Source organism: Lissotriton vulgaris, chromosome 4_1 (assembly GCF_964263255.1).
Source record: "Lissotriton vulgaris chromosome 4_1, aLisVul1.2, whole genome shotgun sequence".
NCBI lineage: Eukaryota > Metazoa > Chordata > Amphibia > Caudata > Salamandridae > Lissotriton > Lissotriton vulgaris.
In genome coordinates this window covers 468250219-468322307 of record NC_141691.1, presented here as the reverse complement: position 1 = coordinate 468322307, position 72089 = coordinate 468250219, and positions in this window count along the sequence as shown.

Here is a 72089-nt window from a genome sequence, read left to right as displayed (position 1 = left end):
CACCGCAGTCGCTGTTCTTCATTGAAAAACGGGCCAGAAAGAACGGCAAAGACCAGCGGACCCACCAGTTCCATCAGGGCTAGACACACCGGGAGCTGAGAGTATTGTAAGCAGGGACACGCAGACAGGGTTGCTTGTTTGATCTTCTCCTTTATTTAAGAGTAGCAAGTAATACAGCAACATGAGCACAGGAGCCTCCTCCGCCTTCCCCTCCAGTAACTGACTCCCACTGCATTCTACAAACAACCTTCCACGCACTCTACACTCGCACGCCATACACGCTCTACATTCGCACACCATCCACGCGCCACACACATACACGCGCCACACACACGAGACACACACGCACGATACATACACGAATACCACACACCCTCCTCCTCAAAGAACTTAAGGACCATCGGAAGAATCACCCTAACTTAAAATCCAAAAACCTAGCTGGCATCTTCCTTACTCTATCGCCACGGCGAAGGCATTCACTACTAATGTCAACATTTGAACGAGATGATCCAACACCATCAACATCTATAACATCTCTAGCACCAGATGGACCAACGTCATCAACATCTCTAATACCGTTACCAGTTCCACAACTAGGCTCAGACATACCTGCATTGCCAGTCAACCTCAACCCCAAATCCTTTACCAAACCAAAATCATCGCCTAACAAGTAACCACTACAAGACCCACCATCAGAATGTACACCAACCACACCCCTCCTCTCATTACAAAAGCTCAATTGGCGAAAATTCCACCTTTTGCCATCTTCCGATTCAACAGCACTACCAAAAACTTTCATAACCTTTAAAGGTTTGGACCATACACTTTCACCTTTCAATACCTTCCTAGGATTCTTCACCCTAACCATCTGACCTATCTTAACTAGTGGCCAGTTACATCTGTTACCGTGATACTGCTGATTGCGGTCTTGATACCTTTTGACTTCAGATCTGACTTCTTCATCATTTTCCTTAGTGTTACATTGCATTTCATCATTTCTCTTCCTTAACCACCAGGGAACCAACCCCGTAAATGGTTTCCTGCCTCTCAAAATTTCAAAAGGTGTCTTCCCTGTAGCTGAGTGGGGAGTTACACGATAGGCAGTCAACCTCTCTTGCAAAGCCTTCCTCCAGGGTAACCCTGCACTTAATGCTAATTCAATCACTTCCTTGACCACCCTGTTGAAGCGCTCAACCTGGCCATTACCTTCTGGGTGGTATAATGATGATTTAATGTGCTTAATGCCCATTACTAATAAAAACTCTTCCATTTTTTGTGAAACAAATTGGGGACCATTATCCGAAACCAATATTTCAGGTACACCCTCTCTTGAAAATACATCCTCCAAAAACTCAATGACAACGTCTGTAGTCATTCCACTCACCATTCTTACCTCGGGCCATTTCGAATAATAGTCCACTAATACAATGGCATAGCAATCTATAGAAGACAAAGCTGAAAATGGCCCCATAAAGTCGATAGCTACTTTCTGCCACTGGTATTCAGGTAGCTCCACCATGGTCAATGGCACACTCAACGGCTTAGCTACTTTATCACTGCTGTTACAGATTTTACAATCCCTTACCAATCGGTCCACCATGGAGTCCACACCTGGCCACCAGAACCACTCCTTAACTCTTCTCTTAGAACTGTACATACCACCATGTCCTAAATGGCTTTTCTCAACAAGGTCTTTCCTTAAACCAACTGGAGGCACAATCCTGTCACCTCTTAAGATGATATCATTGACAATACACAACTCATCCTTAATCTTAGAAAAGGCAATAGACTCACCACGTAAATAAGACTCTCTTGGCCATCCTTCAACTATGAACTGTTTAATTTCTTTTAGGACCACATCCTTCTCCATCTCACTCATCCAAGATGCTTCAGAAATACTGCTAACAACATTCTGAGCATCTATAAGAAATACATCCTTAGCAGTAAATGCCACTTCACATTCAGTATTGGTCTTCACATCAGACAAATCTGCATTGGGTAATCTGGATAGGCCATCGGCAACAACATTGTCTTTACCAGGAATGTATTCAATGTCAAAACTAAACATTTGCAGCTTTGAAGCTAAACGAGCTAATCTTGGAGTTAAGTTCTTCCCACCCTCAGGTCTCAAAATGTTCACTAATGGTTTGTGATAAGTACAGATTTTAAACTTCCTTCCCCATATATACATTCGAAATCTTTCAGCTGCCCATGAAGCAGCCAACAATTCTTTTTCTATAACGGAATAGTTCCGTTCCGCTTTGGTCAAGGTACGTGAAGCATACGCTACTACCCACTTTTCAGACTTGACTCGTTGGGAAAACACAGCGCCAATACCATACCCAGACACATCCACAGATAGAACACATTCAGCTGTTGGTAAAAAAGGTTTCAAACAAGGCGTAATAACTATTTCCTTCTTCACTTTCTCAAAACAAGTTTTCTGTTGATCACCCCATGCAAATGTTACACCTCTTTTTAGTAAAGATCTTAGAGGTTCAACTTTCGAAGCATAGTTCTCAATAAAACGCGAATAAAATTCTGTCAGTCCAAGAAATGACATTAACTGTTCTTTGCTTGTAGGTTCTGGAACAGCCAAAATAGCATCCACATGACTAATTTTGGGCCGAATACCATCCTTAGATATGACGTGACCTAAGTATTCTACCTCAGATTTCCCAAATACACATTTCTCATTTTTAATAGTTAGTCCACTTTTCCTTAATGCTTCCAGAACTGCGAGCAAACTTTTATCATGACATTCTTTGTTCTTCCCATATATTAAAATGTCATCTTGAAACACTTTAGCGTTTTCAATACCCTGTAAAACCCTGCACATTTCCCTTTGGAACACTGCAGATGCACTGGCGAGACCAAAAGGCATACGTTTATACCTAAACATTCCTTGTGTGGTGATAAAAGCAGTGCAGTGTTTAGAATCGCCCTCTAACACGATTTGATGGTATGCACTAGTTAAGTCTATCTTGGAAAACCAAGAAGAACCACCGACAGATGATGTCAACTCTTGCAAATTTGGAAGAGGAAATGTATCAACCCAGATAGCCTCATTTAAACATCTTAGGTCTACGCACAGGCGCAAATCGCCATTGGATTTAAGCGAAATAACCACTGGCGAAACCCAATCAGAACTTTCAACTGGTTCAACAATACCATCACTACACAGTTTTTTAAGTATTTCACCCAATTTTTCTCTATAACTAATTGGAGCATTTCTAAGTTTTTGCCGAATGGGGCATGCACCTTCCCTTAATATTATTCTGTGCTTGAATCCAACCATTTTGCCAATTCCACTTGAGAATACGTCAGGAAATTTCTTTTGAAGATCTGAGTAAGCATCCTTTTCAACACACTCATCCTGAATAGAGTAAACCGGGCATTCCAGTCTAGGGTCAATTTTCATACCTAAATCATAAATGTGTGGCCACCCCAAAATAGTCGCACCTTTATTGGCCACGTAAATTTTTCCCTGACAAGAGTTGTACCCAAAACTTATTTGGGCTATTATAAAACCTTCTAAAGCTATTCTGTGTCCAGTGTAACTCCCAGGATGTATATCAGGGCCTAATAATGGCCTGCTGGGCCACAGAGATTTGAATAAATCCATAACCATAATGGTATACCAGGCACAAGAATCAACCATGACCTTTACTTCTAACCCATCAATAATAACAAGGCATGATGGTAACTTTTTAACCCTACTCGCCCCTTTAGCTACTTCATCGTGAATACTGCATATATCACCCACTACATGGAAAACATCATCTTGATCTTCGCCCTGGACACAATTAATGTCATCCTGCTCATCATCTTGCAAATAATTAACTTTAGCTTTAAAATTTCGACATGCTCTGGTAAAATGTCCTTTTTTTTTACAGTTGGTACAAATTTTATCGAGAGCAGGACACCACTTGTAATTTGCTAAATGAGTAGAAGACCCACACCTAAAACATGCAAACTTTTTCGGGTCAATATTTCTTTCAAAACTCTTTTCATTGCCTTTCTTACTGGAATAAGATGAATAATTAGTTATCTTATTATCACTCTTGAATTTGGGTTTGTCACCCTTATTTACAACATTTATAGAACTAGAATCAGAATCATTCTTTTCATTCCTGACTTCACGAATGCATTGGTCGGAAATTTCTACACCCCTAGCTACTTCAATAGCATTTTTTAGAGAAGTACTTCCAGATGACCATAGTTTCTCTTGAATTTTCTTCGATTTGGTCTTCATAAGAATCTGATCACGCAAGACCTGGTCATACGTCATGCTTTCAAATTCACATGTGACAGCTAAACCTCTTAGAGCTGATACATATTGATCAATAGATTCATCACTTTTTTGAGCTCTTGAATAAAACTTGAACCTTTCCATCACTACATTGATTTTTTTCCCAAATCTTTCTTGCATTTGTTTAACAGCACATTGGTAAACGCCCATGTCACCAGCATTCTCAATTTTAGGAAGATTTTTGAACTCCCTTAATCCTACAGCACCTAATCTATGTTTAAGTAAAGACACTTTTCTTTCTTGTGAAGATTCTTCTTCAGCTAAAACTTCCACGTAAGCTTCAAACATATCTAGCCATAGGTCCCATGCAATAGGAGGTTCACCAGATTCTGCTAAAAAGAATGGCGGTGGATGAATTGAAGACATTTCAATAAAAGTACAAGTTACACCATACAGAAGAAAAGAAAGAAAAATATTTTTAAAAAAATTTCTTTGTAAGTACTTGCGCAAAAAGTTCACCAGAGTTCAAAATGGTTTGGTAATACCTAACTTCTTTATAATTATGTTGCTCAAACAGTTGCAAATGCTTGCGCAAATAGTTCACCAGAGTTCAAAATAATATGGTAATACTTAACTTCTTATAATTATGTTGCCCAAACAGTTCACCAAAGTTTAAATAAAATTAAAAATGGTAATTCACAGTTGTTTATATTAAAAGCGTTGGAATCAGCATCCGGCAATTGGTATTTGTTGAAAATCCTTTGTAGACGCGTTATTTCCTTAACGCGTTGTGAAATTGACGCGTTGCTCCGTTAGCGCGTTGCTAGGATACAGTAGACAACAAAAATCGCCGCTGTGCATGAAGAAGATGTCACTGAAAACACTCAGCGTGGTGACGATATGATGGAGTAACGTGATGACGCTCAGCGTAGTGACGACACTCTGGGTTTCCACGCTTAAGAAATAACAGCTTGCGCGCGCCGATGCCGATGCTGGTTAGGAGGACAACTTGAAAAATGCACTATGTCGAATAGTGTATTAGGAGGTAAAAAAAAAAATTTTAACGTACCAAATTGCCGAGAAAATCGCCGCTTGTTGGATAGTTACCGTTCTGAAGTTAGTTGAGCATCATTTCATGAATAATGTAAAGTTGGAGGAATCCCAAAAAAAATTAGTGCTCAATGTTGCTGTCGCTGTAGATCCCGCTCGTCGCCATGTATTGTAAGCAGGGACACGCAGACAGGGTTGCTTGTTTGATCTTCTCCTTTATTTAAGAGTAGCAAGTAATACAGCAACATGAGCACAGGAGCCTCCTCCGCCTTCCCCTCCAGTAACTGACTCCCACAGCATTCTACAAACAACCTTCCACGCACTCTACACTCGCACGCCATACACGCTCTACATTCGCACACCATCCACGCGCCACACACATACACGCGCCACACACACGAGACACACACGCACGATACATACACGAATACCACAGAGAGCTTCGTCCGGACACCCCAGGACTGCTCGGCAAGAAGGTGGAGAGGTAAGAAGTGGAGGAGTGGTGAGACTCCAGCTGCGCCCCTGAGTGGGAAGGGAGGTACTCCAAGCTAGGTGGCCCTGAGGTACCTTGCAAACAGGGGAGCAGTGGCGGTAGAGCCACTGTACTTGGTTGAGCAACTTGGCCACTGAAGCAGTCCAACCAGGTTTGAGTGCAAAATGGGTAAATCTGATCTCCCACCCCTCAGTCCTTAACTCAAACCCCAAGCCCACAGCTTCCAGACAAAGTTTTGAGCACAACCAAGTTCCATCCCCAGAGACACCATCACCAATTTCCGAAAAATAAGAAGATACAGTGCCAGGTGGTGCCTACTGACACAGAGTTCTTCTACAATTCCTGCAAAACACCCAACACTGGGGTCTCAAGACCAGTATCCACTCGGCCCACACCAGGATATTAATCAACATAATGAAAGAAAAGGTCACCACATTTAAAACAAGTGGAAATAAGAGTGCAACCGACCAAAGTAGCATACCTAAGCAGCACCAGAGGCTTCTTCTTTGCAATTTCACATGGGTCATGAATATCAGGTACTTCGCGAGAGTGGTCGCACCTCGATCTCCATAGAAACGTCTCACCTGGAGTGGGTGCAGCTCGGGTGAGCTCACCCACGCCACTTTTCTCCCAGCCAACATAATTGCAAGTAGTGTGCTGCATACTTGTGTCCCTCTACTGCAGGACAGCGCTTAGGAGGTGAGGTGGTGGAATTAGCCAACTAAATTAATTCAGAATAATACTCATTACAGGGGATTGACATGGAACCAACTAAGAAAAACATCTAAGAAACTGCACTAATACAGCTCATAGTGAGAGCTGGGAAGAAGGTGGTCGTAAAACTCTCAAACTCCCTAAACACCAACACATCATCAAACAAAATGCAAGCTTTATCTTAAAGATAACCACCTCAAAAAAGAAATAAAATGAGATCAGGAAAGTGTTGTCAACCACTGAACCACAGGGCACAAAAGCGAGCACTGCCAAAGGTCACAAGCACATCTAGCGAAAAAGTCAAAATTCCAAATGAGAGCCTGATTGCACTAACTAATCAAGAATCAATATTGTCCTTCTTTGGGAAAGTAAACCTACTACCAAAATTCTGCCACTGAAAGATCCCATTACTGCGATTTATGTCACTTTGGAGGAAGTACCTGGCTTACGATGCCCCATCACTCCACCAAAATTGGATAAGGCCATCAACTCCCACTCATCGTGTCTTTAAAAAAAAAATGCACATATGATGGCACTCCGTGCAAGCTCTTCACAGCTTCCAATGCCCCAGATAGAGGCCATTATCGGAAAGACCAGCTTCCTCAGGCTAAATTTCAATTGCAAAACTTTACGTGTAACTATACAGGTTCACAGGCCGCCATCTACTGAAACAAAACTGTTGCAAATGAATCAACTTCAAAGAGTGGACGTATTGTAGTCAATGATTCCCACTCTAATGACATTGGGCAGGATATCCCAAAGGACGCTTCATGGTCCTGCTCATTCTCAATTGCAAACAATACAGGCCTAGTGCAGGACCCAGAAGTCAAAACAATGGCCCTTATTTATGAGGCCTTGCGTCAGTTTTGCGCCGCCGGTGCGTCACTTTTTGTGACGCACCAGTGGCGTAAAAAATGCGCCTTGTTGCGCCATATTTAAAAAGTGACACATCTAGGTAGATGCGTCACTTTTTAAACCTCTGCGCAACATAATACCTGCGTCAGGTATAATGTATGCAGAGGGGGCGTTCCCCCGCAAAAAGCCTCGTCATAGTGACGCAGTGAAATCTATGAGATTTCACTGCGTCACTTTTAGGATGCTGTTGCGTCAAAATCTTGCGCCAGCCTCACAGCAGGCGTAAGACTGACGCAAGCCCTTTCACATGGGGCTTTCCCCATGTGAAAGGACGCATTGCTGGAGTTGCGTCACTTTTGTGACACACTCCAGCAATGCGTCACTTTTGCGCTTACAGATACGTCAGAAATACTGACATATCTGTAAGTCCTTGCGACATGATGCGTCATACATTAAATATGACGCATCATTGGTGTCGCAAGGAGTGCGCAGTGAAAAGTGACGCATCGCTGTTTTCACGCAGCGATGCGCCACTTTTCATAAATGAGGCCCAATATGTCTAGATGATAATCAGTTCCCCGTCCCTCCCCCAAGTTACATCTCTACCCACCCGCTGCATAAAAGAGCAACAAGCTACAGATAGCTTCCAAAATGTAACCTCAACTGCAAAGGCACCTATAATTCATCCTGATGGAGAGAAACAACTTCCCCTGAACAATGTTCCCGTCACCACACATGGGGGCATATTACCAAGCAATAGCGATAATTATCGCTATTGCTTGGTTAGAGACAAAAATTTACCGCTGAGCTGCGGCGATTTTTATCGCAGATAAACCTTGATATTACCAAGGTTTATCGCAAATGCGATAAAAATCGGCCGCAATGCATGAATCTCGCTGAAAAGTCAGCGATATTCATGCATTACCGAGCAAATGCTCTTAGCCATGTTATCCACCTCTCATTGGATAACATGGCTAAGAACTGCTCAGGGCAGGTGTTAGCTTTTGGAGATATTCGCGCTTAGCGCGAATATCTCCAAAAGTTGGTAATAGGAGATAGCGATGTTAGCGACTGTTTCCAGTCACTTACATCTTGGCACGCCCACTTTGCATGTCATTAGTGATAAATATCACTGACATGCAAAGTGGGGCCCAAGATGGTCGCTATCTCCTACTAGCTGTCGCTAACTGGTGTTAGCGACAGCTAGGTAATAGGGAGATAATTTTATCTCCGCTTTTTTGGCTTTTAAAGCCAAAAAAGCGGAGATAAACCCCCTTGATAATATGTCCCTAGATTTCATAAACAAGTGAAAGTATGTCTCCACCAATTGCAGGCAAACAATCACAATCCTCCCCGTACTGGTGGGAATTCTGATTAACAACACTGCAATCGTCAATTGAAGTCTAATACTTCCAATCGGACAACCGTAATGTACAGATCGACCTATTGAACTAGACAGCGACACACATCTAATGCATAAACCTAAAACATGAATCCCTAACATCGTTATTCACAAGGGCACAAGCCATCAATTTACCATCACTGACAAAATGTACATGTGGTCCGATAATTGATAAATTGTCTTTGCTTCAGGAAATTCTATAGACAATTCTACACTCAGACACGGTTGTCACTAAAAATTCTCCAATTATCACAACTCAAAGCTGTAGTTCGACCCAGGAAACAGAACGCGGGGAATCCGTACCACAGGAAGGTCCCCACAAATTCCCGAATTCTGTTAAACCAACAGATCAAGAAGGGGTAAATCTAATAGGGATAAATCAGAAGGTACTTCGAGTCACAACCAACTTAAGCCCCCACCTAGCAAGCTAACACATAGACAACAGAAGTGCGCAAGGGTAGGCAAGATACAAAACCCCACAATATAAGTAGGGAGGTTTCAAACAAAATGACCCAATATTCATTCAAAATAGCACACCGGACACAGAAACGTTATCCACAAATGCATCTTTCAGCAAAATGAATGACACAGGGAAGTAGGCCTCGGTCCACACAATCTCTCCCAATAAAACAGGAAAAAGAGAATATCAAAATTCTGCTTTGCAGACAAGAACAAATTCCAGGAGTATATAACTGTAAATTTCCCTCTGGACAAACACAAGTGGGGGCCCTACAAATAGGTCACAACCATATCCAGACAAATGTCTCTCCACGAGGAGAAGTGAACCAAAAAGACAAATCTGCAGTTCATCAGGTCAAACATGGTAGTTTGTAAGAAAATCACAAAACAGAGCTTCAAACCAGGCCTACACTCGAATCCATCCCCTCGTCCGACTAGAGGGCTCAGTAAACTCACCCTCCCATCCCCCCAAAAAAACATGTATACATTGCTAACCAAAACGTATCTGTTTTTTCAAATGGCCACAAATGAACCATTTCCTCAAAATCTTTAGAGCCCGATCAGGGGCAAACTAACTCTCCAAACAGGTACCAAGATTACAGGGAATCCAAGTCTTCCCAAATCAAGACTACATGATAGCATTATATGGCACCAAGAGGGTCCATCTTACAATTCAGTAATCATTGTTTAAAATTGAGGGTAACCAAACCAAACTTTTTTCCCATCCTGAGTACATCACCCAAGGTAAACAGGACATCCTCAACAGAGGAAATATCAGCTGTTTGGGGAGATTCTAGAATTAAGAGGCATAACATCTATAGATTTATTAGCAGTAGAATTCCAGCCAACCAATAACTGTCAACAAACAGAATCCACTTTAAACACCTAGAAATCAAAGGAAACCATAGACTTGATCTACTCCTTCGCATCATCTTTTGAAAGTTGGGGTATCTCGTTAAAAAGACATCAGCCCCCCAGGTGCCCTGACCCGCTGTTACAAAAGAACTGTCAGCCCCCTACACCAGCAACATCTGCTAAATCTATTTTGAGGCATGCAAGAAGCACTTCCTGCGCTCTCTTGGAGGACAAACACCAGTATATACCATGGACAAACCAAATCGTGCCAAGATTGGATAGACTGTCCCCAGCTCTAAATGTCCAACATTTCACAGGAAATGCTCAAGCACCAGAACTAAAGTTCCTTCATCTTCTATTGTGGAACATAGTGGGGGCAAAACTTTTCCTCCAAGATGGTGCCCCCCCAAAGATCTGGGCAAACGTTGATATAAACACGCTTCAAGAAACTTGGTCAGTGGTAGACCTTCTGATAGAAGGCTTTTTTGTCCTACCAAACCCTGGCCACCAAATCAAAAATATAAGGGGGACCCAAGGAAGACCTTGCGGTTTACATATTGCTTTGCATAACCCCTTCGATGGTCATGACGAGATCAGCTCGTCATGAGGCACGGTTGAGCTGTGCTGATGACGAGCTGAGCTCGTCATGAACAATGGGAATAAAGATCATGCAGCACAGGAGGGGAATTGCTGCAGCAGCAATGGTGTTAAAAATCATCATGGAAGAATTAACAAAAGTACATTTGTACCTTCAATCATCAAAAACAGTAATTGGACACAAGACATTAACTTCAACTCAAATTTGATGCACAACACAGAGGATGCTGACATACTCAACCTTGATAATATATTCAGGAATGTCCTGACACAGGCTGTATTAAAATCTGGGGACGATACTTAAGAAGTGAAAAGTTAGTATTGACAATGGAACTACTCAGAATGAGAATCGTAAATGGAAGATTCCCAGATGATACCCTGCCAAATTACACATAGCTTGGCTCCTTTTCACGATAGCTATTCAACTATACATTTGTTCCAATAATTACTCGTGCCAGCTCTTGCTGATAGGAATAGCCCCAAGCATAAGTGCACAAGCCCAACCAGAAGTTGGTTTGACCACCACTACAAATTTAAAATGGGTGCAATGATCAACCAACACCATAGCAGACCTCTCATTACTAGCCAAAAAGCTGGAGGTAGTAAAATAATAACCTTCATTGAGGAAAATTATGACAGGCAGTATGAGTGAAAAGTTTTCCAATAACTGCTTTTTTTCCAAGGCCTCATCATATGCCAACAGGCTAAGAGCTTATTAAAACGCTATAAGTCGGAGACACTTTCTGCCCTGTCATCTGTATATGAGGCAAAAGTTCCTCCAACACTACTGTATGCCACTGAATCAATCAATTTGCTGAAGTGGAAATTTAAAAAGAAAATGGAAGGACAAATTCTGTGTAAATTGGCAAATTTTCATTTGTCTATCCTGGTTCCTGCTTAAGACAGAAATTTTGATTAGCAAACTGTTATGTACAAGGATTTGCCAGTACGGTCCTGTTGGGTTTTCAGCTTCTGAAGAGCAAAGAGGATTTGTTGAAGAGCATTCTGCACTCAAACATTTTTGGCTGACAAATCAGTAAATATACATTTTCGAGGGATCTTGATCATGCATTAAATGGTTAATATTGATGTTGATGTACGCAATGATACGTGTATGTACAAAATGAATTAAATCACTGTTTTTGAAATCCCCAGATATGACATTTCCATCAACCTAGATTCAGAAATACTTGGTCTGGGAGGCAGGCCCTGCACCCTATGCCTGAGGCTACAGAATGACAGATCACAGGTGGAGTGGCACATAATCAACAGGACAAATGCGCAAACAAGAAAAACCCAGTCAACTCCGTAGATAGGCAGCGACACCACAGTGGTTCTGGGAGATTGACCCCCCAAAAACGCACATGGGGGCACGTTCCCAGAACACCGTAAAGTTAGATTTGATTTGTTTTGGGATTTGTAAAGAGCATGGCTGCCCTAAGGCTTCCCAGCACTGATGATGAGTGTGCGGATCAGGACAAAGCAGATAAATGGTCTAAGGGAAGCAGCCAGGTTTTAATTTTTTTCCTAAAGGTCAGTTCAATTTGCATTGCTCTTAGGCCAAGAGGGAGGTCATTCCACAGTTTGGGTATCAGGTGTGCAAAAGACCTTCCTCCCCATCTACAGTTTTTGATTCTGGTGGTGCTGAGGAGGTGTAAATGGGAGGACCTTAGGGGTCTGAGGGGGACATGAGAGGATATCAGATTTCAAAGTTTTTCCGGGCCATTATAATTTACAGCCCTGTGAGCAATGCGTCTAGGCAGTTTAAATAGGAGCCTTGCTGCCGCATTCTGCACCATCTGGAGTCTCTTGATCAAGTATTTTTGGTGATCCTAGAAAAAGCCAGTTACCATAGTCCTAGCAAGAGTCTATGAGAGACTGCAGAATGGTTTTCCTTAGGTGCTCTGGGATAAGCTCTAGTACCTTTATGATCAATCTTAGAAGCTAGAAACAGATACAAGACAGTTTGTTAAGCCTGTTGATTCATTGTAAGGGTCCTGTCTAGCTATATGCCTACGTTTTTTACAACCAGCTTAGGGTCATGTGGGTTTGTCATACAGGCCGGCCAGTTCTTTAATGGTCTGGGAATGGCAATTTTACCAAACATCAAGAGTTCAGTTTTCTCTCCGTTCAGTTTTAGGCAGCAGTCTGACAGCCAGATAGAAAGTTTGTTCAAACAGGGAGCCAGTTGCTGGTTGCCCTGGTTGGGGTCGTTGGACAGAGAGACAATCAATTGGGTGTCATCCACGTATGATACACAGAGATGCCAAATTCCTGCAAGATGAATGCCACCTATATATTGAATAGCGTGGGGCTAAGGGAGGAGCCCTGTGGTACTCCATACTTTATTGGCAGCTGGTCTGAGAACCTATCCGTTTCCATTACCTGCAAGGACCGATCTTCCTAAAATGAACAGAGCCAGTCCATTGCTTTGTCCGGGATACCAATTTCCTGTAGTCTATCTTTCAGTATAGCATGATTTATGGTGTTGAATGCTGCACTAAGGTAAAGCAGAATGATGGCGGCCGCCCCTCCATTATCTAGTAGGGCTTTAAGTTCCTCATTGACTGTCAGGAGAGCACCTTCGATACTATGTGGGGAACGGAAGCCCATCTGCGTTGAGTGGAGTAGATTATTCTCCTCAAGGTAATTGACTAATGAGTGGTTGACAAGTTTCCCCAGGAGATTACCAAGAAGCGGAAGAAATGAAATGGTTCGCAGATTGCCACATGTGTCGGGCTCAAGCTGGGGTTTTGTTCAGAATTGGCCTTCTATGGCATGCTTACAGCGTAGTGGGGCCAAGCCTGACTCAAGTGATTTGTTAAGGATCGTCATTAATGAAGGAAGTATAACCTCAATCAGTTTGACATTAGCTTCTTCTTTGAGCCAAGAGAACTTAAATAGGTATGGGGCGGTGGCCGTTTCACTGGCCTTCCTTGAACCCTCATGTGCTGGAGATGTGGGATTTTGAAAGAGACTGTAGATGTCTGTCACTTTCTTTTGAAAGAAGGACCCTATTTAGTTGCATCTTTCTTTAGTCGTGTTTGTTGACCCAGTGACAGCTGGAGGTGTGGTCAGAGATTTAACTGGTCTGAAAAGTTCCTTCGGGGAGTTAAGTGCCTGGGTTATTTTTTCCTCATAAAATTTGGCTGGTGCAGTTTTTAATTCATTATGATAGGCCATAATAGCAGTCTTATATTTTCCTTTTAGGGCTGGGTCATATTCCTTCCTCCAGTCCCTTTCTAGTCACATTGTTTCTTCAGTGTCAGCAGTTGGTTATCACACCAAGGGATTTTCCTGGTCTGAGGGCATTGTTTACAAAAAACAAATTATGTGGAGCACACGCATCTAGCGACTGGATAACCCAATTTTCCCATTGCTGATTGTCCTCCTCTGTGCTGCCATCAAGGGTGGGCCTTGTGTTCAATAGGGCAATAGACCATCTGTCTGGATCAGCACCTGGTAGCAATGGTCTTGGCTTCTCCTCTAGTCAGAATGGCAGGTTTGGGTAATCTAAATCGAATAAGGCAGTGATTGGACCAGGGCACTGGGGTGACTTCTGATACAGTGACCTAGGGGTCATTGGAGAATAAGATGTCTAAAGTGTGCCCTTTGTCATGGGTAGAGATCAAGACCCGTTAGGTAAGTTGTAGGGCCTCTAGGTCCTCCAAAAGCCTTTTGGTGGGTGGGGCGTCCAGTGCATCAAAGTGAAAGTTAAAATCGCCTAATATTGTTATGTTACGTTATGTTATGTTATGCGGAAATCAACACTTTCCCATTCCGGGAGGGAAAGTGGGGTCATAGTAAATTTAAAAGCAACTTTTGAAATAATAGCATTCCACCTCCTGTTTTATTTTCTCTATTTAGCCTGTGGATTTGGTAGCCTGGTGGGAGTGCCAGAACAATATCCGGCTCAGAGCTATTCTTAAGCCAAGTTTTGGTGACAAACAGTACGTCAAGAGAGCCTCCTTTCAGTACGTTTCTGATGTTTAGGGAATGCTTGGGGATAGTCCAGGCATTATTTAGATCTAGTTTCTGGAAGGAAACTTGGGGCTTGGGCGTTGTTTGATGTTTGCCCTTGAAAGAGAGCACCTTGAATCCACATTGGTTACAATCTCCTACGGGGCCCATCATCTGTTCACATGGGGAGCATCTTGGAGGTCTGAGCATAAGGAGCTAATTTCTTGAGTACTTCTGCAAACCTTCTGGTGATGAACCAGGGTTCCTGGCCCCTGGTCCCATTCGGGCACAGACAGACACAGACGGGCTTGCCTGAGGTGCGACTTTGGTGCGCCAGCTCCGCGTCCGCTGTGCATCCAGCTCGATCTTGTCTTTTAAAAGCTGGTCGTAAGCGGAAGCTGCAGATAGTGGGGGCGAGGCTGTCTCTCTCCGCAACAATCGGCGAAGCTGTGGAGGACCAGAGACACAGCATGAAGGTGCCACATAAAGTTAAGAACACACAATCAGTGATCACACACACCCATGCCAGATATCTAGACACATTACCACTGGCCTCATTGTGTCTGCACAAGATCGAGACCCACCAGCATTTGTCATCAGGTGGGAGTAATTTATGAGTGCATGGCCACTTTCCACTCCCAAAACAGCCTATCTGGGAGTGCACTAAGGACAGCAATGCCAATCCGAGAGGGCTGGACCCTTGGACGCTGGGTTCTTTGTTAGTGAGGGGGCCTCTGCTTCTGGGAGAAGGTGGTAGAATGGAGGGGCATGCTGCCTCCTAAGGCACTCAAATAGTGATTCGTGCAAGCCCCTTGAACTGCACCCTTGGTCTGGTGCTCGGTGGGATGGATGCTCCATGACCCAGAAGACGTGAGTAGTGTGCAGGGTCAAGGGAAGATGACTAAGTTTGTATGTTTATATATAACTAGCTTACCCGTCGCGTGTTGCTGCGATCTCAGAAGAAAGGAAATTTAAGGAAACTTGGTATGATAACATTCAATTTACATTGTGTCATTTTTATTGAAACGTATTCATTTTAATATGGAAAACATTTTAAAGTGTTGTTTTAATTTTGTTTATTTATTCGAGTGCTTGTTGATACACAGTATTTTTCGTTTTTCCGCCTGGTGCGTACACAAATAAATCAGAAGGTTTTCCGGCACGTGAGCTGGCCACATACAGTTGTCCATGTGAGAAGCACGGATTCTCCAAATGTAGTCCACACACTTGCAGCGATTGTCCTTGTGCTTTGTTGATGGTCATTGCAAAAGCGAGTCGCACCGTTAACTGTAAACGTTCAGTATTGGAAAGATTATGAGGGCCCTGGGGGGTTGGGGGGCTGATATTTAACACATTTTTCTTTTTCTTTTTTGCCAGAAACCTTCGCGGGAGTGTACTCAACAACTTTTAACACATTTCTCTTCTTTTTTTTGCCAGAAAGCTTCGCAGGAGTGTACTCAACAACTTTCCAAAGATTCATGGCACCTCCACCCAGACCTGGTGCACCCCCTCGAGCAATCATAGCTTAGCAGTACAAACTTAGGGAGGGAGATGCAATCCTACAGACCACCCAAACCCAGTGGCCTTTGGTGTTTGAAGGACATCTCATATCTGTCTATCCAGATTACACTCAAAGGGTGCAAGACAAAAGGAAAACACGCATGCCTGAACTTAACTTTAAATACAGCCTCCTCTTGCCTGCTAAACCGAGAGATCAATACCAGGGAAAGCTATACTCTTTTTCTTTTAAGAGGAGCCAGTGAATGGACAGACTCCAGAGGAAACTCCTGTGATTGACTGGTTTCCCTGATGGCGTTAACTCAGCTGTCAACTTCAGGCTACTCTGGCCACGGTTGGAGATGGTAGAACTTCTGGAGGAATCAAGACACTAGTGCGGGATCGGGAATCCGGGTGTGCCCACATGGTACTTTGTAAGTCACGGAAGTGGTTCCTGATTGGATGTGGCTTCCCAGGAACAGCGGGGAGAATGGGACCAAACTGGAATCTCTCTACCTGAAACTGTGGTTTAGCTCCAAGAACACTTGGAGTGACTGGACTGGGTCTCTGGCTCTGAGTTGCTACTGGAGGAAGGGCAAAAGACTCAGGAATGGTTTGTGGGGAGGCACGCTGGATCTATATATCTGAGATGTAGTGTGCTATGCTCTCTCTTGGAACACATCTAAAGTAACATTAATATATGACTTGTGTCAGTGAAAGTGCTTGCCCCTAGAAGTGAATGGCCACCAAAGGGGATCTGAGTGCGCAAGCCTCTCACCCTTTTCAGCTGATCAGCTGATCAGCCTTTTGCACAGTTTGTGAGGGGATGTGTGTTCTTTATTCCTTCTTTCTTTATTAATGTTGAGGTATGGGGCAGCATTTGCTGTTTTCTTACTTGTCTGAGTCTAGACCGGGTGGGATGGTGGTACTGTCCAGAGGGAGGGAAAGTTGAGAGTGGAGTTTGACTATCATGTTGCGGTTTGGTTGGAGATATTCGCTCTTCTCCTATGTCAAAAGGCCATGCCTGGTGCATTGACTGGGTTCTCTAAATGATGGTGTGTGAGCAACGATGTTACACATATCAGGGGAGGTGAATTGGTGATGTGTGAAGTATGGCTGCCTCCATGAGTAAACTGATTACTTGGAATGTGCATGGTATAACCACATTTGAAAAAGTAGGCGAGTGTTCGCCTATTTGAAGTGTTATAGGGTGGCTGGGATGTTCCTGTAGGAGACACACATCTGGGGTGACTGCCTTCCATGCCTGAGGAAGTAATAATGAGGGTAAAATGATGATACCTCTTATTCTGGATATGCATGAAGAACACTTATTTGGGTGGCTTCGGGAGTCCCTTTTAAGCATTTGAATCATGTTGTGGATCCAGAAAGGCGATATGTCATTTTGTATGGGACGCTTGAGGGTCAGGAAATTTTCTTTATCAATGGCTATGCCCCCAATGCTGACTGTCCAGATTTCTTTCCAACTGTGATGGTGTCCGCTCCCTATCTGGATGCTGCTGTGGTATGAGCAGGTGATTTAAACTGTGTTCTTGATTGGACATTTGATCAGGAACCTACCCCAGTCCATACCAAATCTTGGCTTACTGGGCCACTACAAGATGTACTAGATGGTCTGCAGGAGTGCCACCCAGGGCAACACCTATTTTACTGCCACCCCCGCAGTAGGTACATTCAGCCACTTGGATTGCTGCATTCTGTCTGCCGATCTAGTGCCCATTGTTGTGGGCGTCACCTATCTGACCTGATATCTTTTGGACAACTCACTTGGTCTTGTTAAATCTGGTGATACACTTGTGGTGCCACTGTACGGAGGATTTAACAGACCTCCCTATTTTGTGGCGGTCACTGATGCGCTGGTACATTATTTTGAAGAGAATTGGGGGTAGGCATCCTGTCAGGTGCTTGACTGGGAGGACATGAAGGTCTTCTGCAAAGAGGTATGTAATGAACATCTTATGTGGTTCGAAATCAGTTGGGAAAGGACAGAGTCAATACCCTTTCAATTACTGTAGATAACTTGCACTACTAGGGGTGTGACTTAGGAGTGAGGCAATTGGGGGGGTCTCCTCCCCCCAATTGCCTCACTTCCGCTCTTACGGGGTAAAAGTAGATGGGGGCCTGGCCACCCAGCAGTGAGTAGCACATGTGCTGTGTGGTTTTTAAGTGGAAAAAAGTTGGTTTACAAACTTTTTTTTAAAACCTGATACTGTTTGCGGCTGCTAAATTGCTTGCTTTGCACATTTTTTCTCCCCTTGTCTTTTTGCGCTCCCCGGTCCGTCATGAGTCATTAGTGCCGATTGCACGGAGGGACGCGACTCCTTCCCCAATTGCCTCACTTCCGCTCTACGGGGCAAAAGCAGACGGGGCCCGGCTGTGCAACAGTGAGTAGTACGTGTGCTGTGCGATTTGGAAGTTGAAAAAAGTTGACCTACAAACTTTTTTAAAAACCTGATACTGTTTGCTGCTGCTAAATTGCTTACTTTGCACATTGTTCTCCCCTTGTCTTTTTGCGCTCCCCGGTCCGTCACGGCTCATTAGTGCCAATTGCAAGGAGGGACGCGACTCCACCCCCCAATCGCCTCACTTCCGCTCTCATGGGGTAAAAGCAGACGGGGGACCGGCCGCGCAGCAGTGAGTAGCGCGTGTGCTGTGTGATTTTTAATTGGAAAAAAGTTGACTTACGAACTTTAAAAAAAAAACTGATACTGTTTGCTGCTGCTAAATTGCTTGGTTTGCACATTGTTCTCCCCTTGTCTTTTTGCGCTCCCTGGTCTATCACGGCTCATTAGTACCGATTGCACGGAGGGATGCGACTCCTCCCCCCAATTGCCTCACTTCTGCTCTTACGGGGTAAAAACAGATGAGGGCCCGGCCTCGCAGCGGACGCGCGCAGCGGATGCGCGATAGCGCGCCAAAGGCAAGCCTGTCCGTGTTCCGAAAGCGGCCAGGGCCAGCCATGCTGCCAGTGGGGGGTGGGAAGCTGAGAGGATTAGCTGGTCCAGAGCTGAGCTAATAGCCTAAAATAAGGGTAACTACTGCTTATTACATCAAACTGATCTGGCTGGAATGGGACTGCCACCCAACTGCCCACTATGCGGACAGGGCTTTGGTGCAGTACTTGATATGTCATCTCCCACTACACAGACTGTTACGGAGGCAGGCCGCCCAAAGACCACACTTATAGAACACTGTAAGCCATTTCGGGCTGGCCTCGTGAATTGTAGGCATGCCGATGACATCGGGCTGACTCTGGTGGATTCATCTTGGGACGCTATGTTTTTTACTGAAACATGGCTGAACAAAGATACAATGGCACCGATTACCCTAGCCATTCCTCCTGGCTTTAAAATGGGCTTTTCAAACAGGGAAGGCAATAAAAGAGGAGGCGGGTGTCCATTATTTATAAAGAATCCTATGTCTGACTTCCTCTAGACCCCTCGACATACAGGGTATCGAGAAAGTATGGGCAAATTTTGCGGATCTTTGGTCCGCGACTTCAAGCGAAATCAGAAAAAAGTCAGCGAATTCGTGGATTTTCCCGTGAAATCGCAGATTATTTTGAGATTTCCATCTACTCAACTGGAGTACTTTCTACTGGCTAATCAGTAAGTGCTACCTCGTTGCGTAAATTATAGTGCTTTTCCTACACTGCAGCTGCGTAGGGCCAGAAAGTTTGTCTCCACTGACCATGTGTGCCTGTAGCTTTGCCACCACGCCAAAAGGCGCCGAGGTCCCTTGAGTGAGCTGTCCATCATAGTTGGGAAAGGGCAAGAAGATGTTTGATACCGCTAGTGTGTGGTGCGGGGCTTCTATGTGTGTCAACATGCCTCGTGTGTAAAGGGTCGGAGAGCAAGCAGGGCAGCAGGTGGGGAGAAAGCAGCCTCGTGGTCACAGGAATGGGGATTGCGCTCGAGAAACTCAGGGATGCAAAGACCTCCCTCGGGTATTACAGATAATTTTAGATGGCAGATATGGGGTTAAAGCACACTTGCCCAGCCTCAACCGTGCTCACTAATGTTTTGGGCTGATTAAAACGTTACTGAATTTGAGCTTCAACTCGGGTACCTGCTTTTTTATATCTGTTAGTGTTCAAGTTCAAAAGACTTTATTCGAATTGAGTTCACAATTCATAAAAGTATACAGATAAAAATCACAATTAAAATTTCATTTTTCCATTCTAAATTAAGCATTACTAACATTTGATTTTTTATAGTTAAAAAATAAGTTTAAAAAGAATAAAACAGTACAATCAGTTAAAATACATAGTAGTTAAAAGTACTTAGTTAACTCTTATTATCCCATCATGATGGTCCTTCACACTCTTAAAATTGTGTTCAGGGAGAGGTTCACTGTACTGATGGTAAGACAATCGTCTAAGGACCTAAGTTTATTATAGGCATCTCTTGCTTTCCTTAGGCCCCAGGTTAACAAGAGAGGTTTTAAGATTTGTCGTCTGGAGTGGCCATATAAAGTGCAGAAAAGAGTGCAGTGTATATTTGATTGGAATGATTTGTCATCACAAGGACACCGCCTTTTTACTCTCGCCCAGTCATTGCAGGTCAGGAATGATACGAGTCTGTAAAAGGTTTCCAGGCGGAAGTATGTCAGGAGCCTACGGTGCTGTAGGGGATGATCTATTACAAGATACAACTGGGGACCCCTTTGAAATGTCACTTCATTGTGGCTCATGACAGATTTTTTAGTCCTTTCGCCCTTCCACCTTTGCAGTTCCAAATGTTCCAGCAACATCTTTTTGAACATGGATCGCGAGAGCATTTCCAGTGAAACTGGGTCAGTAAAATATTCAGGATGACCAATCTCACTGACAAAGTTCTTAATGTAAGTAAGCCATTTGATATTTTTCAGCCCATCACAGCTTAAGCAGTCCTCTATGATAGATCTGTTCAATTCTGTGGCAGGGTTGGTCCAGACATTATGCCAAAGTAAAACTGGGGCAAGTTTTATAATGTCTGTGATGAAAATAAGAGCAACTTCAGCATGTAGTACGTATATAGGAGTGCTCCTCGGTGTAGTAGTTATGAATCGCAGGAACCTATTCTCGATTCGCTGAATCACCTCCACTTACTGCCAGCCCCAGATGCCAGCCCCAAAGGGTCCCAATAGCCACACATTTCAATTTGAATATTTGAAGGAGCTCCTTGACTGGCCTGTTTCCTATTTTGTTAGCAAAGCTCATAAGAGCACCAACTGCTCTATTAAATGCCATGGCCCTTGCATTCACAGCAGACTTCCAGGTGCCTTGCCTATCGAAGTGAACCCCCAAATAGCAAAAGATGTCAGCTAACTCCACCTTCCTTTCATTTAAAGTGATTGGGCATGGTGATCTATGTTTGTTTGGGCCGCACGACATGGTGAACGTCTTCGAGACATTTACGCGTAGCCCTCTAATGTTCATAAAGTTAGTGAAAGTCTGTACAGCTTTCTGTAGACCCACCTTGGTCTGTAAGTGCTTCCTGTTGAGGTTTAATTTCTGTGACAGGAGCCTCGTGCGAGAATAAATCCTGCCCTGCATAGTTATCCACAAAGATATCACCATTTTGTGCAATACCTCTACTCAACTGGAGTACTTTCTACTGGCTAATCCAGTAAGTGCTACGTCGTTGGGTAAATGATAGTGCTTTTCCTACACTGCAGCTGTTTAGGGCCAGATGATTTGTCTCCACTGACCATGTGTGCCTGTAACTTTGACACCGTGCCACAAGACGCGGAGGTCCCTTGAGTGTTGAGTGAGCTGTCCATCATAGTTGGGAAAGGGCGGGAAGACGTTTAATACCGCTAGTGTGTAGTGCGGGGCTTCTATGAGTTTCAACATGCCTCGTGTATAAAGGGTCAGAGAGCGAGCAGGGCAGCAGGTGAGGAGAAAGCAGCATCCTGGTCACAGGAACGGGGATTGCGTTCGAGAAACTCAGGGATGCAAAGACCTCCCTCGGGTATTACAGACAATTTTCGACAGCAGATATGGGTTTAAAGCACACTTGCCCAGCCTCGACTGTGCTCACTAATGTTTTGGGCTGATTAAAAAGTTACTGAATTTGAGCTTCAACTCAGGCACCTGCTTTATTTATATCTGTAATTGCTTCCTGTTGAAGTTTAATTTTTGTGACAGGAGCCTCGTGCCAGAATCAATCCTGCCCTACATAGTTATGAACGAAGATGCCACTGTTTTGTGCGATACCTCTACTTGACTGGAGTACTTTCTACTGGCTAATCCAGTAAGTGCCACCTCGTTGGGTAAATGATAGTGTTTTTCCTACACTGCAGTTGCATAGGGCCAGAATATTTGTCTCCACTGAACATGTGTACCTGTAACTTTGCCATTGCACCAAAAGGCGCCGCGGTCCCTTGAGTGAGCTATCCATCATAGTTGGGAAAGGGCAGGAAGACGTTTGATAACGCTAGTGTGTGGTGCAGGGCTTTTATGCGTGTCAACATGCCTCGTTTATAAAGGGTCAGAGAGGGAGCAGGGCAGCAGGTGAGGAGAAAGCAGCCTCTTGGTCACAGGAACGGGGATTGCACTTGTGAAACTCAGGGATGCAAAGACCTCCCTTGAGTATTACACATAATTTTCGACGGCAGATATGGGATTAAAGCACACTTGCCCAGCCTCGACCGTGCTCACTAATGTTTTGGGCTGATTAAAACGTTACTGAATTTGAGCTTCAACTCGGGCACCTGCTTTATTTATATCAGTAAGTGCTTCTTGTTGAGGCTTAATTTTTGTGACAGGAGCCTTGTGCCAGAATGAATCCTGCCCTGCATAGGTATCCACGAAGATGCCACAGTTTTTTGCAATACCTCTACTCAACTGGAGTACTTTCTAATGGCTAATCTAGTAACTGCTACCTCGTTGCGTAAATGATAGTGCTTTTCTTACACTGCAGCTGCGTAGGGCCAGAAGGTTTGTCTCCACTGACCATGTGTGCCTGTAACTTTGCCACCGCGCCAAAAGGCGCCAAGGTCTTTTGAGTGAGCTGTCCATCATAGTTGGGAAAGGGCAGGAAGACGTTTGATACCGCTAATGTGTGGTGCGGGGCTTCTATGAGTTTCAACATGCCCTGTGTATAAAGGGTCAGAGAAAGCGAGCAGGGCAGCAGGTGAGGACAAAGCAGCCTCCTGGTCACAGGAACGGAGATTGCGCTCGAGAAACCCAGGGATGCAAAGACCTCCCTCGGGTATTACAGATAATTTTCGACAACAGAAATGGGTTTAAAGCACACTTGCCCAGCCTCAACTGTGCTCACTAATGTTTTGGGCTGATTAAAACGTTACTTAAATTAAGCTTCAACTCGGGCACCTGCTTTATTTAAATCTGTAATTGTTTCCTGTTGAGGTTTAATTTTGGTGACAGGAGCCTCGTGCCAGAATGAATCCTGCCCTACATAGTTATGCACGAAGATGCCACCGTTTTGTGCAATACCTCTACTCAACTTGAGTACTTTCTACTGACTAATCCAGTAAGTGCTACCTCGTTGGGTAAATGATAGAGCTTTTGGGAGGGATGAAAGGGGGGCAAGCAACACCAACACCCATTTGTGTGTGTAAACGGGCGCTTTATTGAAACAGGTGCACATCACACTTTATTATCTGGCAACATGGCTTACAAAACTAAAACCTCTCTAAACATCGAATTACCTCACAACCTTTGACATTTCCTCCCCTCATCCCTACGATACCCACATGGTAAAAACCCCCACTTTGCACCATACAATACATACATTTCAATACATTAAATAATACACCATCTTCACACCTACCATTAAAAATCCTACCCTCCCAAGACCTACAATCCTATTTTCCTTCATGCAACTGTAACTAACAACCCTCTAATGTAAACTTCCCAACCGCTTAACGTTTCCCCGCTACCGCTCACCAACTCTCCAGCTTAACGATAAACTGCCAAACTCTGGCCAAACTTGTCCAACTTCAACAACAACTCTGCCAGCACCTGTTCCAAGTGACAACATATATAATTCCCCCCCTGTGCTCTTGTTTCAACCAGGCCCCTAACAAAAACCTCACCAGCCGAAAAAAGGCACCCCCAATCAACCTAATCCCAGGGAGGGTGGGGGGGTGAAACATTCTGCACACTAGCTATTGCGCTCCCAGCCACCAGGTCACCAGAACCTAATTTGGTGGCTGGGCAAGCGTGGACCCCTAACTATCCCCTTTGGGCTATAACTTTAAACTGGTGCTGCCTTTAGGCTATATCCCAGGCAGTCCAAAGCAACAAAATGGCTGCTCCCTGCTCGCCCCCTCCCCCACCCAAATCTGCCCAGGGGGCAGACCTCGCGATGCTCGACCGCCTCCAAACCCCCCTTGGGAGGGAGGAAAGGGAGCAAGCAACACGACACCCATTTGTGTGTGTAAACGGCCGCTTTATTGAAACAGGTGCACATCACACTTTATTAACTGGCAACATGCCTTACAAAACTAAAACCTCTCTAAACATCAAATTACCTCACGACCTTTGACATTTCCTCCCCCCACCACTACGATCCCCACATGGTAAAACCCCCCACCCTGCATCATACAATACACACATTACAATACATTAAATAATACACCATATTCACACCTACCATTAGAACTCATACCCTCCCAAGACCTACAATCCTATTTTCCTTCCTGCAACTGTAACTAACAACCCTCTAATGTAAACTTTCCAACCGCTTAAAGTTTCCCCGCTCCCGCTCAACAACTCCCCAACTTAACGATAAACTGCCAAACTCCAGCCAAACTTGGCCAACCTCAACAACAACTCCGCCACCCAGGAAAAGGCGGATGGTTAGGTGATTACACCCCCTCCCCCTTTTCCTGCCCCCCGCTACTCCCCCGTCCCGAACCTGTGCCCTGACCCGTCACCCCTGTTGCTCCTTAATCCCGACGCACCCCTAACATTCTAGACAACACTTCCCACAATTCCAAAAGATACAGGTCCATCCCCAACCGAGAGAGGTGGACACCGTCTCCTCTAAATTGCTCTGGTGCGTCATACTGCAAGTCGCGGTGTCAGACCCACGCAAAAACGCACCATCTCCACATTAGTTTTTCGTCCCGCTTTGTCCACCGCCTGAAGCTTCACCGCCCCTCTCCAAACCCTCCGTGGAACAAACTCGGTTCACACAACGGTACAACAAACCCAATTCTTCCTTGCTTCGGCCAAATCTCTCTTCATAGCCCTCATCAAAACCAAACCAGTGCCCTGTACCATATCATTTTCTCCCACATGGAGTACCAAGACATCAGGGCACCTACCCCCCACCATCAGCCCATTCAGCTGAACCACCAGCTCTTTCCAACGCATCCCTCCCTCCCAAACCAATGAACTTTGAAAACTTCAGGGTTAAAACCCAAATTCTCACCAAAATAACTATCTTGTGCCTGTAGTTGTACTCGCTTGACAAAGGAGTGGCCCACTATCCAAATAGCCTTGTCCTGGGCAAGGGGACCAGCCAAAGAAACTGTAACGAGAAACAAGAGTCAAACATGGGCCACCCAAACCACCGCTTTAGCATTGCTGACCATTGCTGCGCATAAAACGTCTGTAACAATCGGAAGCCCAACGCCCCAAGTGCATGATGTCCTCTCACTCCCATCCCCTCCGATGCGCTTCCGACGCCACGCCAATGCGGAAAGAATGCGTCCCAAACTTGCTTCCAACCATCCCCAGTCGCTCTAACGCCTTGCGCAACACAGCCAACAACTGTGATCCAATCACCCCTCTCCCGCCCGCGTGACAGAAAACTAACCCTTCATCCGAACCCACCGCCCGCCAGCGCAACCCAAAACCCCCACGATGCTCCCCAACAATGCCTATGATAAAGGGAGCCAAACCCTACCAGGCCTCCCACACTCCCCGGCCCAACCCTCCAGCATTCTTGACCCGAGCTCCCCTGCTGACGGTGCGTATCCCCACAAGAGTTTGCCCATGAAAGCAATTACCGCTACTTGCCCGCTATGGTGACCCGCATAAAGCCTTTGCCGATCAATGACAGTATAAACTGCACCACATCCTCCGTCCTCTCCTGCCCCATGGCACGCAAACGTGCACCAGAAACCACAAACTCCCCCCATGCAGACACATATGCGTTCCGTGTTGAAACTGCCAAAGACCCTAGAGCCAGCTGCAACATCCAGTGTTGCCGATTTCCCACAGCTGCGGGGGCATTCCCGTCGGGTCCTGGTCCACATTCATGGCTAACCCACGGAATCTCTCCCACTTCGAATGAGATAAATCATCCGCAATGTCATTATTGATCCCTGAGACGTGTACTGCGCTGAAGGCAATGTCATGGCGCAGGCAACCCAACACAAAAACTCTCAACAGCTTCAGGACCTGCTCATCCCTGGCGGATTGGCGATTTGCCACCTGCACCACCGCCATATTGTTTACATTTAAAGTTACCCTCCTGTGTGCCAGCACCTCTCCCCACAGCTCAGCCGCCACCAACGGGAAGAGTTCCAAGAACGCAATGCTCCTGCAACCCCCCCACCACTCCGAGGGCCACCTCTCCGCCCACCAGCTCCACTGCCAGGACGGCCCGAAGCCGTCACTCCCCGCCGGGTCCGAGAAGATCTGCACCTCCCACACCATGTCCTCTCCTCTCCGCATCAGGACTCCGTTAAAATGCTGCAGAAAAAACTGCCACATCCTCAAATCCTCCCGAACACCAGCGGACAGCCTCTCATGGTGATGCGGAGGCCTCTTCCCCGCCAACGCCCTTCCCAATCCCCTGCAGAACGTCCTCCCTACTCCCACCACTCTGCGAGCATAATTCAGGTGCCCCAGCAGCACTTGACTCTCCAACACCGTCACTTTTTGCTTTGCCAACCAACTTGACCGCCAGCAGCCCCAACATCTGCTGCTTCTTTTCCACTGGTAATTGTAACTTTGCCACCGCGCCAAAAGGCGCTGAGGTCCCTTGAGTGAGCTGTCCATCATAGTTGGGAAAGGGCAGGAAGAAGTTTGATACCGCTAGTGTGTGGTGCGGGGCTTCTATGTGTGTCAACATGCCTCTTGTGTAAAGAGTTAGAGAGCGAGCAGGGCAGCAGGTGAGGAGAAAGCAGCCTCCTGGTCACAGGAACGGGGATTGCGCTCGAGAAACTCAGGGATGCAAAGACCTCCCTCGGGTATTTCAGATAATTTTCGACGGCAGATATGGGGTTAAAGAACACTTGCCCAGCCTCGACCGTGCTCACTAATGTTTTGGGTTGATTAAAACGTTACTGAATTTGAGCTTCAACTCGGGCACCTGCTTTATTTATATCTGTAAGTGCTTCCTGTTGAGGTTTAATTTTTGGCCGACAGGAAGCACTTACAGAGATAAGGCAGGTGCCCGAGTTGAAGCTAACTTTGTAACCATTTTTGAATGGCACAAGCAAGCACTCTGGCAGCTTGCCGGCGCCATTCTAAAATGGTAACAAAGTTAGCTTCAACTCGAGCACCTGCCTTAACCTGTGGGCCAAATAAAAAAATCCGCCCGCTCGCGAATTCATAAATTTCTGGGCAATTTCGCGAGATTCACGGATCGTGAAATTGCCGAAAATTCGCAAATTTCGCGAGTGGAGCGGATTTGCGCCCATACTTAGTATTGAGGGGCTCTACTTCTGCCTCCAAATTAATCCGAGGGTATTCTTAGCAGGTCTGCTCATCTATAGGCCACCGGATTTGGCAGCTGATATCACTTTTGATCTATGCAACTAGATTGTACAAAATAAGCTAGCTCACTCATATTTTATGGCATTGAGGGATTTTAACTTTCATGTTAATGATCCCAATTGCTCTCAAGCATTCACACTTTATTGCATCACTAGAAGCCAACATAGCACAAATAATTTTGGGGCCCATTCACAGGGCAGGCCATACTTTAGACTTAATTCTTTCTAATATCCAGGAAATTACAGCAGAGGTGCCTCAAGCATTGGTCTGGTCAGACTATTACCTGGTCCCTTTTTCAGCTAAAATGGCTAATTTAAGCCAGGCCAGAGGCAAGCGGTCTATTATGATGAGGAAGTGAAATAATCTATCTGCTGAGTTCTTAAGTCCTATTTTTGAGAAAGACCCACCAGCCCTCACTTCAGACCCAAATGGAGATGCCCTGGCATTGAACCAGTGGATTGCTTCGGCGGTGGATGCCGTCGCTCCAGCAAAATTGGTGCTATCACGCAGACAATCTCCATAAGCACCCTGGTTTTCAGAGGCATGTAATGAAGAAAAATGGAGCTGTAAGTGATTGGAACGACTGTGGAGACAAAAGTATAGCGACACAGCAAAGATGTGCTATAAAAATGCCTTAAAAAATCGACACGAATCTATAAATACGGCGAAAGGTAATTTTATTGCTTCCTGCATTCAGAAAGCAGACCAGTCGAGTAAAGAAGTCTTCAAAGTAGTTCAATTCTTTTTTAAGCCTAGAGCAATCAAGACGGAAATGACTCCGACACCAGTTTTGTGCGAAGATATTTCTAACTTCTTCGATAAGAAAATCTTAAAGGTGTATGACACTTTCTCTGCCCCTGTTGGACCGAGAAGCCTGACTTCTCTTTGGCCACTAGGCTGGTCCCCTCTTTTGCCTGCTTCTCTCCTATCTCGCAGCATGAGGCATTGGCTGAGATTGAAAAATGTAAATCAGGGGCCCCTGATGACCCATGCCAACCCAAACTATGGAAAAGGCTATCTTTTTTTCCCTCAGATACACCCACCCATATTTGGAACACATCCCTTGGTACCAGAGTTTTTCCTGATTGGTTGAAGCATGTCACACTGCTTCCTTTGAAAAAAAGACAAAGGAGCCATAGAAGATTTTAGCAATCTCAAGCAAATTTCGCTTCTACCTGCGCTAGGCAAAATGTTGGAGAAACTGGTTCAACGCCAATTGAACCACTTCATTGAAAGTAATGCCATCTTGCATGAAACACAGTCAGGCTTTCGGCCTGATTTCAGCACTGATACCACTCTCATAGAGGTTGCAGAGTCAGTTATATGGGCACTAGATTCAGGGGCATCAGCAATGCTGGTGCTCCTGGATCTATCTGCAGCATTTGACACGGTCAACCACGACAGGCTGCTGCAGAGACTGGAAAGCATTGGCATGGGTGGGAAGGTGCTGGCTTGGGCGCAGTCTTATTTGAGCACCCGCTCTCAGAAAGTTGCTTTCGCCCTTTTTCATCTAAACCCAAACCTCTTTGGTGTGGTGTTCCCCAGGGCTCAGCCCTAAGCCCCTTACTTTTTAATGTTTACCTGGCCCCTCTTTTTTCTTTAATAGCCAACTGGGGCGTCAAAGCGATTTTGAATGCCGATGACACACAGCTGGTCTTTTCTTACAAAGAGCAGTCAGTGGAAGCCTTCGGCAATTTTAAGGGCTGTCTTCCTGATATTGCTGTTTGGATGAACACGAATGAACTAAAACTAAACTCAGGGAAAACGGAGGTGATCTTTGGAAAAGGCCCAGTGCCACCGCCTGATCTCTGGTGGCCTACTGAAATGGGGTCCGCCTCTCCCCAGCACGAGTGCAAAAATGTGGGAGTGAGATGGGATGAAAGCTTTTCTTTCTCTGCTCATATCCAACAGGTAATGGTGGGGTGCCTAAATAAACTTAGAAATCTCCGAAAGTTCCTGGATCTATTACCAGAAGATTGCCGTAAAGCAGTAGTCTACGCCACTGTAACATCCAGGCTGGACTACGCTAACGGATTCTACCTTGGTCTGTCGAAGTATGCAATCCAGCGGTTACAGATGGTGCAGAATGCGACTCCGAGGCTGATCAAACATATTCAGTTCAGGCATCATGTCTCTCCGCACCTTTGCAATCTTCACTGGCTTCCAGTGGCAAGCAGGATTGAATTAATGGCTTTGACCCTGGCCTATCGGCCGCTTCAGGGAAAGTGCCCTTATTATCTTAAATTAAGATTTTCCCGATATATGCAGGCGCGGTCCCTGTGCTCGAATATGCTGAACTTGCTCTCTGTCCCCTGATTCGCGAAGGCTCACCTTGGGGGAAGAGCTTTTTCCGCTAGAACAGCTAAATTGTGGAATGCCCTTCCACTTGTCATTCGCAATGCGAACTCAGAGCCCTGCTTTAGGAAACAGCTAAAGACGTGGCTTTTAAATCCTTAATCTCTCCACAGCTGTTTTTTTAATCACTCAGCTTATTTCACTGCTCACTAAGCGCCGAGACACCTCCTTGTGAGGTAGCTGTTTGCGCTAAATAAAAATCAGTATTAATAATATTATTATTATTATTAAAGGGAAGTCACTCAAATTTGAATGCAGGTTATAAGTTATAGTGGAAAATAGTAGTTAGCCCACCTACCCTGTTATAGGTTCTGAATCTTTCAAGTCCAGTGGGAGGGGCCATGGGTGGGTCCTTAGTGTTCTATCAGTTTAGCATAAACATTGATTTACATGCCATTACGCTGACCCAGCTCAATGTTGCAATTTTCCTCACGCATTTTGAATTCGCATAGTTTTTTTAAGCTGACACTAGCCAGTCACTATATTAAAGGCTTCAACAAACCAACCAAAGTCATGTGAAAACTACAAGACATTGAATCAGATATCTGCTTCCTGCTGCAGATTCACCTTTTCTGGACAAAGCAATAGTGTCTACCAGCCTGTAACTTTCCCTAACAATATTGTGATGGGTGATTATACTAAACAGCAGGTGTAGCCATCTTACTGAGATCCAGACATAGGTTTGAGAAGTACAGCACCAAGTCAGATAAGGCAGGGAGATGGTTGTCGATTAGTAGGCAGTAAGCTGGACCTCTTATCAGCTCAGTCATACTATATGCCTAAGTCAAGGGTAAGGGAAATTCTTGTTATACAACTAACTTGGCTGGACGGGTGGTCTAGCAGTAGTCTAGCAGTGGAGAGATGATTTACCTGATTCTACCACCTTTCAAAAATTCTGTAGGAAAGTGGATAATTATGTGTTATGGCTGTGTAGCCTTACCATATCATAATATCACAATACCCCAAAGATGGTCCTTGGATTCACAATTATAAACCCTTAGCTCAGTTCTGGTAGAATAGCAAAGGGCAGTCAGGCTTTACTAGAGGAACATGTGTTAGGGGTATCCAACCTTCTGTGTAACAAGAGCTACTTATCTTAAGCGAAAATTATTGTGAGTTACCATTATTATTAGTGTTGTAATAGTGACCACATCAGACAGGCTTTCATTAGTATTCACCGTGTCCAAGATCACCATCAGTGATCACCTCAGTGCATCAGGAGGGTTGCGAGCAGTAATGCAATAAAGGCTTTGTCAATTTGGAATGCGTATGAGGAGGTAATATCTGCCAGCTACAGCTGCATTGCCCCTTGCACAAAAGCAATCATATTAGTTATTTGTCCCTGTACATGATTTATCACTAAAAAAATCACCTCAATATATATTTTGGAAATTTAGCCATTTTTCTCCAAACATCAGCTAATGAGTTCTGATATTATACACATATGCATCTTGGCATGCACAGCTTTGTCATGCATATGATAATTTAACCAAGCAAAAAGTTCCAGGTTTAAAGCCTGGGATGCATACAGGAGAGCTACAGGTAGCCAGAGAGCTACTAGTAGCTCACGAGCTAATCGTTGGAGAAGCCAGAGAACAATAAGTAATTGACACGACTTAAGAGAAATCCAAAGGCAATTAACAAAACTCGAGTGTATTTTTATCTTAATTTAGACACCAAAAACAAATGGAATAGCATACATATAATTGCCCATAGTTATAGATTTCTAAAGCAATATTAAATCAGTGAAGTAAAATACAAAGACAAAATAACATTGCGGTTAAAGGCAAAAACCACTAGTGACATTCGATCACTTGCAGGTCAAGTTACTTGGAACACTTACAGGATTAATGTCATGCAGGCCCTAGGACCGGGCACAACAGCCAAATCAATTTTAGGTAGCCCATGGAGTCCAGTTGCAGAGTTGTTCTAGTTGTCTTTGGTGCTGATCGGTAGCCACTGATGGTGCTTTTTTTTACAGATTACATGGTAGTGCAAGAAACAAAATGCAAAAACACAACAATTATGCAGCTGCTGACATTGGATAATGATTACAAGGTGTTCTCTGTAGGTGTAGTGTTGAGTGTGGGGGTCCGTTACTGGATTGGTGGCCAAAATCCATGGCACCTGTAAGCACAGAGAAAAGCTTCCAGAGGTTCAATGGGTCTGGGGAAGCAACATAGCTGTCTGAAGCTTTAAGGCAGGTGGGACTACAAATCCCACAATGCTGGATTTGTACTATCCCTAGGAGGTCCTGATGGCTTGCAAACCTCTGGATACAGAAAGTATCTTTAGCTGCAGTTTGCAGGGGACTAGTGCCACTAGTCCAGGGGAGACTAAAGGTACTTCTGGCTTCCACAAGGGTCCATCTCTTCAGGATTGTTCAGTTTTAGCCAAGAACGAGGGTTGTTCACTGAGTTCCAGGTCTGTTGCCTCAGGGTAAAAGTGTTCTTCTTTTGCTTTGTGCTGTGGGCAAAGTCATGTTTCTGGCAGCCCAGGTCTTCTCTTAGGCCTTCTTTGAAGTAAATTGTTCTGATCTGAGTTTCTAGTGTCAGTCAGGTCCCTTAAATCCTAACTTTAGGGGAGTTAGGGTGTGGGAGCTAGTTGCCAATGGCCAGCTAATCCTTGCAGCTAATACACTTCTATGGGACCACATCTGGTTGTGTAGATAACCGTTTCTACCAAGAACCCACTATTTCTGCTTTCTTAAAGTTGGCAGAATCCTATTGTAGGTGTAGAAATCAGGTTGCCCACCCTGGAGGTGTGACCAGCCTACATGGATAGGTACACCTGCTGCATTTCTAATTTCCCACCCTGCCCAGATGCAAGCATGGCTGTGGCAAGTGGGGGCTGATCCCCCCTCCCCCGGGGATGGCCCAGATGGATATCAGAGGCATTGCAGCTTTCCCAGCTCACTGCCTTAATGTGCAAATTCACTAGTCTGCTTGAGAGGAGAGAGGGGTGACCTCTTTCTTGCCCAAGCCTTTGTTCCTGACTCCTAGGAGTGATCCCACTGCTTGGCAGGGGATCAGATTCCTGTCTTGGCGTCAGTAGGTGCAGGAAAGCATGGGTGGGTCAGCCAGAGCAAAGTGAAGCTGGGGCAACCAGGTGGGCAACCTATAAGGTGCCACCTGGGTGCATGCCACGTCACCCACTGCACAATAATCATGTCAGGGATGAGATTGAGAGGGCATGCTGTTTGATACCCAACATCACATATTTTAGTGATACTATAATAGAGCTGCCACTCTCAAGCGGGCCCAGTTTGCAGTCATGTTATCCTACTGACCGCTACCATTTATAGTACTTTCCAATGGGGAATGCATTATAGGGACATGATGGCTTGCACTTATATATCCACATCTTTATTATAATGCAACCTGCCTCCTGGCCTGAGGAGATCTTTCTTAGGGGTGCCTGACATAAAGTGCATTGACTGTGCCCCACGTGGTGAGGGCACAGTCAAGTACAAGCAGTTTGCACTGCACGTGCAGTCTACAATAGAAGACCTGCTGTCAGTAGTTTGCTTGGGTCACCCAGTGTGGCACAAAACAGTGTTGCACACCTGGAAACCCCCTTACCATCTATGCCCTGGGTACCTTTGGTAACATATACTAGGGAATTATAAGGGGGTAAAGTAATGCCAGTTTGGGGTTACCAAGTAAAACATGATCATTTTGGAAGAGAGCATAGGCACACTAGTCTGGGCAGAAGACTCCAGTGCATTATTAGAGTCATAACCATCATCATTTGGAGCAGAAAATGAGGGCTGACCACACAAAAAGGGCACTTCCCTAAAAATTCCTAATCTGGCACAATCTTCGCAAGTAAATAATGTTGGTTCTTACATCTCAAACTGCATTCTGTCTCTAAAATATTCTCTACATTCCTTAACTCCAGCATTAAAAACTGACCGTCGATTAAAACCTCTGTTTGTCACCGCTCCTTTTTTCTCCTCACTTTCAAATGTCCTTCTCTGTTCCTTCCATCCTTTGCATGTCTCCTAACTCTCAGCACAACCTACTCTGACTCATGCGTGTTTAACCACATCAATGCTACAGCAAATCTTCCTCTGTGCTGAGAGACTTTGACTCCCATGGTTCATGACGAGCTCAGCTCGTCATGAGCACACAAGCAGTGTACTGCATGACAAGCTGAGCTCGTCATGAGTATGGAAGGGGTTACCCTACACTTTGTTATTGTTTTTGTACAAATTTCCTGAAACTCATTTGGAAGATTTCAATCTCTCCTCCTTCCTCTGAAAGTCATTCCTATGCATCGCAACAATACCTAATCTACTCTTACTCATCTAGTTATCCCACCAACCATGTGCGTTAGCTCACATCCCCCTCTCCCCCCCCGCATTCCATCACAAAGAAGCTGGAATAACTGTATTGAATGGTTTTCCTTTGAGCGCACAAGACTGATTGCAATAACTAACTGTAACCAATAACACTGGACTAACCACTACCCTTGGGTTCTGGATGAGCATGCTGCCCAGAATAAATCGATTGAATGTCTCGTCAGGGGTAGTAAGTGTTATATAAATGCAGTTACAATTGCTGTCAGGGAGTGCCATTTCAAACTGCTAACTTGACTTTGACATTTAAATTAATGGCAAAGCTCAAACCTTCCTATTTAATATATATGTCACCCCTAAGCAGGTCTAAGGAGCCCAAAGCAAGGTGCTCCATATTAAGAAGTAGAGCATGTGTTTTTACTCATGCTGACAGTAAAAGTCACACATTGTCATTGTAGAAAGGCTAGTATCAAAAGTGGTGACTATAGGTGTACACGCTGGCAACAAAGCAGTGCAAATGTTTAACTGGGCTTCTAAATATTATACTTGAAGGTATCAAAATAATTATTGCGTTAAATACAGCATGGTGCCTGAGCCTAATTCAATGTAACTTTTAGTAAGAAGCACTTTGTTACCCAAAGTTTTCCAGGGTCTGTTTACGGTTGCTGGCCAAGAGACAGCCTTCTGTCTTTCTGGGTGGTGTTGCAAACAACTCTTAGGAAGGAACACAAAGGACCTGTTGTTGAAAGAAGTGTGACCTCTACCTGCCAGGAAATCCAAACATGCTGTGAGCTCAAAAGGCAAGCTTCAAAAGGGAATTTTGCCTTTGATGGGCAAATGGTGGACCTATGTGAGAGGGTTTACTCTTTTCTTCTGGCAGGCACAATGGTGTCAGGTACAGAGAGGGGGAAGCAATTGTCAAACAGTTTTTTCATGAATGTGTTGCCCCTAGGTAGCCACACCGCAGAGATGGCCTAGGGAGCTTGACACACCAACAGAAGAGTTCTGCCATGTAAGGGGTGGGCATATTAGCACATTCTGGGCTTTCTCAAGGAAAAGTCATCTCTGTGCATCAGACAGAAGAAGTGATTTCACAAGTCAATTGTCTGACTTTTTCGTTACAGCTACAGGGCCAAAAAACATACAAACGCTTGCCTAGGTGAGTTGGTAGCAAAGATTGCTTTATAGAACGTGAGAAGAATCCCCTACTCAGTATTCAAATAGATCGGCAATATCTCCAAATATAAAAGTTACACACAGAATGTATAATTTTTCAATTTTGTATTATCAAAAATATACATAATATTTTTTCTTTATCTTTTTTATATATCTTTTTTTAAGTCTAATAATTACTAAATAGTAAAATGCTTCAACATATAATAAATTATCACTTTGCAGTGTATATATAATAAACAGATGGAGCCCTGGAGATTGCCTGACCATCAATGTGCAGCCTGGGAGGCCGAGTCCCAACCCTCTAAAGTTGCGCATGATTTTGCTGGTACCGAGAGGATCATCGCAATGCAGTTTGGTCACCCATCAAGGAAATTATTGCCATTTAAAGGGAACTGCTGGCTTTGGTGCCCAAAGACCAGCAGACCAGTGGTAACTGTTTTTTTCTGGACTTTGAGGAATATCAAAACCTGTGGCCCAAGTGCCCCCTCCTTGTTTTTGGACAGAAGAGTGGCACAGGAAGATCACCATCAATGGATCAGCATCCTCGCATACTTGAACATCTTCATCAACCTGCATCTTTTGCAACAGCACCACTCTATTAAAGACTATTGTGGTTAGCCCATGGAGCCTGGAGCCGAACTGGAGACAGATTTGACAGCAAGGTAACTGTCTAGCTGGATCTGTTTGGTCCCTCTGACATGGCATGCTCCCTGCTGAATTTGTGGAAAAACAGAACTGATTGGCTGGTCACGATGATTAACAAAAAATTCAGGAACCACGCAGCCAATATGTACCACGTGGCCAATAGAATTATATTCCAAGAGAATTTATTATCATTTAAACTTAGATTTCATTGGTTTCAAAAACAACAGACATAAACGGAAGACTGTCGGTACAGGTAGTTCAGCAGCATGCAATTGTGTATACAATATATACAAATATATACAAATATACAAATGTACAAACAATTAAGGTGAAGAATCAGACAGAAAACATATTATTACACCAAAAACGCATACTATTCCAAATCAATTGCAAAGTACAAAATGCTGTTAGAAACAGTGCATTACTTGTGCATGGAAAGAAAAGAAAAACGGAACCAGTCCTTAGAACTAAAAATCAATGGACAGGCGGAACAATTACACCCTAGCTGCACCCTTTGGTCTTAGTGGCAAGACCAAAGGGTGCAGGTAGGGTGTAAATCATACCACTCCTACGGGCCCTAGCCGTGAAATCCTACAAACATTCGACCACAGGCCCTGTGAGACAGGCAGCCACTCTCTTTCCATCTCAGTTCCGCCTGTCCATTGGTTTTTAGTTCTAAGGACTGGTTCCGTTTTTTCTTTTCTTTCCATGCACAAGTAATGCACTGTTTCTAACAGCATTTTGTACTTTGCAATTGATTTGGAATAGTATGCGTTCTTTCGTTTTTGGTGTAATAATATGTTTTCTGTCTGATTCTTCACCTTGTTTGTACATTTGTATATTTATATATATTTGTATATATTGTATACACGATTGCATGTTGCTGAACTACCTGTACCGACAGTCTTCCGTTTATGTCTGTTGTTTTTGAAACCAATGAAATCTAAGTTTAAATGATAATAAATTCTCTTGGAATATAATTCTATTGACCACGTGGTACATATTGGCTGCGTGGTTCCTGAATTTTTTGTTAATCATCCTGCCCAGCCAATCAGTTCTGTTTTTTCACTTGTTGAGATCCAGGCTGGCCAGTTGTAGGATCCAATACCTTCACGGTTCCACACCCTGCTGAATTTGGTCACCCGAAGTGAGCCAGAGTAGTAGTTTACAACTTTATAAATGTTTTACAAAGTTTGCAAAGTTTACTGCGACTGAGGTCCTTTCCAATAATATATTGTGTAGAATCAACATTCAGTGATTTTTGGTTCCATTGAAAATTCATATGTCTGTAAACCTCTAGTGGATTATTGTCGTTGAATTTTTTATTTGAAGAAGAAAATAAACCTATTTTTTATAAATTGGTGTAGAATTTGCACTAAATCTTGTTTCATTCTCATTCATCTATTTTGGTCCTTTCATAAAGCCTGGCTTCTGAGCCACAGTTTTCTAGGGTTGAGCTTAGGTTTATCAAATGAATCTGACTGGACCCAGTACAGGTAGTGAGCTTATTACATGGTGATGTCTTACAACCACAGCATATATTAAAGTGCTTTCCTCACTCAGTTTTTTTACTCTGTTTAGTGCAGACCTTCACATAATAACTGTTCACCCTCATCTTAACGGCAATCATTTCACCCTAAATAAAACTCTCTTAAAAGTTTGACTTGTTGGACTCTTTGACATGCTCGACTCAGCTCACTCTTTGGTCTCTCAAACCAGGTAACTACGGGGCATATTATCAAGGAATGGCTTTAAAATTATCGCTGCTTTAGCAGCAGGAAACTGCTGCTAAAGTGGCAATAATGGGCTTGGAATATGCCGTAGAGAATTCCAATAGAAGCCCATGTTAACACCAGAACATGGGCTTCTATTGCAATTCTCAAGGGCATATTATCAAGCCCATTATCGCCGCTTTAGCGGCAGTTTCCTGCCGCTAAAGCGGCGATAATTTTAACGCTGTTGCTTGATAATATGCCCCTACATTCTTCAAGCATTACAATCATGCTGTCTGTAGAACAGGGATAAGCGTCTGTCGGAGCATAAGCATTAAGCAAGTCATCTTGAAAAAAATCCTAAAGTGCATCTATATGCCTCCAAAAACAGACTCCAGTTATCGTATCCTTGTGGTAAAACTCTTCACTGTGTCTTTTCTTGCCTGTCAAGTTATTAACATGATAAATTACTATAGCAGTACATTCTTTTTTGTACAATTATTACTCAAGATGAGTGCAAGTCACATTGCTTAATGTTTGTACAGAGTCGTGCATTCCCTCTGTATATATAAAAATATTAAGAGTATTTGTTAAAGTAGTGAAAACATCGATTGTTGGCTTAAAGTGAGCTGAGTTCCAGATACAGAAGCAGCATAACAGATGGATAAAAAATGTCCCTTTCCAAAATACTTAATGATAAAGCTCGTCCATTATCAGGGATAGAGCATTTGTCTTGTTATTTATTTAAAATGCCTGCATGCTGGGTCGCAGTAAATGGTGTTTAAATTTACAGCGGGAGGCAGAATTCTGCGCTGTCCTGGGTCATTTTTAATGGTCTTCTCGTTCTTGTCTCCAGCTCTATCAGCTGTAATCACCACAGAATTCTTTAAGGCATTCTCTCTATTGGCAAAGCAAGCATAATGTTAGTTTTAGACAATTATTATGTGCTGGAACTGTCACTTCAAAGTGTCGTTATAATGATTTATGTATGCATTAACTACAGGTGTCAAGGGTGCTATCATTTCAGAGGGTGCTATTACAATGCCAACCAAAACATTGTTGGCTAAAAAAACCTTCTGAGGAGCTGAAGTATCGACAGCTGGAAAATTGTTTCTATCATCTTGTAAGTGGTGCTACTTAAAAAAAAAATCTAGTACACTTTTGAAGATACTGCCATGCAATTATTATTTACGTTAGATATTTTAGTAAGATTATATTAATAAGGATATTTTCCGATTTTTTGCCATCTAAAGTCAACATATGCTTTTGGAAAAACTACTTGTACACACGTTGCGTTAGGAACTTTTCGGTCGAGAAGTGTTGACACAGCTAATGTGAAAAAGTTGCTAAGCCCGTATTAAGTGTGATGATGTGATTTAGATATAACACCTCCAGATGAGCTGTCAAAAAAGTACGCAGAGAAAACACCAACATGGATATTAATAGATCTACAAGAATATTGTTCCAATAAACATTTTATCAGGAACATCACCTTCATCCAACAAGCAGACTTTAAATGATGACTCTGGTGTAATATAAAAGAAATGTAATAGCAAGGCCTAGGTGTATGATACACTTTTGGATTGTTAGATCCATATTTAGGGGATCATCATGATGGTGGACGGACCTGCGTCCGTCCGCCACCCCAGAGGCAGAGGGACCGTCCGCATGGGCAGCGGCGGTCCCTCAGTGCGAATTAGGATTTGACCACCACCCTGGCAGTCACATCCTGTATTTTTAACATTGCGGTGGGTGCTGCTTAAAGCAGCACCCGCCGCAATGTTAAAACTGCATGCAGTGCATTTGCATGCACAAAGTGGCAGGCACCGCGTGGTTCCTGCCTCTATGTGCAAGCAAATGCAGGGGGGTACAATAGGTACCCCCCATGTGCACCCCCACATCACCTTCACCCTGGGGGCCTGCAACGGGCCCCCAAAGAAAATACCGTATGCCTTTTTGTGGCGGCATTGCCACCACGGAAAGGCATGTCCCAAGGCTAATCCTAAAATGGCTGGCGTTGTCTGACAGACACCGCCACCATATTAGAGCTTTTCCGCTGCGGGACCGCGGCGGAAAAGCTGCGGACGGTCTTCCTGACCCCCCTGCCATCCTAATCTGGCGGGGGTCTTTTCTGACACCGCAGCAGTGAATCCGCATCCTCCTGGCCGGCGGTGGCTTCCGCCGGCCAGGAGGATGCGTATTCACCGCAATCCTAATCGGCCCCTAAATGCAGAGAAATGACTTAGTTATATAAGCATATTCATACTGCAGCTTATCACGTTGTACTCCAGGGTCATAGCATTATACTTTTCCTACTTCATCAATTAGGTGTTTGTAAGAAATTGAGTTCCTAATTTAGGGGGTGATTACCCACCTTAAGCAATAAACACAGTTCTTGGAAGGGTCAATCAATAAAGTCGCTAAATTAGCCTGAGCTCAACCACTTGGTAGCTATGTCATAAAGCAGACACGCTTAACTTAGAGGCAAGGTGTAAGAAATGTATGCAGCACAAAAACAGTAATAACGTCAAAATACAAGACAAAAAAAATCCCAGACCAATTTGAAAAAATGTAACATAAAAAAAAAATGACACCGAAATTATAAAAATGTAATCAGGGGATTACAGAGTTATTGATTTTTAAGTATTATATTAAAAATAGCACCATAAATCTTTAAGTATCAGCTAGCCCTCAACAGGTAGACTAGGACCTAGTGGATCTGCAGCACAGTTCGGATACAGAGACCAAGTTCAATGCTGTCTGAGTTTTTACCTTGGGACTTAGTGCCTGATTACCATCTTGACAGACAGGGTTATTCTGTTACAAACATTACGGATATCTCATCCCCCACCACATGACAATTCCTTTATAGCATATAGAACTTGTAATACAGCGGACAGGATATCTGCCGCATTTGTGATGGAGTATCCCATCCACCAAAGAATATATTCAGGCCCTAAGTTTCAAAAATGGAAGTCAAAAATATTTAGTGGGTCACGCATCAGTCAGTAGCTCAAGAGGGCTCCATGAGGTTAAATAGCTGTTCAACGAGTTTCAGGTGAAACAGTTCATTTTTCATGGGAAAGGTAAGAATGAGAAAAATACGATTTTTTAACCAAAGGAATTCCCCCCGCTGGCCAGATACTTTTGGGGTCTTCACTCAGTCAAGATTTCTTCATTTACTTAGTCACTTTTTTGGAGCTTGAATTCTTTTCCTGAGGCAAGACTGTAGGCTGTCACCAAAGAGGGCTCCACAGGGCCATATACCATATCCACAAGGTCCCACAGATGAGGAGTTGCCACTGTGAAAAATCTCAGAGCCAGAAAATCCTGAATCAACGTTCCAGAAGCTACACACCTTGGTTGAATTAGATCAGCAGGTTGGTCTTGGTCTTCCGGAGGTTCTTGGTGTCAAAGTGGTTTTAAGTGCCTGGTTTCCATGGGTGATAGAAGAAGTCCAGTGAAATACAGACAAGGGTTACAAGTCCCCAAGAACAGTAATTGAGAATCAAAACTCACTCCATCAGATGCCTCCAGCTGGGTTCAGGTCAGGGACAGCTGGAACTGCTCAGCTGGGGATCTTCAGGTAAGGCCTCTTGTAGCGTGTTGTGTCCCTGTTGCTTGAACAGGAGGTCAGCGTTAAGACCCTTTGAGTCCACTTCTTTGTTCTGGGTACAAGAGAGAGCAGACCCAGTTCTTCAGAGCCCTTTTCATTTCACAGACAGCAGATTAATTCTACTTTTTATCAATCCAGTAGCAATTTGTAGTGGGTACTTGGAGGTGCCACATTTATGTCTGCCACTTCCACGTGGGTGGGAATCACTACTGGGCATACGCTAACTAATTGGGTACAAGTTCCTGAGGCCAATCTCACCCACTTTGGGAATGTCAAGTCTTCAGCCGCACTCAACTTGGGCTGTGAGAGCACAAGGTGTCTGTGGAAAGTGTACTATCGTCGTCCAAGTATCCTTAAATGTCTAACACTAAAATCCAGTTTGTGGCAACCACTTATCCTACCATATCATACCTATCATCCTACCATAAACCCAGAGGCAAATGTCTGGTAGGAGTAAAGCAGAATCAGCAACTAAACAATGGATACTTAAGAATTTCCTTGGCATCCTCTTCTCTCCACTTACAATTGTGTGTCAAGTTTTATATATGAACCCATCAGATCTGTCAAGCAGGATTTGACACTCAAGCAGGTTTTGATACTGTAGTTTCAAAAGGGATTACCCCATCCTTCACTCTGAATAGCCATCTCTTTCCAGCCTATTTTTTGCTACAGGGAGGTATATCACACCTATTAACACCTATTCAAGGTGTACTACTCGCTTAGAGAAGCTAGAGAAGCTAACAAGCCAATGCAACATTTGACTTACCTTAATGTGTATAAATATTCAACTTCATCATTGAATTTGATGTTTAATAACTATTAAAATTTATGATTGTATTTCTTATCTTGCTGGTCCCATACTCAAGACGTATTATTAGGCCTTTAATCAGTACACTGGTATACCAGATATGACAGCTAGGCCTGCCTGTGAAAAAAAGCACCTCTAGGTGCTGGTCACCAAAAGCACAATACCATTACATTTCTACATACCCAAACTTTAAATACCATATACCCTGTCTTGTCAGTTACAATACCTAAAAAGGTGTGACTTAAAAGTATTTAAAAATACTGTTTGACCTGCTAAAAGGATTCATTTTGACAAGAAGAATTTCAATGTTTACACTTCCACAGTGCTAGGCTTAAAGTCATCTTTACCCTTCCACAGTAGTGTATAGCACGATAGGTGCTGCAATCCACTAGTGGCACTTAATTTATAGGCCCTGGGTACGTCTTGTACCATATATAAGGGAAATATAGGTGTTTTTTTTTTTTTTATCCTCATATTGCGATGTCTGTATGAATACGGAGTATCAGGTATCTGCCTCTAGTTTCTTTCCGACACTGCCCCTCGGTCTCTCTTGTCTGGGGAGTTTTTATCATCCTCTTGATGATTTTTTTTTTTTTTGAGGAGTTTCCTTTGTCCGTTACATACCATTACCTCTGATTTTGGAGCGAGGGGAGCTAGTCAACTTGACTACTCAACAAGTACCATAATTGTCCATCAGAAGATGTATCGCGTTAATCATAGGACTTGTATTTTGATCTTATTTGGGGTTTAAGAAACTTTCGAAACTTTCCCAGAACTTAAATCTCTTACTTGCGTTTCCCTTCCTGTCAAGTTTGTTAATTCTTATGGCCGAGTTCAACGAATCTGCATGGGTTGGGCTAGAAGACCCTATCCATTTTATACAAATTTCTCTCCTTGCAAGAACTATCAATACAAAAAGGAGATTTTCTTGCCCTTTAGTGAGCCCCCCTTCGTTTCCTGAGTCTTCAATCCCAAAAAGGGTAAGGGTGGTACTTACAGTTAGTTGCTTGGTCAGGATAATGCTCAGGGTCTTACCAACTTCGTCCCAAAATTCTTTCAACTGGGGGCAGTTTTTGAACATGTGGATATCGTCTGCTCTTTCTTCTCCACATTTTGGGCATTTCTTTATTCCTGCGTTCTTAAACTTGGAGAGCTTTCTTGGTGTCCAGTATGCCTGGTGAATGGTGTACAGATGGTTCCTTTTCAAGGCAGCGGATTTCAGAGTAGGCCAGCATTTCCCCACGGATTTTTCCCAAATTAGGTCTAGGTCCGCTGTTAGTATGTCTTTTCCCCAAATTTGTGTTTCTATGTTGAGGTTTGTGTCGTTGGCCTTTATCAGGGCCCAATACCATTTAGGGATATATTTCATAGGAGAGATAAGTTGTTCAATATACTTTTAGGATAAAGTTAAATACCCAATATATCAATCAAATAATTCAATACATATAATCAATTTTGGAAAACACATAAAGACATGTAAACGTATAAACAACAAAGCACGAGGGTGTATCAAAAAAGAATTTTATCAAGAATTTCATTAGGTCAGCAGTAAATCAAAAAAGCAGGTCAGGAGATGCTGATATGAATGGCATAATGGCAAATAATCAATAATGCAGCAAAACCTAAAAAAGACATCTATCTCAAAACAAAAAGTGAGTCAAACACTGTAGAGATAAGATGTGGGTCGACGTTTCGGTCTCTCTACAACATAATTATCGAGACCATCTTCAGGACTGTTGTCATTAAAACACTGCTGTAAGCTGTGCTGTAATCTGTAACATAAATATTAACAAATTACAAGTCAATTCTATTTAAAAAAACCATTGCTCCATACACCCATGTGACAAACCTAACTACAGAAAAACGTGACTTAAGCAAACTAGACATAACTGACAATATGAACACATTTGGACTACAAGGATACATAACTGACTTAGAGTGGACAGAAACTGTATATGCGATACGAAACTAAACAATATATATCTATATTGTGACATTTTCAAAAGCACATACATTGAGCAAAATTCATAACTTAATGATAGGCTCACATTTTCAAACTTATTGTAGAAATCGTTGATGAGCCTGTCTTACTGTTGAGGTAATGGATTCCAACAGACAGAGTGTAAGTTACATAATTAATTGAAAAATCAAATGTTATGGTGACATGTCTAAGACTCGAGTATTGGTTTATACATCACAGGTATGTCACTATCTTGCTTTGAAACGCCTAAAGGGATGAGATTATAGTGGCTAGGACAGATCCATTACATACAGTGGTTATCGAGTAATGTCAATGTTTCACAAACATACCTAGATTGACTGAGTTACCACAATGTTGGTCTCAAGGTGAAATTACGCGTAGGGCACCAGACGGAGGCCTGCATGAAAAACCACGTACTTAGTATATATATCGTGGCAAAAAATTGCAAAAAATGGCACATAGTATGGAAAAATTACCCACTAGAAGGAATGCGTCCCACTGAAGAACGCGGCTCAAATATGTTGATAATTCAATTCTGGATGGCAGATGGCTCAGCAAATGAGGTCTAAATGCATAAGGGGAGCAACTGTCAGTATAATGTCACTCTGAAAGTTGTGTTAATTATTTCTAACCTTGGTTGAACCCACCTCTATAACATGGAAGTTATGGACCATGGATCCTTTTTAGCGTTTAAAATCTGTGTGCATCGAGATTCAATCTACAAAAGAAGGGACCTGCTTAGTCACGTGTAAGCCTTAAAAAACAATTTAATACTGAATGAAAAGCTCCAAAGGGCATAGCTACCTTGTGAGCAGACGCAATTATCCAGTTATGATTACTGGGCGATTTTACAGTCTCTTTACGCGGTTTCTGTAAAAATCAATATACATCAAAAGGTCAGTATCACGGTCTGTGAAAAGACCTAAAAAAAGCGATTTAGCGCAAGCCCTAACTAGCGCATGTAGCTTACCTGGAATATGGAAACACAAGTCAAAATCAATTGAGCTGGAAACACGGGGAAAGCCGAGTTAGCCGCGAGCAGAAAACCTCCCTATTTGAAGCTTGGTTTGGAGCGCGAAAGAGGACTACGCGCATGTCTGTTATTACCTAAACTTGTAAGCGCCATCTTGGAAAGGGTTTTGTACGAGGGGCTTGGATTTGTAAACCAAGTGTTTCTACCTTAAAAAAATATATATTATCGAATGTTAAGGTAAAGTCCCTATAGCCAGGCGTATTTTATGTGACCTATTTAAGGTGCCAATTATTTACAAATGCAAACGAAGGAAATAATATTTGAAAGTATTATGCAAATTATACCTTTCAATATGTATACTGCAGGATAAAATAGATAGGTTGGTGAAACATCGACGTTTTAACATTCATGCAGACATGATATAAATAAACATGTCAAAGAAATTATCTGCATATTTTTAGAGTTTGAGATGTAAATATGACAGATGCCAAGACTGCATATTAGGGTTAAGCAAATTGTCTAAGATAGAACAGCAAGAGCATGCCATTCTGTGGCGGAATTCAAACCCCTTCTGACAGTATCGGTCAGACAGGCCTCCGTCTGGTGCCCTACGCGTAATTTCACCTTGAGACCAACATTGTGGTAACTCAGTCAATCTAGGTATGTTTGTGAAACATTGACATTACTCGATAACCACTGTATGTAATGGATCTGTCCTAGCCACTATAATCTCATCCCTTTAGGCGTTTCAAAGCAAGATAGTGACATACCTGTCATGTATAAACCAATACTCGAGTCTTAGACATGTCACCATAACATTTGATTTTTCAATTAATTATGTAACTTACACTCTGTCTGTTGGAATCCATTACCTCAACAGTAAGACAGGCTCATCAACGATTTCTACAATAAGTTTGAAAATGTGAGCCTATCATTAAGTTATGAATTTTGCTCAATGTATGTGCTTTTGAAAATGTCACAATATAGATATATATTGTTTAGTTTCGTATCGCATATACAGTTTCTGTCCACTCTAAGTCAGTTATGTATCCTTGTAGTCCAAATGTGTTCATATTGTCAGTTATGTCTAGTTTGCTTAAGTCACGTTTTTCTGTAGTTAGGTTTGTCACATGGGTGTATGGAGCAATGGTTTTTTTAAATAGAATAGACTTGTAATTTGTTAATATTTATGTTACAGATTACAGCACAGCTTACAGCAGTGTTTTAATGACAACAGTCCTGAAGATGGTCTCGATAATTATGTTGTAGAGAGACCGAAACGTCGACCCACATCTTATCTCTACAGTGTTTGACTCACTTTTTGTTTTGAGATAGATGTCTTTTTTAGGTTTTGCTGCATTATTGATTATTTGCCATTATGCCATTCATATCAGCATCTCCTGACCTGCTTTTTTGATTTACTGCTGACCTAATGAAATTCTTGATAAAATTCTTTTTTGATACACCCTCGTGCTTTGTTGTTTATACGTTTACATGTCTTTATGTGTTTTCCAAAATTGATTATATGTATTGAATTATTTGATTGATATATTGGGTATTTAACTTTATCCTAAAAGTATATTGAACAACTTATCTCTCCTATGAAATATATCCCTTGAAGGCCTCTCTACCCTTTCATTTAACTACCCAAGCCCTCAAGGGTCTAACTGGGTTCCTCACCCTCTGCTAACCAATACCATTTAGCTACTTCTTTTGGTATTGGTGTTGTTTTAACCATTTCTTTTTCCACTTTTTCGTTTCCGTTGTTAACACTGAGTAAAGTCTTAGACCGGCTTAGGATTTGGTAGTATTTAAATTTAGATAGTGTGTTGTTTATCAACTCTTGAAGCTCTGACCATGCTTTCAGGTTAGGTCCGTTTAGTATTTGCCCCCAATACTTTACGTTGGCTCTTTTTAAAGGGAGTGCAAGTGTGTCTTTCAAACATTCTGGGGTTCCTGGCGAGTTCCAAATGGGAGCCCATTTGCTATAATACGATATTTTCAGGATTCCTCTGATTTGTGCCCATATCTTTGCTGCGTCCCTTAGTATCTTAAGTTTTATTTTTTTTTAGTACTTTGGGTGTCCAAACTTGAACAAAACATGGTCATCTGATTTTGTGATCGCTTGTAAGTAGCTCGGGTAGTTTTCGTGACTTTTTAGCAACACTCTAATGTTCTTAAGTTGGAAAGCTCTGTAGTACTCCACCAGGTCCGGGCTAGCTAGTCCTCCGTCTTTCTTCCCCCTCCTTATTTTTTTCCAGGCAATCCTCGTGCTTTTCGCTGCCCATATGAAACTTGTGATGTCTCTCTGTGCCTGTGTTAGCACCGTTTTCCCAAACTCCAGTGGTATTGCGTTAAATAGGAAAGCGAACTTTGGTAAGTTAACAAAATGTAACAATGTTTAATGGGGGAGCAGAAGCACTTTACTCCTGGTTAGCATGCCTAACATGCACAAAGATTTAGTTTCTGTAAAAAACAAGTAATTTGGGAGTACCCCTGGCAAAAGATGGTCATTCCCTGCAATGTTCATTCACAAAAGAAGACTAAAAATAAAGCCTGAATATTTTATTCTTTTTTTCCTATAAATGTTGAGCACGTCAGATTCTTACACTTGGAAATCAGAAATCTCTGGTGATGTCTGGGCTTACACCTTAGCATTCTCACCATCCCCCTCCCTACATCAATCCTTAGCAGTCTCAGGAATGGATTCACAGCGTGTTATATATTTACAACTTATACAACTTAGACTCAGTTCTGTGTGGAGCCAGCAAAGATGTTCCACATGTTCAGGAACCAATGATACCAGCACTCTTATTGCAGATGATGCCCCCTTCAATGCAGGGACACACAGTTGGTGTAACCATGCGCTCTACAAATGAATAAATATAAATATAATATTATTAGTCCGAACAGCGGTCGGCCTACAGTTTCTTCTAAGCACCTTTGCAGATTTTGTTAGTTTGTTGAATTTCAATTTCAATTTCACTAAGTCTCATACAATGATTATGGGCTCCAAACCTAAGAAACGCAAAAGGCATTATTGTGAAGGAAAATAAATATCAAGGGTAACTGCATTCTTGTACTTAGGTGGTATATTTGATGATAGGGGTACATGGTACCGCAAAGGAAAGCCAAAAGAAATGCTATGGCCAGATTTACAGTAGCGGTTCTCAATTTTGCACGTAGGCTAGGGACGAAGACAGTACAAGCAATGTTAAACATATACAGAAAAAAATTAATTGCTGTTTTAAAACTATGGCTCTGAAATCTGGGGATATAAGGATGTTACGGATCTCCGAATAAGAAAACTGCTATCAGTACCACAAGCAACACCTTTCTATATTATCCACCAAGAAACTGGCATTGGTTTTGTGTCAGGTTTGATTGGAATGGTACCCTTACTTAAATGGATAATGACCTGGATTAATCCTGAATTAGAAATGTCCCATGAGATCATGCGTGATTGCCAAGCCTTGGACAAAGCAAGTAGTATCCTCTGGTTGAGTTATGTTTAAAGGATAGCAAAGCAATTACACCGGCCTGAGTTGTTTAATTCTCCAGATAACCTATTGAAGGAAGATCTGTCGTGGGCTAGGAAATCCTACCTTTATTAGATACATACTGAAAGAGAGGCTAGAGAGTTGATAAAACCAACGGCATGAGTCCATCAACAATTTAAAACAAACCATGCAATGGAACTCTATTTATATGTAGTAACTAACCCCCATCACCGAGTGCATTTAGTAAGATTTAGACTTAATTATTTGCACTTTCTACTTGCAGAACAACAGGGGTGGAGAAAGGTGGAGGATCTGGGTCCTTGCACATGTGACAATTTTGCTACCTAGGACACTTTGCACTTTGCCATGTTTTGCAAGCATTATTTGCACATTTGTAAACGTTTTATATTACCAATTTGAAATGGCAAAGGCTTTTTGCAGCTAAGGCCTGCTCTAATATATTTGCAGATGCTCTATAATGTTTGGGAAACCTTTAATATTGCTAGTTACTTGGCTGCGGCAGTTAGAGCAAGGAAAAAAGAGAGGGACCCCATGATCTGGTATATATTAATCTTTTTTAATAACAACAAATTGTATGTTGACCTGGTTGACTATTCTTCCCAAGAAAAGTTTAACATTTTAATTATGTAAATCATGTTTGAAAGACACTGCTTGCTGCTCATGTTTTATCGTTCCATTATAAAATAATGGGGTAACCCACATTAGTCTACGGACCCGGGTAATATTCGGTATAGAAAACAGTGGTTCTAGATTAAGTCAAGATCTATATACATGGTACACATAGAACTCAAATTGCAACACATATGTACCCCAATTATTTCTCAATTCAATTAAATATATCCTCAAAATGACACACAAGCACCATAAATAATAGCTCCAATAGTGACTGTTTAAGTTCACAGTTATTATAACAGATCACTGTAAACAATGCTTCAAAACGGAAAGAGGGTTGCTCCAAGGGGACTGTGAATAAAAAGAGTGCTTGTGAATAAAACACCTATATAGGCATGGGAATCAAAAGATACATTTGAAGAATCAATTTCACATAGTAATGTCCTTTGTAAACTCATTGTGGTTTACAGTAGCACCAGTCTTACAATTGTTTGTGTCTCTGATGGATTTACAAATGTTTGCTGTTTTCTGATAGTTCTGTGACAAGGCAGGGCTGGGGTGAAGTTAGGTACAAGCCCAATGGGGGAGAGTGTCGACGTTTCAACTCTGTTGCATGGAGGGGAGATTATATCCTCTGCAGGTGGGTCTTCCTCAGAGCGGGAATGGGGAAGACAACCTATGATGTGTTGAAGTTAAGGTTATAGCCCTCATGCGGCGGTCCGCATTAATTCAGTGGTGAAGTTAATTGGTTCAAAGGAATCAAGGCTGCAGTGTTGATATAATCAAACACAGGGGAATAAATCACCCATGGCATATCATTTCTACAGCAATTGTCAGCAGATTGACCTGTCAGAATTATAGGAAAGCTGCAAGCATGTGGTAATTATCACACAAGCTGTAATTCTGTTTACACAGGGATGGGAATGTAGACCCAACTTGCAGTGATGGGCTGAGAATTCATATCTAGATATGGCAGAGGTAAAAATTGCCTGACCATTTTCTACTAAGATTTCAGCATGTATAAAATTATTTTTTGTTGATGAAAAAATGCATGAAAATGTGTATTTAATTTTCAATTTGATTTTTAATTATGATTTTTTAAGGTCATATTTATGCACTGCACTGGATTAACATGTATTTCACTGAGGTTTTGAATATTATACAACTGATCAATTTTAGCACATGCACCAATGGGCTTTACAAAAAATTGATTTAGGAGGAAATCACATGTCAAGAAAGAGGGATAGGCCCTCTGAGCCCCCACCCGGCTCGCACTGCACTGCATGCTGTTGCATCAGTCAAATACCAATTTGTATGTTTTTTCAACCCATGTCGTTCCAAACTACTCATATAATCAAACATTGGGAAAATGTAATTGGCATCCAAGATGGCCGACGGGTAAGAAACTCCGTCCGGGAGCACCCTGGCTAGGGATTGTCTTTGGCATAAATCTCTGAGAAAACCCCCCATCAAACCACCTCCACCCCCAGGGTCTGTAGACTATTTTCCAGCGATTTTCCAGGGCTGCCCCGCGGCTATCACTGTTTGAGTTGAAGCCGGCTATAGAAGCAAACAAAATTACCTAGAAAGACTGCTGCAACTGGAACCCATGCAACATGGCTGAAGGTCAGTTGAGCTGCTTATGCAGCCGTGATGAGATGGGCTGGGGATCACCCCTCTGGTGCTATCCACGACCTTCACCTACCTTCGGGCATGGCCACGGTTACTCCCCATCCTGCCATGACTTCCTCTTTCTACACCTCTCGTAGCTGCTGCTTTGGTGCCTGAGTCGCTTTCCCCAAACAAAGCAGTGAGTGAATACCACGATACTGCCCCCCTTGTGTCCCCCAGTGATTCCTTTAACGAACCGGGAGAGAACAAAGAGTTCCTCTCTTCCTCCCTCTCATCCCCGTGACTGGCTCCCCATCAAATCCAGCACCCAGATATTGGCCTCCTCCCCAATTCGTGATTGGGGTTTGAAGGCTCTGCAATTCCTCCATTTTATACTAGATGTCTATGGGACTGAGACCTGAGGCCTACATCTTGGGAGCGGTAATCTGATGCAGAAATTGCTGCATGCAGCCAGTCTGTGTCATGGTACGCCAGCCTGTTTTTCACCTCACGACAATCCTCCCCCATTGGGGGGGATCGCCGATTGGCAAGAATGGTTAATGTGAGACATCCATTTTGGCCCCTTCTTCTGGCCCTCTCCTCAACCAGGGTACTCCAGCGTGGAGAGCGAAACCGGCCATGGGTGCTGTAAATTCCACGACCCGACCAGACTAAGAGTTCATTTACATTGACCTTAAAGGGTCCACTGATGTTTAACCTTCTTCATTGCCGGTATGCCAGACTTGAACACATTTTCCAGCTCAATTCCCCTCCCCACCTCCCTCAATGTTCCTGTGCTCATTACAGAGCGGTTCCGTCATGGCCCCGCTCAGTCAATAGAACGCGCCGCAGAGGCGCAAAATCAGTGCTGCGCAAGCGCAGCGGCAAGGCCATGACAAAACCGCTCTGTCATGAGGACAGCTCAGGCGATGCTCATGACGGAGCGGCTCTGTCATGAGCATGGGAGGAGTTAAGCGGTGTTAAAAAAACTAGGGGGTCTCTTCAAAGAGAGTGTTGGTTGTAATTTAGAGGGCACTTTAAAACACATAGGGGCAGATTTATGATGACCTTGCTTCTCTTTGCAACACAATTTCGTCACTTTATTTGATGCAATGACGGTGCAAATAATGCGCCATATTTACAACGTTATGCATCTAGGAGATACGTCACATTGTAAAGCCCTGCACCATAAGGAAGTTTTCCTGTGAAGGGGGGGCATTCCTGTGCAGGAACGCCTCCTGAAAGTGGCTGAGCGAAATCTATGAGATTTCACTCAGTCACTTTCAAGCCCATGCTGCTTCAAAACTCTGCATGTGCTTCAAGCAGGCGTAAGTCTTGACGCAGCATTGTGAATATGGGGCACTGCTGAGCCTTGCTGGAGCTGCGTCACACTTGCGACGCAACTCTAGCTATGTATTATCTTTCCGGCACAAATGCGTTACGCATCTGTGCTGTTTTTGCACCATGGTGCGCCACATTATAAATGTGGCGCACCATGGGTGGCGGAGCAGTGGCATACTGTGGTGTACATTAACTGGTGCATCCCTGGGGATGAACCAGTTAACATAAATTTGCCCCATAGGTTGAAAATCTGCGTTTAGTAGAGTGTTGGGCCTTTGTAGTGTTATGTTTTTTCTGTCATTCTATGTAGATATGTAATATTGCAAGTTTTTTGTCAGGAAAAAGAAGCCATGACTATTGGCTTTGCGAATGATTGCAAGATTCTTAAAATAAAAAAGCAGCAACCATGGCATTGTTCAATATAGTATTGTAAATACTTATGTTCAAGAATGATGAGAGAGGAAAAGAAGGTTAACCTGATCTTTTAAACTTATTCACAGGCTTCTTTAAAGGAAGTGTTCTATCTGATTGTAGCGTGGATGTTTCACTTTTTTATACCTAACACAATCCATTCTGTATGCTGTAGCAGGAGGAGTACTACATACTTGAATATTCTTCAGTGCTTATTTTCATTTACTAAATGGTAATGAGACCGACACAGAACTTCAATGGGCGGGAGGGGCTGCTCTTGTGCTCTTGGAGGACTGCGAGGCCGCTGCAGCAGTGGGAGTGAGGCCTCTCAGAGGGGAGCAGCGCAGCTCCTTTTGATGGCCACAATTACAGAAAACATGGGAAGAGATGTCCCTGGAATTTACGGATGGTTAGTCAGTCTAGAATGTGCGCAGCGCCCCTGGCACCTCATTACGACGCACAGGGGAGCCGCGTTGCACAGTTGGAGAATCAGAGACTTAGGAGATAAACCTTCATAATAGCAAGGCTCCTAAGCGATAAAAATCGCCGCTGCTCGGCGTTGTAAATATCGACGGTATGGGCGGAATTTTCCATGGTGTTAGTGCTTTAATATCAATGGGAACACATATGTGATAGTAAATGCTGTGACAGCTGCGGTACTTAACATTATCGCGTGAAAACAAACGTTGATTTCACACAGTAATGTGTGCCTTGTAAATAGGGGACGGGGTGGATTTAGTTTTATTTTCTACACTCTTAAGTTAACGATGCCGAATGTTTGATTAGAGCAGGTTTTAACACTCCTACGATAAACAAGTTTATTCCACCTCTTTCTCTCGCAACGCCTCTTTTCGTGATAGGGTGCTTTCCCCTCCAACCACATTTTGCATGTGCTTTGACCTACGCCCACTTTGAATGTCATTAAGTTACTGTGCGCAACATATGCAAAGTGGTCTTACGTTAGGCGATGTAATGCCGTTTTCAAGAAGGTGCAGCAGAATTTTTTCAAGGATAGGTAAAACATTAACGCCGCTTTTATCGGCAGAAAACTGCAGATATAGCGGCGATAACGGCGTTGATAATATGCTCTATGAATTGCAATCAAATCTAATGTTAGATGTAAAGACAAGTAACGTAGGTTTCGGTTGCAATTCATAGATCATATTATGAAGGCTATTATCGTCGTTTTATCGGCAGTGTCCTGTCGATGAAACCGACGATAATGTATTACGTCTCCTTCATAATATTGCCGAAGTATCGTTGCTTTTTTGCATAATTGTCCTGAAAAAAAGCGTTGATACATCAGCTTGTGAATAGAGCTCTTTTTGGTACAATGAGTTAGTTCTGAAAATAACTTTTTTTTTTTTTTTTTTTAAACAAGTGTTATATTGTTTTTGATTTTTAAAACTTGCACCAACATTTTCAACTGTAAAACTGTGACACAGGATAAAAATGAAATGAAAAAAATTATATTTTGTCGGAGCATTGATGACTCTCAATTTTTATTTTAATAAGATTGAGGCTCTGCTCTCCGTACAGAAGAATTTCTCCACACTCGTTGCATTTCATATGCACCTTTGCCAAATATGGTCTCAAGTCCATCTCTGCACTCGATGGAGATACAGGTCATCGACCAGAAGATGTGCTGGCCACCTCTGATGGTAGTTGCGTGGCCAGAGCTCTTGTCGATGCCTGTGCAAATTGCACAGGGTGCACTTGTTTCACATGCCTCATCATGGTATGTATGGAAAAGGAATACTTTTTGGACGGATTTCCTCTTGAAAGAACTGCGTCACATATTGTGCAAGTTACTTTTGGCGCATTCACTTTTTTTGATTCTTAGGATAAGTGAAAAATTGCCAGATGAAAGATTCTTTCTTTCTTCTTAAAGGTAGTCGATCATTTTGTTCAGATTCGGAAGATGAATTCGAAGCGGCAGCCATTTCAGCAAAGTCTTCCGAAAGATGTAAGACGTTTTTCTCCCTTGAGAGTACAAAAGATAGTGAGGGAAGTGGGTGGAGTGGTCCGTGAAAATTCCAGAATAGAAACTACTAAGAACCAATTGGAAGTGTTGTTTTTGAGTCACATGACTTCACATACGCGCATTATGACTCATCGGGGGCACGGTCGGAGAGACGGCGGCGGCCATTTTTGATTGGGTTAGCCTCCCTGGTGGCGAGAGGCTACTGTATAAAAATAAACGGCCGTAGCTCCGCGCAGCGGACGCGTACAGCGTGCGCGCCACAGTCGCGCCGGAGTTAAGCCAGAGTCCTGCCCGTCTGCGCCCGTCAGCGCTAAGGAAGCGCAAGGGCAGGGCTCAACTCCTGGTTGGTGCGTATAGCTGTTCTGTTCAGTTCTGCTGCTGCCATGTACTCTAGATCTGATTTATATCACTTCCGCCCTACCCCTGCCCCTTGCTCGTCCCACTCTATTTACCCCCTGCATGGCCCCTTCAGATGTCCTGACTGTTCTTTTACGCTTCCACCATCTACCCCTATCTTTACCTTTTGTCCTGCCCCCCGCGTGTCGTCAGAGCCTACAACCTTTAAGGTTTATCATCTTAACGTTAGATCATTGGTTAAACACCACCTTGATATCCATGATCTACTTGATGAGTCCCCTGACATTCTTTTTATGTCCGAAACATGGCTCCATAACGACGCATCAGTAGCCATTAATTCTGCACTCCCCTCAGAGTATACTATCTATACCCACAATCGTGACTCCAGAGGGGGCGGCATCGCTGCCGCTATTAAAACTATATATCCATGCACATGGAAGGTCATGGATATTGCAGGATGCGAAAGCGCTTACTTTTCAGTTTCTGTTAATCCGCATTTTTCTTTCTCTGGTCTACTTATTTATCGGCCCCCTGGCCCCGATGCTGCTTTTAGAGCTGCTCTTCCCGATGTGGTTAGTTCTTTGGCCCTGAAAACTGCAAATTTTAATATTATTGGGGACCTCAATCTGCATTTTGACTCTCCTGGTCCCTCGGCGGCCACCAGTACATGTGCTGACTTGGAGGCTTTCCAACTTTTTCAATTAGTTCGACATAATACGCACATTGGTGGTCACATCCTAGATCCTTTTTTTACTTCCATAACATCGGCCAAAGTACTGCCCCCTAGACCTATGGCCTGGACAGACCACCACCTAATTGAATGCCATTTGTTACTTGAGGATCATCCTGTAGTCGCCTCTACTCCCGCCATCCTCAGGCGCCCTTGGAAAAAGCTAAAAATCAATGATTTTCATCAGCTGCTTGACGAAGTCCCTTTGGCCCCTTTTACAGATGTGGAATCCGGTTACAATTCTTACTGTAGCTGGCTTACCAATGCGCTAGACAAGCTTATTCCTCTTGCCCTGTCCAAACAACAGCGCACTCATTCCAGCCCCTGGTATGACGACACTCTTCGGCTACAAAAAAAATCGTGTAAACAAGCCGAAAGATTGTGGCGTAAGTCCTATGATCCGGCCAAGAAAGCCTTGTACCGCGCCACCACCAAGAAATATCACAGAGCTATTTGTAGGGCCCGAGCCTCCCACTTCTCTCGTGAGTTCAATGCTAGCAACAACCCTAGCAAACTTATCTTTAAAGCACTGAAAGACCTTGCCACCTGCAGAACCTCTACTACTGTGATCTGCTCTCCCTCCCATTGTGAGGATTTGGCCACTTTTTTTGTTGACAAAGTGGAAGGTATTTATCGCGCCTTTCCCAATTCTACTGACCCTCGCCACAGTGCCACAGCTACCTCTAAAACCCCTATGTCATTATCCCATCTCTCAGAGCTCTCTATGGAGGAGTTTGATAAACTTGCTATCAGGGTGAAATCAGGCTCTCCTAAAGACCCCCTACGGCCTGCACAATTCAGAGATTCCCCTTCCTTTTGCCTCCCTCCTCTTCGTGAACTTATCAACCTGTCCTTGACTTCGGGTTCGGTACCCCTTGCCTGGAAACAGGCTCAGGTCGTCCCTATTCTGAAGAAACCTGCTCTGGACCCCAAAAAAGCAGAAAACTACCGCCCCATCTCGCTCCTCCCGTGGGCTGCCAAATTGACTGAGGCTCATGTCAATACCATTCTTGCTAACCATCTCCATTCTGCAAACATTTTAGATCCTACGCAGAATGGTTTTAGGCCCGGTCACAGTACTGAGACTGCGCTCCTGTACATGGCTGAACACCTTCGTATGCTGGTGGATTCTGGTCATACGGCGGCACTTGTGCTTCTCGATCTAAGTGCCGCCTTTGACACTGTCTCCCATGACATCCTACTCCAACGTCTGGTTGAGGCTGGGGTGGACAAGTTGGCTCTTGATTGGTTCAGATCTTTTCTATCTGATCGCTCCTTCAGGGTCACTACTCCCCCCTTCGAATCCACACCACATGCGATTGCCCAGGGAGTTCCACAGGGATCGGCTTTAAGCCCCACCTTATTTAATCTTTATGTCCAGCCGCTAGCTGATGTCGCCATGCGTGGGAACCTTTCCATCGTGTCCTACGCAGATGACACTCAGCTGGCGGTTGCACTTAGTGGGGCTTCCGATCTCGAAGCAGCCAAGTTCCGCGAGGGACTTATATCCGTGGCCCAGTGGATGAATGACAATTTCCTGCAATTGAACGCTAAGAAAACCGAGGTGCTCATTGTGGGAAAACAAATTCATCTGTGGGGCGATAGCTGGTGGCCTCAAGAGCTCGGCTCCACTCCTACCCCCGTTACTGAAGTAAAAAACCTCGGGGTGTGGTTTGACTCCCAGTTGAGTTTTTCCACCCACACAAAAAAGACTGCTGCATCTTGTTTTGGGATTCTGCGTCAGCTTCGGTCCACTTTTAAATTTGTTGACGCTCCCACCCGCCAACTTATCGTGCAAGCCATGATCTTGTCCAAATTGGACTACGCCAACTCCCTTTTTCTTGGAGTTAACCAGGCTGAGCTCTCCCGCCTCCAACGTGTTCAGAACGCTGCCGCCAGGGCTCTGGTTGGCTTGCCCAAATTCTGCTCAGCTAGGAGAACTATCTATAACCTCCATTGGCTTCCAGTGGCACAGAGAATTAAATTTAAAACTTTGATTTTGACTTTTAAAATCCTTAAATTCTCTTCCCCTCCCATTCTCCAGCAACTCATCTCTCCCTATGTGCCTACTCGCACTCTGAGGTCCTCTGCCTTACATCTTGCCACAATTCCCCGCTTTAAGAGATCCAGGGCTGGCGGACGTTCCTTTCAAGTCCTTGCTGCTAAGCTATGGAATTCATTGCCTGTCCACATCCGGGCCATCGAGGGGCTCCTCGCTTTCAGGAAGGCGGTAAAAACCTTCCTTTTCCCCTTGGCACCCTAGTTCTGTTGTTGTTGTGTTTTCTTAGTTTCGGTCCCCTGGCTTTTGTCCTCGCGCCAGGACGCCCCTTTGCTGGGGCAGCTGCGCGCGTAATAAATCCAGTTAACATAACATAACATAACATACGTGCTGAGGGAGGGAAGTGGATGGGATCTGTGAAAATTCCAGAACAGAAACTAGTAAGAAGCGGTTGGAAATGTTGTTTTCAAGTCACATGACTTCACATGCACGTATCAGGACATGTACGCGGTGACAGTATCTGGTCACGTACGTCATTTGGAAGTAGCGGTCTAATTCAGTGAAGTTTTAAAACGTGAAAAGGAGTAAACCTAAACACATCCTGATTTTGTACATCTTCTGAGGGGGATTCAAGCATAAAATTGTTAAAGTATAAAACCTTTTATGTTTTTGAAAAAATACCGGGGTGTGTGCATCCGGTTAAGCACGAAAGTTTAAAAAGACATTCGGCTCCATTTACTGAAAAGTTTCATAACAATAAAAAAGAAGGCTAGGTACAGTCTCTTTGACGTACTATAAGTTCTTTGAGGGGTCTATGAAGAAACTCAATTAGTTGGAATTGCAATGTTTTCTCGAAATATATAGGAGGGTGCAGTGCATTGCGGGAGCGCGAGTTATAGATAGCTGAAGTAACTATAACGGGGGAATTTCATTGGTTTTATATGAGTGAAATGTCCAGCTAACTATAACATGTGTCAAACCTATGGTTTTTTCAGTGAATTTCATAGGTTTTGTAAATGCTACTTCCTAACTATAACGTGTGTAAAACCTATGGTTTTTTCAGTGAATATATATATATATATGAGACCCTTCCTAATAATAGAAAGCTTGATCATGTGACCTAAAAATAACACTTTTCATTGGATTAAAACATTTTTTTTTCCCAAACGATGAAAGCCCCACCTTGTTTCTGGATGTTTCAGACTGAAGCTGGTGTCAGCATGAGAGGACCACCATCTCGTAGCTCAGTCGTGGCCATTCCACGAGCAATCATGGCAGCCGCTCCCCACCAGAAGCCTGTGGGAGTCGGGGGCCCCCAAGACTTTTGTAGAATCTTCAAGGCTCAGGGGACGCTTTCGAGAGTGGGGCCCAAGCCCTAGTAGACAAGCGTCCGAGTTCCAAGGTGTCCCAGGGCCATTTTAGTGGACCACGCCCAAATCTGAAGAGCCGGCCGCCATTTTGAGAGTTCTGTGGCAGCCGCCTATCGCTGCATCGCAAGAGCGGGAGCAACTCAACTACATGGTGAGTGAGACGCTGTAGCCGCAAGAGCGGACGGTAAACAGGTGAATGGCGGAAGAGGCACAGTGTAGCAAAAGCGGGCGGAATGGCAACTGAAACGGTAAAGGGGCGCCCCACTACAGCGTGTCTTCAGGTCAAACGGATTGTGGGACAAGGTCCAGAATGGAAGAGTCATCAAAAGGCAAAAAGTTCCGCCGGACCCCGGGAGCCGGTCGCCTATGTCGGGGGCGATCTTAGGCCACACCAGGGCAACACGACTTGGGGAGGGGGCAGGAGCCAAGCGCCCCCTCCCAGTCCGCGCCACCACACCGTATGTTGAAAATATGAAGCCATCGTTCTACAAACTCTCAACCAGCCATGGATGGAAAAATCTTGATGAATGTACAAACTGAAAACCAGTTTTTGTCTGCATAGCATCAGCAGCAACGCTTGCTATCAGAGTGCATGAGTTTCATGCTCGATCGATTGAGCTAGCCGGATCAGGCAACAAAAAGTATAAAATAGTTATGTAAATAGTTATTTAATAAAATGTTTTACCCTGTTACTTTGCTGGGTGATGTATATATTTATAATATTTGCATAGAGTTTATCGTTATTTTGGGCGGAGTGGGTCAAAAAGAGATCCCATTAGTGGCCTACTGATTTTGCTTGATTACTTTTGTTTTTTTACACGATTTTTCACTATCTGCAAAGACTAAACAGAGTATTGCTACTTTGTGCTTGTTTGTAAATAGAGAATGAACCAAAGAGAATCAATTCTAAAACAGTAAATGCTTGGATAACAATCAATCAAATGGAGAGACAAGCAGGCACAACGGATTACAACGGGGGCAAAGGCCTGCGTTAACTACCCTTCACTATCTGCAAAGAGAGAGTACTACTAAGAGAAAAGAGGGGAGGGGGGGGCAGCCTTCAAAGCACATCAGCGTGCATAAACACGAAAAAGTTTTGACCTATCACGTACTTGACATTTGACAGCTTTTGATATTTGCTATTAAAAAACCATTGAAATTCACAGAAAAAACCATAGGTTTTAGGCTATTTATAGTTAGGGATTAGCATTTACAAAACCTTAATTTACTCGCACAAAACCATAGAAATTCGCATATATAGTTAGATGCAATAACTATATATCGCACACCCGCAACCCACTGCTGATGATGTCACATATTACATCATTCATGACATGGTCAGTGACATCACTGATGACATCTCAAATGACATCATTCATGACATGGTCAGTGACATCACTGATGACATCACTGATGACAACTCAAATGACATCACTGACGACATCACTGATGACATCATTCATGTGATAATACGATGAACCTCTTCAGACTCTAATATAACCTTAGATACACTCAGTGTAAACAGACACTCACAGATTGTCACTCATCCATGGAGTTACTCATACACCTAGTCAGTCATGCAAAGAATCAATCACACCTCCATTTCCTCAACTATACAGTTATACACACCTTACTTATTCAAACATATACTAACACATATGTACTCTCTTATACAATCACTGATACAAGTTTTCAATGATCCATGCAGCCACTCACACATTCACTAGCTCTTATACACAGTAATTTATATGTCAACTCTCACATGTACTGTGTTTTACATATGTACTTACTTTGACATGTAGCACTGAGATATCCATTCACTCACCAATACACTCATGCACACAGTTAACCACCTATACAGCTGTTTCCACATGCAGTTTTGAACCCATACATCTAGTGAATCAACTGCTCACACATCTATGCACAGAGTCACACACCTCCCAGACACCCACACACACACACTCACTCTCCCATACAAATACTTGGGCAACCAATCAATAACCCATATAGTTACTCATATAGCTACTGATCAACACATGCAGCAGTTTACAGAACAACAGATATAATGATGCACAAATTAAGACAGTTTAGTCACTAACCCATGCACTCAGTGAGACACATTCAATCACTCACTCATACAGTCAGTCATGCACCTACTAAATCCTTCATCCAGACACGTATACATCCACTCATTCTTCAATATGTAAGACATATTTTAACTTTACAGAAACATACAGTCACTGGGTGTTGTCATCAGTGATGTCATCAATGATGTCATTTGAGATGTCATCAGTGATGTCATCAGTGATGTCACTTACCATGTCATGAATGATGTAATATGTGACATCATCAGCAGTGGGTTGCGGGTGCGCGATATATAGTTATTGCATCTAACTATATATGCGAATTTCTATGGTTTTGTGCGAGTAAATTAAGGTTTTGTAAATGCTAATCCCTAACTATATATAGCCTAATACCTATGGTTTTTTCTGTGAATATATATATATATATATATATATATATATATATATATATATATATATATATATTCAATGAAAAAACCATAGGTTATAGGCCATATATAGTTAGGAATTAGCATTTACAAAACCTTATTTTACTCGCATAAAACCATTGAAATTCCATATATAGTTAGCTAACTATAAGCGCTAACTATATATCGCGCACCCGCAATCCACTGCTGATGATGTCACATATTACATCATTCATGACATGGTCAGTGACATCACTGATGACATCACTGATGACATCTCAAATGACATCACTGATGACATCACTGATCACAACATCCAGTGATTGTATGTGTCTGTAAAGTTTAAATATGTTTCACATATTGAAGAATGAGTGGATGTATAAGTGTCTGGATGAAGAATTTAGTAGGTGCATGACTGACTGTATGAGTGAGTGATTAAATGTGTCTCACTGAGTACATGGGTTAGTGACTAAACTGTCTTAATTCGTGCATCAGTATGTTTGTTGTTGTGTAAGCTGCTGCATGTGTTGATCAGTAGCTATAAGAGTGGCCATATGAGTTATTGATTGGTTGCCCAAATATTTGAATGGGAGGCTGAGTGTGTGTGTGGGTGGCTGGGAGGTGCGTGACTCTGTGCATAGATGTGTAAGCAGTTGATTCACTAGGAGTATGAGTTCAAGAGTGCATGTGGAAACAGCTATATGGGCGGTTGACTGTGCATGGGTGTGTTGGTGAGTGAATGGATTTCTCATTGCTACATGTGCAAGTAAGTACGTATGTAAAACACAATACATGTGAGAGTTGAGATATATAAATAACTGAACATAAGAGCCAGTGAATGTGTGAGTGGCTGTATCGATCACTGTGAGCTTGTATCAGGGATTATATAAGAGAGTAAATATGTGTTATTATATGTTTGAATAAGTAAGATGTGTATAACTGTATAGTTGAGGAAATGGAGGTGTGATTGATTCTTTGCATGACTGACTAGGTGTGTGAGTAACTCCATGGATGAGTGACAGTCTGTGAGTGTCTGTTTATACTGAGTGTATGTAAGGTTATATTAGAGTCTGAAGAGGTTCATTGTATTATCACATGAGTGATGTGATCAGTGATGACAAATGAGATGTCATCAGTGATGTCATTTGAGTTGTCATCAGTGATGTCATCAGTGATGTCATTTGAGTTGTCATCAGTGATGTCATTTGAGATGCCATCAGTGATGTCATTTGAGATGTCATCAGTGATGTCATCAGTGATGTCACTGACCATGTCATGAATGATGTAATATGTGACATCATCAGCAGTGGATTGCGGGTGCGCGATATATAGTTAGCGCTTATAGTTAGCTAACTATATATGGAATTTCAATGGTTTTATGCGAGTAAAATAAGGTTTTGTAAATGCTAATTCCTAACTATATATGGCCTATAACCTATGGTTTTTTCATTGAATTTTCAAGGTTTTGTAAATGCAAATTCCTAACTATATATCCACTATAACCTATGGTTTTTTCTGTGAATTTCATTGGTTTTTTAATAGCAAATATGAAAAGCTTTAAAATGTCAAGTACGTGATAGATAAAAACATTTTCGTATTTATGCACGCTGATGTGCTTTGAACGCTGCCCCCCCCCCCTCCCCTCTTTTGCCTTAGTAGTACTCTCTCTTTGCAGATACTGAAGGGTAGTTAACGCAGGCCTTTACCCCCGTTGTAATCCGTCGTACCTCCTTGTCTCTCCATTTGATTGATTGTTGTCCAAGCATTTACTGTTTTAGAATTGGTTCTCTTTGGATCATTCTCTATTTACAAACAAGCACAAAGTCGCAATACTCTGTTTAGTCTTTGCAGATAGTGAAAAATCGTGTAAAAAAATAAAAGTAATCGAGCAAAATCAGTAGGCCACTAATTGGATCTCTTTTTGACCTCGCTAAAATAAAAATATTAGGAACAACCCTTCTTGAGAAATACGAAAATAGTGAGATGAACTGAGCTCCACACCATGAGGGCTGCAAGACAGCTCGGCTCCATCACCCATCCCGCACAAAATAATGACAAACCCTATGCAAATATTAAAAATATAGACAACACACCAGCAAAGAAACAGGGTAAAACATTTTATTAAAAAACTATTTACATAACGTTGGTTTATAAGATGATGTCAGTAGTGGACCGATGTGTGAATAGATCGAAAACAGCACAAGGCTCCAAGATCCGGATAGCAAGCTCCTGGATGTTGGGTGCCATAGTTTAGAGTTCTGAATTTCAGCCTTTTTCAATGCCTGTGCTTTGTTGAATCAAAATGGCGGCTTGACACAAAGCTGACTCAAGCGTTGTTACTGATGCTATGCAGACCAAAACTGGTTTTCAGTTTGTACATTTTTCTAGATTTTTCAATCCAAGTTTGGTTGACTTTGTAGAACGATGGCTTCAGATTTTCAACATACGGTGTGGTGGCGCTGACTGGGAGGGGGCGCTTCGCTCCTGCCCCCTCCCCAAGTAAGATTTTCATACGTGAAAGTACGTTAATGGTTTTGGTCCCTGAGATGCTTTGATGTGTACTACCATTCTCAAATAGCATAAGTTCTGGATGTTGGGTGCCATAGTTAAGAGTTCTGAGCAGCGCTTGTAACACTGTCTGAAGCTTATTTCCACCTACTGCAGCTTCACTATTCTCAAAGTAAGTGAGTGTCGTTTGTGGACCTGACTGCATTAGAAAACAATGTGATATGTTACCTTCCTAAACAGCTTGACGGAGGCCCCTGAGGGGCGGTGTGATGGCCATGGACTCGGAGAAGACGCTTGGCTCCGACACCCTCCCCAAGTCTTATAGCACTGGTGTAGCCTGAGATCGCCCCCGACATAGGCGGCCGGCTCCCGGGGTCCGGCGGAACTTTTTGCCTTTTGATGACTCTTCAATTCTGGACCTTGTCCCACAATCCGTTTGACCTGAAGACAAGCTGTAGTGGGGCGCCCCTTTATCGTTTTAGTTGCCATTCCGCCCGCTTTTGCTACACTGTGCCTCTTCCGCCATTCAGCTGTTTTCCGCCCGCTCTTGCGACTACAGCGTCTCGCTCACCATGTAGTTGAGATGCGCCCGCTCTTGCGGTGCAGCGATAGGCGGCTGCCACAGGACTCTCAAAATGGCGGCCGGCTCTTCGGTTTTGGGCCTGGTCCACTAAAATGGCCCTGGGACACCTTGGAACTCGGACGCTTGTCTGCTAGGGCTTGGGTCCCATTCTCGAAAAGCGTCCCCTCAGCCGTGAAGATTCTACAAAAGTCTTGGGGGCCTCCGACTCCCGCAGGCTTCTGGTGGGGAGCGGCTGCCATGATTGCTCGTGGAATGGCCACGACGGAGCTACGAGATGGTAGTGGTCTCATGCTGACGCCAGCTTTAGTCTGAAACATCCAGAAACACTGTAGACTACCAATTCGATCAGTTCCGGTAGCGCCCCAACATGACCCGGAAGAGAAGAACTTGCCCTCCCCTCTTTGACTGATGGTTCTTGTTGCCTGTCCCCTCTGTTGTCATTTAACAGAACTTTTTGGACTGCTGAAAGGGGTTGTGTTCTGAACGCTGGTTGGTGGAGACATTTAGACTATATTCTTGACCTACGTTGTCGCGTAATGCGTTTTATGACACGCCGCGTTAGCGCACCCGGAAGTGATCCGAGGCGCGGCGCGCAGCGCGTAACGTAAGCATAACAGGTCATGTGACTTGTTAACAAAACTTTTCATTGGTTCATTTTACTTTTGTTAATTTAATGATGAAAAGCTTGGTCATATGACCTAAAAATTACGCTTTTTATTATTTTCGAACAATATTTTTTTTTCAAACATATGTTATAATATTCCAGGCTAATGTACTTTCCCGGAAAATTTACAACTGTCTTGCAAGTAAAATATATTCCTTTTTCGAGAAAAAGGGCGTTTCTTCCTTCCATGACGGAGCCGTTGAGTAAAAGAGATTCGGCCTGCTGTCTTAGTCGCCGATACGCCTGATTATCAGATTCTTATCGATCACTTTATGTTGCAGACATGAAAAACACAACTGCCCTTGACCATTTATCTTTACTGCGTTCCTACATATTATACCTTTTATCCGTCATGTAATTAGACTGCTTTATTTCACTTGCCTTTTACTGATTCGAAAACAGTCACTAAAAGTAAAAACTTTACAAATGAAAATACTACTACCGTGTTTTGTTTTAAAAACCTTTATTGTGAAAATGTCAGTATACAAATACGGGCCTATAACCACGTGGGCCGGCCACGGAGCAAACTGAAATCGTATATGATGAGGAGACATTTACACTGTAGAAGAACGTAACGAGCGGGCCATTAGGTGACAAGAACAAAGGTGTCTAACAGTTGCGGAATCGGTGGACGTACATTTTGTAATTAAAATACGACAGGGCCACTTACAATAACATTTTCTAGATATACATTTGCGGGCAAAGAGTTACGAGTCCCATTTATACCGGCGCCATTTTGGGCGAGGCCGGGCAGGTCCAAGATATAGTCAAAATGTCTCCACCAACCATCGGCCAGACCAGAACCCCTTTCGGCCCTTTATGTTACAAGATGGTGTCTTCCATTCAGAAAATATTGGTGGCAGCATTTTGAAAGGAAACAGAAACAGCCGTTCTCCTAGTGAGTTTCACATTGTTACATTTAGGAAGAATGTTGAAGAGTAGTATGTGGAAAATCTGAAGCCATTTTTCTACAAACTCTCAATCAGACTTGGATGGAAAAAAAAACCTGAAGAATGTACAAACTGAAAACCAATTTTTGTCTGTATAGCACCAACAGTAACGCTTGAGTCAGCTTTGTGTCAAGCCGCCATTTTCATTCAATCAATAGCGTCCCCCTGCACACATTCAGGGACCTGGTCGTGTCTTCAGATGAAACGCATTGTAGGAAAAGAAGCAGAAAGGAAAAGGAAAAAAGTTCCGCCGGACCTAGTGAAGCTGCAGCAGGTGCAAATAAGCTTCAGACAGTCTTCAACTTACTCTGATTCTTATAATAAGCTTCAGACAGTCTTACAAGCACTGCTCAGAACTCTCAACTGAGGCACTCAACATCCAGGACTTGCCATTCGGATCTTAGCGCCTTGTATTTTTGTTTTGTTCTTGATGGAGGGGAAACAACAAAAAACAGGCATTGAAAACGGCTCAACTGGAGCAAAAAAAAAATTACTTCTTGGGTGCATTAGGGCATTTATGATTTTCGAATGCCGTATTCATCAGGTTGATGCTCATGTTGCCATAGGACAGCATAGCATTCACCTTCTTTGATCCAGGAGGGATGGAGAAAAACTGCCAGATGAAACTTGAAACTTGGCCATCCAGATCTCGGCGCGTTCGACTCACTGTACCGCAACAGTGACCGCAACTCAGCTGGACACGCCGTCTTTCGGCGCAGCATTGTAGGATGGCCACACCAGTGCGGCAATTTGCTAGACACCACCTCGGTGCCATCCGGATCTCGGCGCGTTCGAGTCACTGTACCGCAACAGTGACCGCAATTCAGCTGGACACGCCGTCTTTCGGCGCAGCATTGTAGGATGGCCACACCAGTGCGGCAATTTGCTGGACACCACCTCGGTGCCATCCGGATCTCGGCGCGTTCGAGTCACTGTACCGCAACAGTGACCGCAACTCAGCTGGACACGCCGTCTTTCGGCGCAGCATTGTAGGATGGCCACACCAGTGCAGCCACTTGCTGGACACCACCTCGGTGCCATCCGGATCTCGGTGCGTTCGAGTCACTGTACCGCAACAGTGACCACAACTCAGCTGAACACGCCGTCTTTCGGCGCAGCATTGTAGGATGGCCACACCAGTACGGCAATTTGCTGGACACCACCTCGGCGCCATCCGGATCTCGGCGCGTTCGAGTCACTGTACCGCAAGAGCGGGAGAAACTCAGCTGGACACGCCGTCTTTCGGCGCAGCATTGTAGGATGGCCACACCAGTGCGGCAATTTGCTGGACACCACCTCGGTGCCATACGAATCTCGGCGCGTTGTGCTGCCTTCGGCCTATTCGCACATCGGTCCGCTACTGACGCCGCCTCACGTGCCAACGGATTTTCTACGCTTTTTGTAGCCCTATGTCGCATAACAGGTCATGTGACTTGTTTATAAAACTTTTCATTGGTTCATTTTACTTTTGGTTTCCTAAAGATGGAAGGCTTGGTCATATGACCTAAAAATAACACTTTTCATTGGTTTAGAACATTTTTTTTTCCCAAACGATGAAAGCCCCACCTTGTTTCTGGATCATTCAGACTGAAGCTGGCGTCAGCATGAGAGCACCACCATCTCGTGGCTCCGTCGTGGTCATTCCGCGAGCAATCATGGCAGCCGCTCCCCACCGGAAGCCTGCGGGAGTCGGGGGCCCCCAAGACTTTTATACAATCTTCACGGCTGAGCGGACGCTTTTCGAGAATGGAGCCCAAGCCCTAGCAGGCAAGCGTCCGAGTTCCAAAGTGTCCCAGGGCCATTTCAGTGGACCAGGCCTAAAACCGAGGAGCTGTCCGCCATTTTAAGAGCCATGTGGCAGCCGCCTATCGCTGCACTGCAAGAGTGGGAGCAACTCAACAACATGGTGAGCGAGACGCTGTGGCCGCAAGAGCGAGCGCAACTCAGCTAGATGGCCGCCACCTGGGGAGGCCCGTTCACGCCGGCTCCCCCACGCCCCCCCCCCGAGCCGCCGCACGCCAATTTTCGGAGCAGCATTGTAGGATACCAAAACCAGTGCGGCAGTTTACTGGACATCACCTGGGTGCCTGTCGTACATGTTGTGTCAGCCATGTGACACTGGACACAGACCGCTACTGACGAGGCCTCCCCCCGCACCACCCGGGACGCCCCACGCTGTTTTTCTGTGCTGCATTGTAGGATCCCTAAACCAGTGCGGCACCCAGGCGACATCACCTGGGTGCCGTCCAGAACTCTGCACGTTGTGCTGCCTTGGGACTATTCGCACAACAGACCGCTACTGACGAGGCCTCCCCCCGCCCCACCCGGGACGCCCCACGCCAATTTTCGGAGCAGCATTGTAGGATCCCTAAACCAGTGCGGCACCCAGGCGACATCACCTGGGTGCCGTCCAGAACTCTGCACGTTGTGCTGCCTTGGGACTATTCGCACAAAAGACCGCTTCTAACCATTGTTGCTTTTTGTGTGGAGAAATGTTTAAATGTTTTTAGTTTTTGTTCCGTTTGTTAAAGTTAGTAGTTAATAAAGTTTTATAACCTTACTTTGTTGGAGTGTTATCTATTTTTTTTAAAACGGGTGAATGGGGCCTTGAATCGGGTTATTGTCATGTGTGGGCTTTGGAAGTGTGCTGCTGCAGGATCGGACATTTCAAACTCAAATGCACGTTCTTTTTCTTACCTTTCCGAAGCATGGAGCGCAATAGCAGGCAGAGAAAGGGTGATGCACGTGTTGAACACTACCTGACCTGGCAAGTTGCTGGCAGTGCCCCCCCGCCCGCTCCTGAAAGAGGGCACACACACACCGCCGCCCCGAGTACTTCACAAATCTTTAAAAGACCATGCGCTTGTTCATGAGGCTTAAATGGTTTATCACCTCTTCTAGAACCCCTGCATCGACCCTCTGACGTTTCATGGAAAAATTACCATGTAACACAATACCAAGCCCTGTCAGCTGAAACCCCCAAGGAATCGTGGGGCATATTATCAAGGGGGTTTATCTCCGCTTTTTTGGCTTTAAAAACCATGAAAGCGGAGATAAAATTATTTCCCTATTTTCAAGCTGTCGCTAACACCAATTATTGACAGCTAAAAGGAGATAGCGACCATCTTGGGCCCCGCTTTGCATGTCAGTGATACTTATCACTAATGACATGCAAAGTGGCGTGCCAAGATGTTAGCGACTGGAAACAGTCCCTAACATCGCTACCTTCTATTACCAACTTTTGGAGATATTCGCGCTAAGCGCGAATATCTCCAAAATCTAACACCTGCCCTGAGCAGTTCTTAGCCATGTTATCCAATGGGAGGTGGATAACATGGCTAAGAGCATTAGGTCGATAATACATGAATATCGCTGACTTTTCTGCGATAATAGCAAGGTTTATCTGCGATAAAAATCGCCGATGTGCGGCGATAATTTTTGTCTCTAAACAAGTTATAGACAAAAATTATCGCTAGTTGTTCGTAATATGCCCCCGGGTTTTTGCTTGCAGAAATCGGGAGGCGGGAGACTAGCACTGAAATCAGTACTCACACGCCTGAATCAGGAGGATTGGCATGTCTGAATTCTCTACAGCTGGGGCCATAAACTACATCCGCAGGGTTAGGTGATAGCCTGGAACCAGCCTGGCATCTAAAATGGCTGCCGTGCACGACAAAATTGTGGCATTCGAAAAAAGGCAAGATGGCGCAGCCGCTGGAAGAGATGTATCAACATATATCAGCCTCCTCAGCCACCCTCAGGAAACATAGGGGATTAGGATATGTCTCCCGCACCCCCTTATACCTAGTACTTTAATTAACGAAGCACAAAATGGCGAATTCCCGTTTCGCTACCAGTTTGCGGCCCAGTTCGCGGCCCGTGAAGCGCTTCTACCGTGAAAAATCATTTTTTTTTTATTTTCCCCACGGGACCCTTTAATAACCCCAACAACATTCCTAGGGGGTCAAGAGGGGGATACCTTGCCCCCTTTCATTAAATTCCCCCTTAGTTTTTCACCTTTTCTTCTCTCTCGATCCTACCGAGAGACAAGATGGCGGCCGCTCCGGACTGTCACGCAGCAAAAAAAAAAAAAAGCTCACGCACAGCCGCTGGAAGAGATGTATCAACATATATCAGCCTCCTCACCCACCCTCAGGAAACATAGGGGATTAGGATATGTCTCCCGCACCCCCTTATACCTAGTACTTTAATTAACGAAGCACAAAATGGCGAATTCCCGTTTCGCTACCAGTTTGCGGCCCAGTTCGCGGCCCGTGAAGCGCTTCTACCGTGAAAAATCATTTTTTTTTTATTTTCCCCACGGGACCCTTTAATAACCCCAACAACATTCCTAGGGGGTCAAGAGGGGGATACCTTGCCCCCTTTCATTAAATTCCCCCTTAGTTTTTCACCTTTTCTTCTCTCTCGATCCTACCGAGAGACAAGATGGCGGCCGCTCCGGACTGTCACGCAGCAAAAAAAAAAAAAAAGCTCACGCACAGCCGCTGGAAGAGATGTATCAACATATATCAGCCTCCTCACCCACCCTCAGGAAACATAGGGGATTAGGATACGTCTCCCGCACCCACTTATAACTAGTAATTTAATTTACGAAGCACAAAATGGCGAATTCCCGTTTCGCTACCAGTTCGCGGCCGCGCTTCTACCGTGAAAAATCATTTTTTTTTTATTTTCCCCACGGGACCCTTTAATAACCCCAACAACATTCCTAGGGGGTCAAGAGGGGGATACCTTGCCCCCTTTCATTAAATTCCCCCTTCGTTTTCCACCTCTTCTTCTCTCTCGATCCTACCGAGAGACAAGATGGCGTCCGCTCCGGACTGTTTAGAATGTTGACAGACACCGGAGAGCCAATCAGCTTTCTGCGCGCAAAGTTCCGATAAGCGAAAAGTAAGCGGACCGGATCGCTGCCCAGAGCGCTGTTACAGATATATATCTTGATTTAAACGTTAATTTCTCAAAATCCACTAAAGCACATATATTGAGACCTAGCAAAGGCACATAGGGCTAACAGTCCCTACAATTTTGCCAAGTTTCGTGCAAATCCATTCAGCCGTTCGAGCTAAAAGTGAGTCCAACCGCCCTATGGAAAACTCAATGCAAAAAACGCGTTTTGGGACCCCCCTTTTTTCTCAGCCCCCCCTTGACGAAACCCCACCAAATTTTCAGGGGCTGCTCAGAAACAAAATGTGCCATTTTCCTGAAAATTTCAGCCGATTCCGTCCACAAACGCCAAAGTTATTAGACATAGAATTTTCAAAAGTCCCATAGGGAAAAAATCCTAACTATATATACCTACTGGCGACCGCCAGTAGGTAATATATATATATATATATATATATATATATATATATATATATCCACAATGTTTGGCTCCCACAACCTCCAATACAACCATAAGGAAAGCTTTGGCGGAGAAGAAGGAGACTCAGACCCCGCAGGATAAAGGCAAGATGTTTTAATATCCTCCACACCACACAACGCGTTTCAAGCAAGATTGTCCTTGTTCACGTGCAGTCTCCACATAACGCCATT